Here is a 71,870-nt window from a genome sequence, read left to right as displayed (position 1 = left end):
CAGATTCAGAGACTGCATAGTTGGCCTGTGGCTAAGGGCCCCCACCCAATTTATGTCTGAACTATTTTGGTGTCTGCTGGTTTGCAGTCAGGAAATGTTGGAGTAGAAAAGGGGAAAGCGTGTCAAAGGCAGCTTTCTCTTGCTCTCTCTCTCTCTCTCTTACAGCTCCTGTGTTTAGAGAAAGGCACAGAAAATTGGGTTTAAATGTGGTGATATAATTTGGGGTAGAACTTTTAACAGAGCCATGGTAAAGCAGCATATTTAGTGACGGAATCTGCAGCGAGTGCAGGCCTGGTGGGAAGGGTGTGCATGGCGAGTGGAGGCGGCTGAACCTGCGCTGTTGGGAACGTGTCTGATCTCATCTGGAAGAGAGCTGTACCTGTCTCTTGATTAGAAAAAACATGTGATTCTTTGGTTATTTTCTGATCATTTATAGCTTCTTTTTTTATCCCCCACTCTGCATCTTAAGACAAGCTCAAAACAGAAGAAGAGAAAGTTTGAGAGCAACAATCATCAGACCTTTTAGAGAAAGAATTTGATAGTGGAAGCAACCATTTTGATCAGGTGAAGTTCATGAAATGGTGGTATGAAATTGAAAAATCAAGATTTAACATTGTTAGGGACCTGGACATTTTTCTGCACGTTCCCAGGAGCAGATGTTCACTTTGGGTGAACTGAAATCCCTGTGGGAGCATGCACAAGCTGAGGTACAGCACCTCAGTCAGGGAAGAGGTCTCAGGATGTAGTGCTCAGAGGCCTGGAGGAGTGCTCGCAGCCTGCAGAGGGAAAATAACTCACATTGATGCTGCAGGGCCCCCAGCAGTGCCTGGAGCAGTAGGTTCTCACCTGCCAGTGCCTCAGTGCCTGCCAAAGTGGGTGCTGTGCCCAAACCCACAGCCAACTTATGTCCAGCAGCAGTGGGGAGGGAATGAGAGTGTGCTTGGAGCCTCCACTGAGCAGAACTGCATGTCGGAACTTTGTTGTTTTACTGTAGCCTTAATTAATAGGATCATAGAATGGCTTGGGTTGGAAGGGGCATTAAAGATTGTCGAGTTCTAACTCCACAGCATGGGCAGGGACACCTACCAGTAGACCAGGATGCTCAGAGCCCCATCCAGCCTGGCCTTGAACATTCCATGGATGGGTCATCCACAACTTCTCTGGGCAGCCTGTGCCAGTGTCTCACCATCCTCACAGTAAAGATTTTTTTCCTGACATTAATTGCTCTTCCTAGTATTCATTACTGCCTAACTGTTTGCATTTAAAGCCACAGAGGTACTCACACAGCCCGCAGGCATAAAGTTTGCTGGCACCAAAACCTTGAGGATAAATTGAGTCCTGTGGAAAATAGGCTTTGCCATGTGCCTCCACAGGTGCATTCAGGGCTGAATTGCTTCATTACCTTTGCTCTTCTTTCCCAACTTGTTTTTCCTTTCCATGCCATTCTGCAGTGTTGCTAGCACTATTACTTCCATTAGGTGCTACCTTAGTTCTGTGTCCTGCCCAAATATGGGGCAAGACTTTACTCTCCCACTGAGGTATTTTCTCAGCAGCCCAAGAGCTGAGTCCTGTCAAGTTCTCAGTACTCTAGAGCACATTCCCATGAGATTTAGCACTTCAGAGGGCTGAGCCCATAAAACCAGACATGCAGGGACTGATGCCCATTTCCACATGTAATAGGATCTTATTCTAACCTCAAGGTAGTGCAGATGTTTTTGTTTTTCTTCCTTTCCCCTCTTGTGGTCACATGGTGGATTGATGGGATGGGGCATTGCAAAAGAAATGGGTTTATGGTAGTGCAGGAATGTGAGCAATTAGCACACAAGGGGAAAATACGAGTGCTTTCCACAATGTGGACATTCAAAGCCTGATCCAAAGCTCCTGTTATTCAGCCATGGCAGGAATCAGTGTGCAATTTTTCATGCTTTTTCAGAGGTTGTTAAATCTTGCATGGATACAAATTTTTGGCTAAAGCTGTTTTAGTAAGCTTCTTGCCAAAAGGTCTATGGTAGAATGTAATGGAAAATAAAATATATTTCTAAGCAGTGGTTATTCAAATCTGATGTAATATAGTATCTTGTACCCTTGCTATTTCTTGCCAATTTTTATTGAAGATTTGTCCCATTCCATGCATCGTGCCCATGAAATGCTCCATTACTGATTGTGGAGGGTTTGGTTCAGGCTTCATGGGAGACGTGGCCTGAGCAGCAGTTAAGACAAAACTAGAGCCAGCAGCTTCCATGGTCTTGCTGTTCAGGGGAAGCTTATTTATGGAAAATGAAATGTGGCCATCCTGTAGGTGATAAGAATTAAGTGCCTGTGCCCTCTGTGAGGAAAATGGGAAGCATTTCCTTTTGTGTATTCAGCTGGGCACAGTGTCTCCACTGCAGTCTCTGTCTGCCTGGGAGAGCTGCAGGTAAATGCCCTCTCCCTGTCCTGCCCTGTGAGAGTTGGAGCTGTTGGCTCAGTAAGATAACATGGAGTAAATCAAACCTCAGACTACAAGTCTTGTTCATCACGTTGTCCTCCATGCCACATGCACCAGACCTATGCCCCAGCTCCCAGTAGTGGACTGTACTCTGTCCCATTTGCAGCACCATTTGCTCTCTGGTCTCCTTTCCTTGCCTGTTGTTTTGTTGGGATTTTTCTCCCTCTCCTGTGGCTTTAGCAATACATCTGCAAACAAGCAACTACAGACTCAGCATGGGTACAGGCAGAGAGTTGTGGCATCTGATTAACAAGGTCTCCCTGAGTAGGCAGAACTCACTAATGAAAATGACCTTAATGAAAGATGTTTGTTTCTCCTGCTGCTGCCACAGAGGCTCGAGACCCCAAGGAGACTGAGGTGCAGCTGCTGTTCATGCATTACAAGAATGTGATCTCGAGACTGAAGGGATTATGTCCTGATGCTGGCTTAGGCCAGTGAGGGAAGAGGTCTGAGCACTCTGTGCAGCTCCTGTTCCCATTGTGGCATTGCCTCTGGTCTTTGGCAAAATTAAACATTTAGGATGATTCCATCTTGCTTATTTCTTCCTGCTTTTAAATTCCTTTTTATCCATGTGGGTAAGACATATCCAGCTGCACCTTTTTTTTTCCACTGTTACAACAACACAAGATGTATGGGAGGAATAAAAGGGACTATTATCCCTCTAGTAACAAAACAAACATGAAAGAAAACCAGAGCTCTGACAGATCTACAGTGAACTTTGGCACAGCACTGCAGCACTGACTGTATAACTCCATTTATCTGAAGGTCCCTGGGAACACCCATAATCTGCAAATAACTGTTAAGAAAATCAGTGGAGCTGGCAGAAGACTTTGAGGAAACTGCTCTTTGCTTCTCCTGCCCTGGAGAGCAACCGAGAGAGGATACCAGCTGGTTTTGGCAGGACTACACTCCAGCGAGCAGGGTGACATTAAAGCACTCTGCTTTGCAAAGCTTCCTGGCATGTTCTGGGGCTGAGGCTTGCAGACTGCAGCCTTTGTATGCTTTAGTCCCAGGGATATAACTGGGCTTCCAGTAATCACGGTATTAGGTTTTCTCCCTGCCTTTCTAAAGCTTTTGGTATTGTGACAGTGATTTTGACTGGTCAAGGGTAAAATGAAGTCCACATAAGTATGATGCAGCAGAAAGAATTTTATTCTTTAGCTGTGACGCAGATGCACCAGCTTCGTGTTTAAAAACAGCTTTTGTTGACAAGGTCATCTAATGTGCCATTCTAACCCAATGTTGGTTTGAGCTCTTACAACTAAAACTGCCAGTGGGTAGGGGTTTTTTTCATAGCAAATATCCATCTTTATAACTGCACAGGATTAGAAAAGTCAGTAAATCAGATCTACCTCCTGACAGTTGTGAGCCCTCCTGCAATTTGTTTAACTACCTACCCACCAGCAAGTGAATCGTGAAAGCTGGATTTCATGTGCACTGACTGCTGAGTATTTACAGCATTTATCCTTAAATTGTGCTTAAAGGAGCATGTAGCTAATTAAAGCCCAAGATTCACCACACCTTTAAAATTGCATTTTCTTTCAGGAGACATCTTTCAGTGCAGCAGTACACTTTTCATTTCATTTGAATCTGAACACAGTAATTCTCACTAGGTTGTTTTAAGGGATAACCTTGCTCATAGCTGCATTAAAGGAGTCAAAGAACCAGTACACGTAAGTGGTGTTGGTGTGCCAAGTAGTCTGGTGACTTTGCTACTGGCCATGCTGTTTTATTTCTGGATTTCATGGGGTTTATTGCAGTGGCTTTGGAGATCCTACTCATGAGGGAACCTTTCTATACTTCTGTGGTCCATGGGATGTCTATGCCAGGGCTCTCTCCTGCTCTTTGGGCTACTGTGTTGGAGCCCACTGGAGAGTCTCTCAACCCACACGTGGAAGACCAGGAAAGAAACTGTGCTGCTGGTTCCCCATCTGCTCTGCGTCTGATTAAAGTGTGAAGTCTCCAGAATCAGTCTTTCCCCCTCCCGTCTCTTTGTGAGTAGGAAACCCCACAGGTTTCAGTTCCCAAACCCTTTACCCAGTCACTGGCCCGTGCCTCGCAGCAACCCTGTCCCTTTGCTGGTGGGAAAGGAAGCAGGCAGCTGCCGCGGGGGCCCCGCTCGCCGCAGGGACCGACCTCGCACTTCCCTCCTCCTGCACCGAGCCTGCTGCAGTGCTCAGGCAGGTGTGTCCCTTCTCCTCCTGGGGAATGAGCTTTTCAGGCTCCGTCTGAGGGCTTCAGTAGCTGTTTTTTCTGCTGTGCTTTTGTAGGGACGCCAGTGTTCCCTGGCCTGGGCACCTCAGCTGGTGTGTCTCGGGCACAGGACCTCATCCGTATGTCCCTGTGCACTGGAATCCACCTGGCCTGTGGAACCTGTCCTTCTCTTGGCAATGCTTCCTGAAGCACCAAAGTCCAGCAAGTTGTGCAGTTTCCTAACAGTCTATGAAAGCCTGGGGAAAAAGATGTGTAAAATATCTGAAACTGTTCCATTGACTAATTATCAAATGGTGACTTCAGTACAACTTTCAGTGTGAAACCAGCAGAAATTCTGTGTTTGTGAAGAATGACAAACACAGCTAGGGGCTCTGCTCTCCCCCCTGGCTCCTGCCTGCTGCTATTCTCCCCAGGGGAGGAAAATGGAAAAGCTTGGCTAGAAAAGAACACAAATGGCTTGTAAACAAAAGGAAAGGTTTGTTTTGCTTAGAGCTTAGAAATAGCATACAGTCCCAATGTTACAATGTACATCTTGAAAAAGCTGCATTGGTAGGGAAAATGGTTTTTAAAAAATACACATGGCATCACTGTATTTGTTTATTATAAAGCAGTGCCAGGAGCTTATGTAGACAACTGTGTCGTGTATAGACCACAATAAACAGAAACCATATTTGCCCTGTGCTGTTCAGTACATGGAAGCATTACAAAAGCTGTAATAGTCTCCTTTCAAATATTATTTTGTAATTAATATTTTTATAATGTGTTTTATACAATGTTTTCTCTCTTCTTCCTCCCTCTGCTTGTAATTTTTCCATAGTGGGTCGAGGGTGAGGGGAGAAGAAAAGTTTCAAGGATTTTTGTGTTTGTTTGTGTTACTCACTTACAAGTGGAAATTTTTCATATGTAGGCCAGCTACATTATCATTATGTTTGCCTTATTTATATGAAAGGTATAAGCACAGACAATGGATATTTTTGAAGCATCAAAAGCAGTGCTTGCTTAAGCATTCAGGTTTGGAAATAGGACTTTGTGAGGTAAAGTTAGCAAAGTTCTTTTGGAATGTAAGTTCACGACTTATGAGCTAGGCTCAGATTCTGAAGTAATGTCATTTATTTATGATTTGAGCAGTAATTCCATTAAGGGGAATTAAGTCACTGGCACAGCAGCTAGGAAACTGCTTTTACATTTATTTACACTGGTCCTATAAATTGCTGGTACTACAAGAAGTGATGGCTGGAGTGCTGCTGATCTCAGTAAGTCATAGACTGGGCTGCTCGGCGCAGTGGCACTGTGCTGGGCAAAGTGTCACATAAGATAACTTCCTTCATTTTGTAAGTGCTGGGGAGTCCTGTCTGTCTTCTGTGTTTGTGTTTAAGACCTCGTGTTTAGCAAGCTGTAGGCAGAGCTGTCTTTTTAAGTCCCAAATTTCCCCCATGTTAGACCATGTTTCTGCATGTGCTAGGCACTGAGAAGCTGTGAAAAGCTAAGGGACTGGCCACTCAGACCACTCAATTTTGTTGCCCAGAGAGCTTACTGACATGCATTAGTTAATAAGAGCAGTGTGCTAGAAGCTCCCTACAGGCTTTATGGAAACATTTTGTAGAATAAATGCACAGGTATCTGCATCGCTAAATGAACGAGGCTTTTATACAGTTCGTGTGGCATAAAGCAAACTGTTACATAAAGTTGAAGCTAGCATGTGCTTGTTGCTTGGATTGGTGTGGAAATATGTGTGGGTTTGACAGAATATAGGCTCTATTGCTAATCTTATAACACGTTCTTTAGGGTGAGGAAGCAAAAAACATTCCTGGTGAATCTGTAACAGAGGAACAGTTTACCGACGAAGAAGGCAACGTCATCACAAGAAAAGTAATCATGAATTACATCACTGCTTTGAGTCTTTGCATTCAAGTAACTTCTTTTAACATACTTTCTCCCTTTAGAATCTAGGAAAAAAAAAAATCGATACTTTTCGTGTATTGCTTCCCACAGATCACCCGGAAAGTAGTAAGACGTGTTGTTATCCCCCATGAGAGGAAAGTTGGTGAAATGGTAATGCCACGGGGACTACCAGGAAATAACAGTAGGCGCAGAGGGTTGTGTTGACTGCTAGAAAGTGCTGCTAAAGGGCTGGAGGTTTGCATTTAACAAGAAGCCTTGGCAAAAAGTGCACTGCTTGCAGTTATTGGCAAGTTGTGCGTTGGGATCATGGGGCTAGGGTGGTGTCAAGGGGGCCTGGCCAAATTCTGTTGGGACAGGGCATCAAGGTCTGTTTCTGTAAAACAGGCAGCAGGTCTAAGCCTGTTTTGGGTTTGGGGCCTGGTTTGTGCCATCAAGCTGAGCCATGTCTGTGTGTTTGGTTAAGACCTAGCCCTGTGCCTTACAGCTGTAAGTGGGTTGTGTGGCCTTTCCCCCAGCCCAAAGGAATGAGCTGCAGTCTGATCCCAGTGGCCTCTCACTCACCTTGGTGCTGGTGACTGAGGGTTTGCAGGATTCAGGTCAACAGGAACATACAATGGTATCCTTCACAAGCAAGCACCAAGACAGGATTTTGTCCCTGGTGATAAAAACTGGAAGCCTTCTGCAGGCCTGGACTATGCCCAGCTTTATCACCCTGACAGTGGGAAAAGTGAGACTATTGTGTGCTAGCACACTCCAGCCCCTCTTGAAAAGGGCTTCAGTGAGAGGGGCAGGAGTGGGAAGGCTGTGCCTCAGCTGTCATCTATCCCAAGGAGGCCTCGGGGGAATGGGCTTTGCCTCTGGAAACAAATGGCTTCAGAGGAGCTCGTGCCTTCTTCCCCAGCACATGGCCCTCAGATGTCTCTGCTGGAGTAAAACTGTCACTGAGGCTAATGAAATTCTTGTCTGAGTGAAAACAGATTCAGAAAGGAAGATAACAAATACCCTTTATTTTCTGGCAATAAAAAAAAAAAGAAAAAGAAAAAGAAAAAAAGCTAGGAACACATATGTCACAGAAATAAGAGAATGGAAACAAATTTATTTCCATTCCTTCTTTCCTAGTTGTTTATGAATAAAAAAAATTCCTTCCCAGCAAGGGGTAAACATTTTCAATTTGCTGCACCAGATTAGATTAGTTGGAAGCTACAAATAGTTACAAATACATCAATGCAGATCACCTGAGGGGTAAATTCTGCCCATAGCCACACATAAACAGATGCCTTTCTCTGATGTGAGTGAGGCTTGTGATTACTGGAGAATTTATTTTTAGATGATTATTGAGCTACTTTTAATGAGCAAAGATGAACTTTTATTTTGGGGTTTGCTGTTTTAAAGATACTGAAACCTGCACTGCTTGTCACTGTCATTGGTTTTACTTCTGTGCTGCTTCAGCAGTGGGTTTTGCTGGCTTTCTTCCTCTTCCCTTTATTCCGTTACTAACCTGCTCACTTTAAAGCACAGACGTTGTGAAACATCATAAGAGCAGCCACAGCCTCTGCTGTTGGGAATGCCCAACAATTTGGCTGACCCAGGTTGGGAGAGGGGATTTTTCCCTGTCAGTGGCACCAGCTCCTGCTGCAGTTGGCAGCAGAGGCTCTGCTGGGGACTGACTGCCAGCTGGGCACTCCAACCCAGGGGTCAGGCTGAAATTGTAGAGCTGTGTTTTCTACTTGAAGATGATATTTCAGACCTGTGCTTTTGCAGCTCAGCAGAGTGAATAAATAGATTGTGTGTATCTTTGAAATGAAGTGTTAATGTAATTTAACTGCTTTTTACTTATCCTGTTACAGCAAAATGTGTATCCTGTTTTGGAAGCTGGTTTACAACTATAAGTGCTCTCTGCAGACTGTGTTAATGTTTATACTTTTTCTTTAAAGCAGGGAGAAGCTTATAAGGTTAAGACAAAGAAAGAAGTCAGACACGTGGAGAGGAAAAGTTACTCATGAAAGCCAAAAGCCAACCACTGAACGGTCAGTGTGATCAATTTTCTTCCCTTGTTGAGGGCTTTTCCCGGCATGGGGAACAGCACCTGGGCTGCACAAAGGCTTGCCTCTGCTACCCTGACTTTCCTTTACAGCTGCAGACCCAAATAGCTGGCCCTTGATCTTATAAGCAGAAAATGACCTTGTGTTCACATATAGAAGTTAAGCTTTACTTCTTGGAAAATAAAGCAAAGCAATATTCAGACAAGTGCAAGATTTCTGAGAATTTTACAGCGTCTGTTGTTTGTAATCCATAGAGCTTTCTACCCCTAAGAACTTAAACACAAATAGTAAAGTAGCTGCACACAAATCTAGGAGTGAAATGCTTCTACTGCTGTCAAATCACACACTTCCATGTGTGATTTGAGGGCAGTTATTCAAGTCAAAGTCCTTGTAAGTGAAGTGTCTCAATATTTGCCAACAAATAATCCCTACCAACTGTTTCTTGTGAATTTTATTGATTGAGCCTTAACGATTGTAGCAATCCAGCAGTTGATGGTATAAGGGCTTCCCAAGCTAAACCCAAATGCACAGACTAAGACATCTTTGCAGGAGACTCTGTAAAGTTGTGATGGAGCACCCTGAAGCCAGAGGCTGTCTTGTCTCACTGACACAGCTACAGTCACACAGAGATGTATGTGCCTGTAAATATGGGAGGAGCCCATCTGTGTCTATCAATGCTGGTCCATCAGTCATGGCTTCAAGTGCATAGGTTTATCATGGACATGTCTTTTTTTCTGCTCAGAACTTCTCTTAGCTTTGTTGGGTTTCAGGAATTGGACAGAGGAAGCGTTTCTGAGGTGCAAGACTGTATTATCCTTTTACTGTACATATGGTATAGGATTGACTGAGGTTTAAGAACAGAATAAACAGAACCTGGCTAATAGACCAGAGAGTGAGGAAAAGGCAGACAGATGCAGAGTCTCTCTTGAGTCACTAGATCCTTCTGACTGATGCAATGTAAGGTAGCTCCTACAGCCCTCTAGCCCTACAGGTGCTCTGTGCATGTAGGTAGAGCCATTTTGACAAACAGCACTCAGTGTGTGGGATCTAGCTGAGGGATTTATGGGATCAAGCCCCAAGGAGCAAGCTCTGTGAGGTGACTGGTGTGATTTCAGTGTCTGGTAAGCACCTACTGCATCCACCTGAATTCCTGGTTTTACTGAGAGTCCTTCCATGTGTGCTAATAGAATAATACAGCCTCACATGGTTTGGTGCTCAACATACTCATAAAATATTTATTGTTTGGAAAAGGGAGGTGATTTTTTAAACACAGCTTTCCCCTTTATGGAGCTCAGGGATATGGCAGTACAGCAAGCCAAAGCAATGGCACTGCTTGTATGAAACTGTGCTCCACATTGGGTCCCGTGCTGCTCCACTGTCAATCTGCAGGGGCAAAGCAGCAGAAATGTGTAAATTCAGGCAATGAAGGCAAGCTGGGGCATTGAACCCCATAAGCAATGCAGCTAAAGAGCCTGCCAGCATACAATTTTGATGCAGAAGACACCAGGGATAAGGGAAAAGCATTTCATTTTAAAATAAAATTACATAAATAAGGCAGTCTTTGCCTAATGTATGAAACAGAGTCTGACCTTCAGGAAGCCAGAGTCTGAGTTCCTCAGAACCAGATTTGCTCCCATGACTGCTGATGCATTTCTTCTGTGATTTCCAGTAGGCAAGTCTTCCATGCTATAGCCCCTGAGGAGCTCAGGGAGTCTGCCTTAGATAACGAACCTTTGCTCCAGGGGGAACTTTGTCCTGTAAGATGAATCTCTGTGCTCCAAACTTTGATATGATAAGCATGACCAAATGTGCACTAAGTAATTGTAAGTCTGGTCAAGAGTCCATTAAAAACATTTCATTTGGATGCAGAAGTGGATGTATTTGCACAGGCAGGGCATCCTATAGAAAAACTGTTTGTTTTGTAATCAAGAAAGACAAAAAAAATCCTGGTGAGCAGGCAGAGGTCATTCTTTTCTTTGGATTGTTTGAAAAAAATCACGATGTTAGCTTGGTTTTGCTGTGAAAATGTCCCTGTCCCCATTGCAGAGAAGCCCACTGTGAAGCACAGTTTGAAAGGAGAAGCCAAGAACTCTTGTGTGCAGTTCTGCAGGACAGCACGGTGTGTGCTGGCGTGACTGCTGCAGTGGGAACAGGCGGCTCTTAGCAGCAGGACAGATTTATGACAACTGTAGATGCAGGCAAGGACAGATTGCTTTAGTGTAGAAGGAGACTACGAGCACTCCTGGGGAATGCGTGTGGACCTGTGACCTGATTAGTAACCAGACATGTCAGTGCCAGCCACGCTCCCGAGCAGGCTGCCCTGTGCTCAGGTGCTGGAGAGCCGTGGGGCTCCCAGCTCCTGCTTGCTGCTGTGTTTGTGCTTCTGCTTCCTGCCCTCTCTGCTGTGAGACACTGCTGTTGTACAACAAATGTCACACACTTGCTGCCCTTATGTGCATGGCTCTGGTTGAGGGGTGACAGAGCAGGAGCTGGATCGTCTCTCCTCCGTGCTGTTCATGCAAGCCAGGCCGGAGGGAGATGGATGAGGCTGCTCCTTGTCCTCGCTTTTGTCCTTCACCAAGCCTCCTAAAGGCTGGGCGCTGCATTCCTGGTTCTGCCATCATGTTCCCTGAGCAACTGGCAGAGGTGGATGTGCAAGGAGAGCAGGTTTTCCATCACTGTGGGGATGCTTGCACACAGTGAAGAAGAACGTGCTGTGGCAGCAGCAGCTCTCTCTGTCTGGAGATGATGCTGTTCCTTCCACAACAAAAGAAAACCTATTCCTTGTCTTCATTGGATCAGATGAACTGGTGCCATGTCCGGGGTGATCAAATGCAGTGTGCCGCAAACATGCTTGTAAATCAGTTCACGAGCAGTGGACATCTGCAGCTGCATTTTTCCCTCATGCTGGAGCTCAGCTAATGTCATTGCCTACCTAGAAACCGTGTGATTTAGCCTATTGCAGAATTCCATTGTGCCAGTTACATTCCTGTTTAATCAGGGAAAGGTATGAAACTGATTCTAACAAGATATTTCTGAAATGATTTGTTCTCTGTTTTCTCTCCACAGTGTGCTTTTACTGCCAGTATTCTAGAGGGACAGTCATGGAAGAAAAATCAACAGGAATTAAACATTCACCTATAAAAGTGTGCGTGTGTTTGCTGCTTCCCCACATTAACCGCATGGTTTTTATGCAAAAAGAAAAAAAAAAAAACCAAACAAAAAAAAAATCCCAAACAAAAAAATTAATTTAGCATGAGCCAATTTACAGAGCATGGAAATTCACGTTCATTCACAGGATTGGAGGGTGCGCAGTTACCAATGCAGTGTATATACAAGATGCCATGCTGTTAACAGCTTCTCTCAAGCAGTTTGATGTCATCTCAAAAGAAATAAATTCCTGTGGCCAGAAAGGATGTGTGAAGACGAAATGGTTAAACCACGGAAAGACACTAAAAATACTAAAATCCACAACAGCTCGCCTTATTTTTCTTGGACCCAAACTGTCAGGGTATAAAACACTATTTGTTTCTTTTTTAAACATCAATAGTTTTGCTGTAAATAAATAACACTGTATAAATTCTAACAAAATAGAATAAATGTTGATAAGGCACTGCCTTTTCAATCACAAACAGAATATTGCAAATGCATTGAGCAGGCTAGGTGTCTCAAATGGCTGCACCTACAGGGATATTCTGGGTGTATCTTCACAGATTCTTGTATATTAGCAATTATAATGTTTGTATATGCAAAATCGCTAGCTTGATTTTAAAAAAATCTTTAAAATCTGCTGCAAATTTAAATGATTCCCAAAATGAGGAATTCTGTAGTTCTGTGAAAATTTTTCTTCAGAGTACTAATATTTTGATGCATGTGTTTCACCTTATTTTGATTAAATCTTTTCCAGTTTTGCAAACACTATACTGCAACATGAAAAATAAGATTTTATCTGTAAACACAAAGCCCTTCATCTAATATTTGTTGCTGTTGCCAATTTTTCAATGAAATTACCTAAGACCCATAACATATACAGTAGTTGCATTATGGGGAGGGGGGTGCTATCTGTTCTTGCTTTATAATGGGGGTAATGCTTGCAGCTTTAGAAGTGGGTTGGTGCTCTAAGGAGCACAAGTTTGGGATATTTTTAAATGAACTGAAGAGAAATTATTAGCTAATAGACTGGCAGCACGCTGTAAAATTATTACTGTATTGTGTACTGGCTATAAGATGTAGAATCTTTCAGTAAGCCAATCATCTGTAATCATCCTAGCAGTGTAATATTAGGTTGTTAAGGCTGCTGTGTTTTAAAGGGCATTTTTATTTGGTTTTTGGTGAAATACTTTAATTTGTTGATTATATTCATATGGAAACAGCATTCATTGATAATAGCTCTAATTACATATGTATGAAAACAACAAACACTGGATGATCTAGTTGATTATTTAAGCATAAAATAAATTGTGTTAAAACTCTTGGATAATGTGTATTTGGCAGTGTTCTTGTCCCTACAGATGTGAGGCTTCACAAGGCCAGCATTTATCTGCTCCTGGCTTTCAGCTGCTTTTCCTCTCTTCTTTTGTCTGATCCACCTCTTCATCTTCCCAGCGTGACAGGCCATCACTTGGCAGGCTCTCCCCAGCTCAGGGCAGCAGGAGGAAAACACAGTAGCCAGCAGCACATGCCCAGCAAAGCTAAAGAAAACTCTGGGTTGGAGATGTGGGGAAAGGGCCTGTGCAACAGGGGTGTATGCAGCCCTTTCTACAACACGTGTGAGCTCTGGACCTCCTGTCAATTCTTTTGCCCTGCCAAGAGCCAGGAAAAACACTACCAAAAGCAATTTTCTCCCCACTATCAGTCAGATCAACAACAGACCCACAGCCCATGAGGACATTAAAAGTGTGCATCCCTTGTATATTGCATGCACTTCCTGTATATTATGGGTGACAGAGCACTGTTTAAAGAATGTGGCCAAAACAGGGGTTTGTAGGCAGCATCAGTACACACACTGCTCTGAACTGCAGGCTTCTGCTCAGGTGCAGTAAATCCAGTTTATTACTGGATTGGTTTTACCTGGCTTTTAAGGCAACATGAAGATGAGGAATTCCACCCCAGCTTTGGTACCTGAGGAAGCACCTCTGCTACAGATCCTACTCAATCTGTTTGTTGTTATCTGGGGATCTCCACAGGGGTCCTCACCTGGGGTCAGTCAGCAAAGCTGTCCTGACTGTGATGAACAGCACTTGGAGAATGTAACAAGTTGATTTGTCAGTGTCTCTGAGTTATTAGGGCCACTGGCTTTTGAAAGAGTGACAGTAAATGAAGTTTTCATCATTTGAGCAGCCAGTCTGTGTTGCAATGTATGTTTTACGTAGGTCAGGATACTTCTGGTACAATGCTGATGGTTCAGGTCCTTATGCCAAAGTTTGGAGGACAAATGCCACACCAGAGAAGAACAAGTTTGCCTTCCCGCAGTTCACAGTCCGACAGCAGTGATCATCCTGCAAACCTCGCCATCCAGACGCCTCCTCCCTCCCCTCAAGTATCCAGACCAGCTGAATGAGAAAGAGTGTTTTCAGTAAATGCTGTGAGATGTATATATATAAAATTATATCATGATTGTACAGTTGGAAGCTGTGGTGACAACCAGCAGGAAGGCAGGAGCTGTACTGTAGAAGAGCCTTGCTTCAATCTCTAACAGCATCCACAAGGAAACGTTTTGTTTGACTCATCTCTGCCTAGTTCCCTGTTAGTGCCGGTGCTAGTGTGGAAAAAAGCAGTGACTGTACCTGGAGTGGCAGCTCTGGCAGGCAGAAGCGCTCTTTCTGTAGTCAGAGAAGCGAGGCTGCCTGTGCAGGTGAGGTGTGTAGGTGAGTCTCGACAGCTCTCCTGCCGCTGCTGGTGATTCATGTGGCAGCTCCGAGCCCGGGGAGCGGGCCTCGGCTGTGACAGCACACGTGAGTAGCTGCAGGCTCAGCTTGGGGCTCCGAGGGTGCTCTTGCAGCATGGCCCTGTCATGGGGGTGCCCGAGCAGGCTGTGACCACGGCAGATGTCTGTCCTGAGCCAGCCCTGAACGTGCCCAGCAGGGCAGCCCCCACCGCGGGCAGGTCCCAGTCCCCAGCTGCTGCTGCTGCACGGGCACCTGTGTCACAGACTGCTTCCCCCTTAAATACAGAGACAACAAAGAACATGAACTCTCCAGCTATATTCACGGAGTTTAAAATTTCATGTTAAATGCTGCACTAACAGGATTTTCTGGGTGTTGGTTTTGTTTTGCACTGAGTGGTCCCAACAGTAGCTCAGGATATTTGGGAAAAAGCGTTGAAGTGTAAATGGTCATTTGAGAAGGAAAACAGAAATCTTGCCAGAACAAGCAAACAGCACAGACAGCTCTGGAGTGAGTGATGCCCCTACCTAAATATGCACTTTTGTCTTCTTTTTTTTTTTTTTTTTTTTTTTTTTTTTTTTTTTTTTTTTTTTTTTTTTTTTTTCATGTTTTCCTCAGTGAGAACATTTCCCTTAGAGGCAAAATTGTAAGTCATGGGACTCTGATTGCATCTATTAAAATAAACTTGATTGTTAAATACAGCGATATTTTCATCCTTTGATATTTGATTTAGGACTAATTAATAATGCTGCAGAGTATCCTACTGTCCTTTTTCCATTTCTGAAAGAATATCAATTACATTTTATTTGTGGCCAGAAATAATTTTAATGTCAGAAATTCTAAGCGCTCCCATAGTGTGGAGCCGACATTAGTGGGATAAGTGGCAGTCACTTGCAGGATTGCAGCATCCCGCTCGTTAATGCTAATTTCCTGGGGGGGTTGTTTAACACAGTCTTTGTCTGTAGCAGACAGTGTGCAGGAAATTGAGGTGGTCTATTGGGCAGGCCACTGCAGCCTGGGATGTGGGACAAATGCTCCCAAAACTCTCTTCATGCCCTCTAGAGAAGGAGTTTAGAACTGGGGCTTTTTTTGAACAGGACCAAGTCAATAATATTCGATGAAACTCCATCAGTGGCAATTTTAAATTTTTATACAAACTCAGTGTAGGCAGCTTGGCCTGGAGGAGCTGTGCCAGCCCTGCACGGTTGGAGGGCTCTGCAGGGGCAGCATGATGACTTTGGGGCTGCCCACCTGCCCCTGCCAGCCCTCTCCCTAGGGAGGGGGTGCAATCCAGAGGGCTGGGACTTGCCTGGCTGAGGCTGGTGCAGGAATGCTGGGCAGGGTACTGGCAAGGGGCTTGGTTGTTGTCCTAGCCACATGCATGATGTATGATAAAGCTGCTGCAGATCAATTGCATCCTTGGCCTTGGGGTCATGTGTAGGGATTGCCAAGGGACAGGAAGAGGGGGGGAATGCAAACAGGACCTCTGTTTTCAGGGCAGATCCTACCTAACCGGGGCTGGAGGAGGAGGAGGAGCTCCTGGCTCAGCTTGCCTCTAACCCTCGAGTGAGTCAGGGAGGGAAAACATTGTCTCATAGTGCACAAGAAAATATTCTTGCTTGGTTGAAAGTACAGCAGTTTTCTGACGGAGATGTGGACCCTTTAGACTGAGCCTGCTACAAAGTGCTTGACATAAAAAATAGTCCATTATTACTGGGAGAGGAAAAGGTTAGTGAAGGACAGAAAAATGAGCTGCTCAAGGAAAATCTATGTATGTGCCACATTTTTCATAACTGCTGATGCTAAAAACAGCATGCAAATTGTGCGTGTCTGTATTTATTTGACCCTAAGTCCTGGAGGATGGTGAAGATTTATCATAAAAGTTTTGTTGGTACTTTTCCCACCACGCTAATGTTCAATTATTGAGAGCTGTTTGGGCTATAAAACAGCAAAGTACAGCAATCCCTTGTTCACCAACGTCCTTGGAAGGCTTCCAGAGGCTGGATATCATTATGACATGGCCAGACCAACAGAACCAACCTAGTATGAACTCTGAAAAAAATTCCCTGGGGAGAACAGGGATAGAGAAGCAAAGCCCCAGAGCTGAAGATGCATTAGCTACTGGTTGGCTACCACACAGCACATTTTCATAGTCAGATACTCTATCCTACTAAAAGACTTCTTTCTTAATACAGCTTTCTGATTAAATAATTGCTGGTCAGAAAAGCAAAGCAGCTTTACATAATTTTCATCTGAATTGCTTGTTAGAAAACATGTTTTAACTTGCATCAATAGATGCCTTAATCCACAATAGTAGCGATTTGGGTTTCCTCTGCTCATACAAATATCTTTCAAATCAAGCTTTCTCCCCTTCTACAATCTCTCCACGTAGGCACTCCATTTCCCCCTTTTAATATCCCCTTATGTACAGGACACATTCTTTTCAATGCTGCTTCAGTTTATTTTCCTAGCAGTATTTTTCATTAATTGCATTTTCCCGCAACTTTGTCTTTCCACTTCCCTCTTTCCTCCATCACCCCCCCATTTCAGTCAGGTACTCTGAGTACTATGCAGACTTTTTTCCTTGGGTTATTTAGCTTCAGTTGGCCTTTTCCTCTTCACTCTATAACTACTGAATTTTTTAATGAAATTATTCTGATAGAAGGTCTTCCAGCTGATTAATGGACCTCTGAAATTACATTAAGGATTACGTTAAACCTCTGAACATATGTCTTCTAACATCTTCCACCTAGAAATGCATTTTATACAATATTTCTACTGTTGATATGAGTTTATGGAACACTGTTTCTAATTGCCCATTACCTCCTGTAATGATAGTTTCTGTGAATAAATCCCTGTTTTGTTACTTCTTCTTCTTGGTTGGTCTGCTCTCCTACCGTAAGAGTGCTAGTGCTAGTGACATTTTCATATTCTTTATTTCAACAAACACCTTTCCTTTTCCCCTTACAGTTCTGCATTTATTTTTTATGCAATAAAAAGATACTGAGGCAAGGAGAGTGGGGACCTCATCCTGCAGGTGTTGTGGTGGTGGCAGGCTGGTTGTGGTAGTTTTCCTGTGATGCCAAGCCCCTGCTGGCTGCAGTGGGGACCAGGATCAGTGGCACCTGAGCAGACCTGTCAGTGGGGCAGACTCTGCTGTACGTGTCTTCAAAAGGGGGTTTTGCTAATTTTGCTTATACCACATATTTATTCTTTTTAATTGGTTTGGTTAACATCCTGCAGATGTGAAAAGCATGTGATTTTTAATTTTTTGGGGGTGCTAATTAGGATAACATTTTCTCTCCCTGTTTTATCTATTAATTAGGACTAGTTGGCTGTAATTGTAATTAAATATACAGGTGCTATTTTTTAAGTGACTGAAATGCTGTTGCGACAAGAAGTATGCCATCTCAGATCTAAACATCCACAGCCCTTGAGTTTTCCTCCCACTCCTCCACTGACTCAGTGTTTGTCAATTGGGCAAGTAACTCAGCTTCCTACCTCCCTTTCTTGCCTTCCAGGGCTATTGTGTGAATTAATTAGATAATGTTTCAGCATGTCTTTGAACTAGAGAGAACTACAGAAGTGCCAAGTTATAATTCACTGTTGTGAAAGTCGGCGTGCTGGCTGGGAGTGAGACCTCTGATGTCAGCCCAGCAGAGAGAGAGGGACAGCAAAAGTGGCCAGGAGAAAGGCCCCTCTTGCCCCAAGATCCCTCATCTGTATAGCTGCTGTCTGCACCACTCTAGAAATGCTCTGCTGAAGGCAGCACCAGCAGCTGCCTGGTGTGATCCCAGGGACGCAGCCCCTGGCTGAGCCAATCCAGCCCGGTTGCTGGGTTGAGGATGTTGCCTGCACCTCCCTGTCTGTTTTCAGGCTAATTTTGGTGTCTGAAGGAGCAGAGGACATGTCCTCTGGAAAATTATAGTGCTCCAAATCAGCAAAGCACTTAAGATTAACATTGATAGGTCTGAAGAGTGGCTTAAGGTTAAGCACGCCGTGGGGCTTGCTGGGTAAGATTAGCCTGGAGCAGATGCTGATGTGTTTTGCTGATTCAGGCTTTCAAAATATTTAGGCCTTGATTTAGCAAGACACTCAAATGTGAGCAGTCCTGCTGAAAGCAATGGAGATAAGTGGCTGATCAAAGCTGGGCAGACAGATGGAGAAAGAACATGAAGGTATAAACCTGCGAGTTTAGAAATTAGGTTGAATTGAGGAGCACACGTGCACAGAGACAAACCGGCTTTCCAGCTGTCGCCTGTGCTGTGGAGGGCATGCACCAAATAACATTTCCTCATGACCCAGTGGTGTCCAGCCAGCTTCCCAAACACCAGCACACCTATCTGAAAGCAATTCTGGTGAAATGCGACTACCTGTCCAAAACAGCGCTCGCTATTTTTTGAATCCTATTTTAATCCCTCAAGGTTTTTATCCCACAGCTCATGCTGATGGAAAGGGCTCAGCCTGGGAATGGCTGCTGGGCAGAGGAGCTGGAAGCACCCCAGGTGGTCAGGGTTGTCTGCCCCTGCAGACCCAGGGGTTGCTGCAGGGGTATTTTAGACAGCACTGAAAAGCTCTCATGAGACCTCATGGACATCATCAACTGCTCTGTGCATCTATGGCAGCAGCATCTCTTGAGGACAATGCTCTTTATGTTTTGAGAAAAATCCCACCCTAACTAAGCCCAGAGATGGGAAGTCCAGCTGAGGGGCAGCAGCTGCCTGGGTGATGCTGAGGGTTGCTTGGCGGCTTTATTATATTTTAAGGTCATCACCAGGTTCAATATGGAGGTAAGGGGATGCAGGAGTGTGCCTCAGTTTCCACAGGGCCGGGTAGGGGATGCAGGACCTTTTCTAGCCTGAAAAGCCCTGAACTGATCCCTGATGGGGCTGAGGAAGAGCTGTGGGTCCCTGCTGGTGCTGGATGGGGACTCCCACTTGCCTCCCCCTCCATTCTGAGCCTTGTTTGGAGCAGTGTCACATGCCAGGGACAGGCACACAGACAGAGATCAGAGGAAACAGTTCCCAAAGCTCAGAACTAGGAACAGCCCTTTTACTGCTTTTCTTGTGATTAAGAGACCAAAAATAAAACGACCTGCACTTATATTCCCAGGTAGGCAAAAAGAATAATTACTTTACAGAGATGGAATTCCTTCATATATTATAGCCATTAAAAAGAGTAAAATTTGAAATTTACTATGGCATGGAACAAAAAGGTAGTGCAGTTAGAGATAATGAAATCCTTACTTGCCACTAATGGAAGAATTACTGTTGTTAAAAGACCCCTTCATAAATAATTGAGAAACCAATTATACAGTCTTGGTGACAAATTTATCCAGGAGCAATATGGGCCATGTTTTGCCATAGAATGCATAGCACATGTTCTCTGCTATAGCTCGCTGCTGCTCTGCAAAGAAATATTAAAAAAAAAACCAAAACCTAATGCACCTACTAATCAGGAAATACATTATCAGTAATGAGAGATGAGTGTCCATATATGTTAATTTGAAGCAGTTTTGCTGATGTCTGGCGGGCCGAATTGACAGGCCGGTCGGTCTGTGCGCTGTGAGGGGCGCGGGGCGGGCGGCCGGGGCTGTCCCCGCAGACCCCGAGGCCTCGGCGGGCGGGGCTCCTGCTCCTCCTGCCTGCGGTGTCCAGCCCTGAGGGGCTGCGAGCTGCCCCAGGGAAGGGGCCTGGGCCGGGGGTACGGCCCGGGTAGCGCTGTGGGCGCCCGAGGGCCATTTTGGTACAAAAATTCTTGAACAAATCGAGGTTTGGGGCTGTTTGGGTCGTGCGTAGCGAACTCCTGGGCTCCTCCACAGCGCTGTGGGGACCTCAGGGCTTCCCCAAAGGGGTTTTGCGATACAATGAGATGAACCCCGCAAACGGGCAGTTTCCCGCGGGTCCCGGTGTGTAACAGATTCCCCCGCCCGGGCACACCCCGACACCGGGCTCGGTTGTGGGATAGAGACCCTCCGGGCACATCCCAGGTCCAGGATTCGGTGTGTACGGAGCACCCTCGGGTATATCCCTCGGTCCCGGTCCCGGTGTGTCCCGGATCCCCTCTCCCGGTACATCCCGGTTCCTGGGTTTCTGTGTGTCCCGGATCCCCGGTCCCGGCACATCCCGGTCCCGGTGTGTCCCGGATTCCCATTCCCGGTCTGGGAGTGCCCCGGACTCCCCGGCACATCCCGGGCCCGGCTGGCGCGGTGCCGGCGCGGGCCGCCAGGCGGCGCTGTGGGCGGGCTCGCGGCCCGTCTCGGCGCCGGCGCGCGGCGGGCGCCGCCCCCTGCTCGGGCGGCGGCGGCGGCGGCGCGCGCGGGGCGATGGCGGACAGCGCCAGCGAGAGCGACACCGACGGCGGCGGCGGCAGCGGCGGCACCGCGGGGCCGCTGTCGGGGGGCGGCCCGGGCGCGGGGCCCGGCTGCGGCCCGGCGGGCGGCAGCGGCGGCTCCTCGGGGGGCGGCAAGGCGGGCGGGATCGTGATCTCGCCGTTCCGGCTGGAGGAGCTGACGAACCGCCTGGCCTCGCTGCAGCAGGAGAACAAGGTGCTGAAGATCGAGCTGGAGACCTACAAGCTCAAGTGCAAGGCGCTGCAGGAGGAGAACCGCGACCTGCGCAAGGCCAGCGTCACCATCGTGAGTGCGGGCGGCGCCGCGCCGGGCCCGGCGGGCGGGGAGCGGGGGTGTCCCCGCCGCGGGGTGTCCGCGCAGGGCGGGCCCGGCCCCGGCCGCGGCCTCCCCGCCGCCCCCCCGGCCGCCTCCCGGCTCGCCGGCACGGGTCACCTCGGGCGGGCCCGGCTGTCACCGCGGCCCGGCCCGGCCGGGGGCTGCGGGGGACGCGCACAGGTGGGGTGGCCCCGCGCCCTTCGCGCCCCCTCCGGCACCGGGAGGGCACCGGCGGCGGAACCGGCGAGGAGCCGAGGCGGTTCCCCTGCCCGGAGCCGCGTGGCCGCCCGGCTCCCCACCGGGAGGCGGCCCCGCCGGCCCGCCATGCCCCGTGTCCGAGCCGCTCGGGGAGGGGCCGGGCAGCGGAGGGCGATGCTCTGCGTTCCCCTGAAGTTTCTCAAAGTAGAGATTTCCTCGGAGTTTAAGTAATTTGCGGAGATTACGGATTATCTCTTCAGCCGTCACCTCTTCGGCCGCTGTGCAGAAGCGGCGAGCTGCAGGAATAGCGTCTTGGTCATGAGGAAGTGTCTGGTTTGTTTGTAACGTTTCGTTAGCTGTGGTATTTCAAGTTATTTGAAAACTCATTTAAATAAGACTCTTAAAAATAATGCGAGTAGCGCAGCACTCTGTCCCGGCAAGAGCTCAGCTCCTGGTTTATGAGCACTATGAGGATAACTTGGAGTTTAACACCGTTTTATGCAATGCTGTTAGGCAGGAATCCTCAGGAAAGTGCATATCAAAATACTACGAAAATATTGTTCTGTTCTTCTGTATGAGCTTATGAGTTAGGAGTTTAAATTCGAGGGATTTTTGCTAATTCAGTGGCTGAAGGGATTGTTTACGTGTTATAATAGTCATGGCCTGCATGCAGAGTAGGAAACTTGCTAAAGACCTGTTAAAGGTAAGTCTGATACTTTCCCAGTGCAGGTGGAGATGTTTTAGGAGAGATCAGTCGCACTTCCGTGCACACACTCTCATCTCATCTGATTTTTCACGGAGGCTACTTCGCTATGAGCATAATGTCTGTTTTATTGATACTCAGCTTTTCCGTTGTCAATACATCTAGCTAAGAAATGGAGCTTGCCTAGGCATACCTCTCATCTGCTCCTAGTAGTAAGCATTCAGTGTCTAGCAGGATGTGGGCCGGAAGAGTGCATGAAATACAATACAGAAGTAATTTATTCAAGGATGACAAATATAGTGCTAGTCGGGGAAATGTGTGCTTTGTTAATACTTTACGAGAAGAGAATGTGCCTTAATTAGGTAGCGGCGGAGTGCCTTCTAATGTTGAAAGGGGCTAAGGCGCCTTGTCAGTCAGACATTTTCTCTCTGCCTGTTAGAAAGACACAGCATCTCTCTGAACCCCTGGTAGGTGTATTGTTTGTAAACAAGTTGGAAAAAACGCTTGCGTGCATTAAAGTTTTGACACTGTCTCTAGGGACTGATCATCTTAGCTTTTCATCAGATTTTAATTTTTAAAAAGGAGATATTTTCCTTAAATCTGAAACTGTCTGGTTTTGACATCTTGGATAAAGAGAGGAGAGGTGTTAGACTTTAATGGCAACCTGTAGGCTGTCTGGAAAACCGACATCTTTAGCTGATGTGGTGGCTTTGGTATGCTGAACTGTGTGCACAACTGAGTAAACCACTTCTAATTCAGCAAGCGGGGAAATAATGAATGCAAAACATAACTTTTTTTTAGGCCACTGAGACCTTGTGCTGTGGTTTACATAGTCCATAATGTAAACACATTTGCAGTCAGAATACTTTGTTGTGTGGCTCTAGTATGCAGGTGACTGGAAATGAACTTTATTGGAATGTTGAAATATGTGTCATTGGCATGTAAACGTCACAGGAATAGAAAAATTTCTAATTGTCTCCACTGTGATTCTAAACCTTTGTCAATTTGCTCCTCCACCTGCCAGCTCCAGCTCCTTGCAGTGTTGCTGCACTGACAGACGGGCGCTGTGTATGTTTCCTGTTGTGGGCATTGTAATGACACAAATCAGCTTTGATTTTTATCAAGTGTTGAGGACAAGCTGTGAAGCACAAGTGGAACTGACAGGTAGCCAAAATAGCAGGTGAATGACTAAACCTATGTGATGTAGGTGGAGGTGACTCCTCGAACCACACAGCTCTTCATCTGCAAACCTTTCACTGATCCTGTTGTTTGAGCTTTTTTGTGCAATGCTAGAGAGACTCCTTGCTTTCTGCAGCTCTTACCATTGTCTGTAATGATTTTGAATATTTTCCCTTTAAGGTTTGCCAGTTAAAAGGTGATGGTTTTCCTCCTTCCTCTTGTGTCCGTGCAGGTGTAAGTGTTAATGTGACATCTCTGTGTTTGCAGTTGGTGTCAGTGTGGATATAGTCGGTTTAGGAAATACCTAAATTGCTTGCCACATAGGATCTTTTTAGTTCTATTTGTAGTTAACCTTTGTGTCATAGGGTTGAAAAGAAAGTGTTAATTAAGCGTAGGAGACGTACATTAAGTAGTTGCACTTGGAAAACTGACTGAGAAAAGGTGTTGGCTTGGCAGGCTTGTATGCTCACTGACTTCTTATGTTCTCTCATTTAAAACATGTGAAAACAAATGCTGCTTTCAAGCTGAAATTGGTAAAGCCAGCTTGGACTAAGCGTACGCCCAAAAATATGTGCAAGCTGTACTCCTTCCAGTAGCCTGAAATGCAAATGAAGTTATGCTGCTGTTCATGTGCAAGACTGTGAAAGTAAGTAAATATATGTGATAACTTTATCTCACCTGCTGTTATTGGTAACAAACAGTGAGAGAGGGAGCAAAGCAGGGAGAAAGCTGGGGATATTTCAAGTGTTCTCTGGCAGTGCAAGAGCATTACATCAGAAGATGCAAAGTTTCAGATCAGATATTAAGAAGAAATGACTAAGATCACTCGAGCCATTTGCAGAGGGTTCATTTATATGTATTTAGCAATCTCAATTGTGTGATCTCATGGTGTATTTCTGCAAGGTCTTTTTTAGGAAATGGAACGGCTGGTGCCTAGGTTGGGGAAAAAACAGGCGCCTGAAGATCTGAGATGCTGTGTGTTGGAGATGAGAAGTAGTGAGTTTTGGTTATAGTGCTGCACTACCAGAAGTGGATTTTCTGTGTGAATTTCCTTAGTTTTTTGGAGAAAAAAGTCTGCCAGGGAGATGCTGTGTTTAATGGGTTAAGCCTGGGACAGCACAACTTCTTTGGTTAAATAAGAGTACCTTCAAACCTGGGTTATGGCGTGACTGCTTTTCAGAAGAATGAATTGCTGCATATAACAAAAGCTGAAGTACTTCAGTTGGGTGTGCTTCAGCCTTGCTCAGGAAGTTTCTTTTGAAGTTTGTAGAATTTGGATTTTTACCTCCTTTTTTTTCTACTCTTCAGTATTTAATGTAACCAAGCTGTCCTATTTCAGTGAAAGCCATGTAACCTTTAGCTGATACTGGAAGCATTTTGGTCTTCCTTCTCCTTGTTTTGCACTGGCAGGCCTCATATGAACGGAATGCTTCTAAGAACAAGAAGAGTTTTAGTGCCTGGCTGCTACATACTTTCTCTAGGATGTTGAATTTTGTAATTTAACTCATGTAAAGTGGCCTACTATAGTCAGACATCTTCTGTGGAGTTAGAAAATTAAAATATAATAGGCCTTATTCAGTTATGTTTTTTTTTTTTTAACTGAGGTGAAGATAGAGTATTTGAGAAGCATTAGTTTTAAAATATTCCCACTCCAAAATGTGTGATGTAGCAGTTTTAATGCATTCTAACATTTTACAAGAACATCTCTTTTAATTTTCCCCGATTTTGCTTTGTAGGGATGAGCATTATCATAGAAATCCCGATTTGTGGTGCTGTGTGGATCCCCAACAGGGTCATCAATTCAGATGAGCCAGTCTGATCCGAAGTGCTGATGGCATATGCTGGCTTTAGTGAGCTTGCCATGAGTTATCACTGTCTGGTAGTGCCTGCTTGCAGCACTCCCTGCCAGGGAACACTGGGCCATGGGGCTGCTGCGGGTAGTGAGTGGCAGTATTTTACTGTGAGACCTCTGCTGCCCTTCTTTCTGTAGCCAAACCTGCGCTCTGCACCTTGGCTCCCAGCTTAACTCTCCTCATTCCCTGAGTGCTGGCAGAGGGCAGTTGCATTTCCTGGCTTTTCAGCCTCCTCTGCGATTCTGCAGAGCTGTGTGAACAGCCTCCCACCTGTTGGGAGGAACAATAGAAAAAAAAGCCTTACTCAGCTCCTATTTCCTCACCCCCTGCTTAAATCCTGAAGAAAGTTGTTGCTTTCATTAACAGCCATCTTCTGAAAGCAAACGGGCTTTGCGGGGCTTGCAGAGCAGAAAAATCCTGTGTGCTATTGTGACCTCTTACAGTTTTCCCAATAACAACCAGATTTGGATGCTGGAAATAAATACAGTCTTGCATTTTGTTCTGAATGAAGTGTGCAGAGGCATTTATGTGTGTGCATGAGATCTGCTGTTATGGGCCTTCGTGGAAAATGTCAGCCTAAACAGATAGTTTGGGGATGTGAATGGGTGTGCTGTATTGTCAGAAGTCTCCTGCAAAAATGCTTTTTTCTTTTCTGGAGTTTGCACCAGAATTTCAAGGCAGAGCACCTGTTCCAGTACAGAATGTGTCTATTAATAGTAGACGAAAAAGGGCAAGATAGTCTATCTGAACTGAAATAGGAACCTTTAAAAGGTGCTGGTAAGGGCATGGGGATGAGTAAAAGAAACCAAATAGTAGCAGATAGAGGTAAAAAGCAAACCAAGAAAGCAAAAATATTAATATTTTACAAAATGTATCTGTGAATCTGTTACTTACTCTTTATTTTAAAGAAGGTCTTGCTTGCATGAAAAGTACTTTCAGTTCTGTGATGTCTTTTGTAGGTGTAAGAAACTTGCCTGGGGTTTTTGTATCCTGCTGTGTCATTTATCACTCCAGTTTGTAGCTGGACTAAGCTGAAAGTAGCTCAAAAATAACTTATTTTAGAAATGCTCTGCTTACCTGCTTTTTAGAGTAAAGACAACATCATTGCTAAGATCAAGAAATTCATGCGCCATGAAAGTCCATTTGAAATTCTTCAGGCACTTTTTTTCCAAGAGCAGGCAGGTGGGAAACGACTGCCTTATATTTCAGTTTTACATTCGCCTGAGATTCTCAAGAAGTTTCTGTTGAATATCTCCAAGTGTCTGTAAAGGAAAAGGGAAGTTTAGTAATGCCCTTAATGTTAGCTGCCTTGGCCCTAGGGTAGCATGGTCAGAGCAGTGCTGCTTTGCTGCATGGCTGGTGAGCCAGTAGTAGGAAGGTGTAGTAGCATCTGCTTCCCTTTGGTAGTTACACACAGGCACTGGCACAACATCCAATTCCCAGGGAAAAAACATTGTCCATGTGCTATTAACAGAATGTTACCTGGGGTGTGTTGTAGGCCTTCCTGAATGCTGTTAAAAATGCAAACATACAAAACCAAAGAAAAAGTCAATGATTCTGAACTTAATTCAGATATTAATCAACAGGAATGCTTGTCTTTCGAGGGAGTTTGAGGCTTCAAAGATTTACTTGATCATCTGTTTTAATTTTTGTCACGTGGATTTGTGAGTTGTTTCCACATTGAACCTTGTAACTAACCCTGAAATGTGTCTTTGGGAAGGGTATCCAGTTTTAATTTGAAGACTCTTGAAGATGAGGAATCACTGTGCTTGGAAAAGCTTTGGTGTCCTGCCTCCTGTTCTTCGAATCAATTTCATCAAGGCTGAGCTGTTGGTTCCTGCTGTGCCTTTTTGCTGGGTTAATGAGTATTCTGGATCTTCTGCTTTCTCCTCACGAAGATACAGGCTGTAACAGGCAACTTTAGTTTACATTGACAGGCTAAACTAAGCTCTCAGGCTCTGAGATGCTGGAAATCCAAAGTGTTGAATTAATACAAGGCACTGGTCTAGTCTAAACATCCTTTCCTGCTTCAAATTTGCACAAATGTTTCTGATAGCTTAATTGGATCATTACTTATTTTATTTTTTTAATCCAGTGTGGTCAGTTGTCTTTAATGAGGTTGCTGCTGTGTGCTTTGCCTAATTTGGCAGAAATACAATTGCACACCTGTGCCTCATTCAGGTCTGATTTGTACTGCTGGGTTGTCCAGTAGCACTTGATTTGCTGCAGAGAATTAATTAATTGTGCAGGGAACATTTTAAACATCATCCTGCTTAGTACATGTTGATAAAATGGAATTTCCCATCAATGAGTTTTTTTGAGGTCAATAAGCCACTTTTGAAATCCTGATGTATATTTTTTAAATAACCATTTTAAAATAATGTTTATCGTGTATTTCTAAATCAAAAACTCAAATGGGTGCCTTATACACGCCCTACACCTTTGTGGTTATCTTTATTACAAATAGTCCTTGGCTGAAAGATGAATCTTCGCTTATCTGCCACAACTTGTTCTCTATAAAACCATTCTGAATGACCTGTTTAATGTTTCTGTCCTTTATACAGTAAATTAATTTGTTTGCAGTATTGCCATTGGGTTGATACCAAACTCTGATAACCACCTAGTTTTGCTTGCTTTTAAATATTATACAACAACTGTACTTTTTTATCAGTTACTTTATGTGATGTTCCCATATTTAATAATGGTGGAATGTCTTCAGTCAGTAGGCATACTAGTATATTGCTCTGAATTACTTTGGGGATGAAAGGGAAATAAGAACTGAAATTGTTGAGTACATTTGGGAATTTTTATTAAGGCAAAGTAAGTTCTTGATATTTTTGTGGGCTTGCTATTCTGCATAGAAAGTAATTTTGCTTCTTAAAGGAGCTTTCTCATTGAGGTTGTATCATGAATTCTGTGTCAGAACTGGTTTGTAGTCAGCTTTTATTTTAAGAATGCTCTTTATTGTCAGGTTTGAACATTTTCTGAGACTAAGGACCATTCTTTCTTGGTGTATCTCCAGTGACTTTAAAGCATTTTGAAGGAGAGGTTGCTTTGGTTTTTACTGCATTTTACACCTAACAACAGGCTTGTTTTCAATTGAAGAAAAAATAGTCATATATGCTCCTGCTGTATATCTGCTAGACATTTTTAACTTTTTTAGTCACTTGCCAAAATAGCTATTGAGTTTTGCATTATTCACATCAGCTGATTTAGTAATCAGTATTGAGGTTTTTAGAGCTTCTAGTGCTGTTGCTGATCTCAGTATTAGAAAACTAGTACAGACAAGATTTTAGAATAGTTTTCAAATCCTGGAAGTTCTGTACTTCATTTTAGTTGTGGTTTTGACTTTAATGGAATTTGATTTTTAATACTGATTTCAAAGGATGTAGGCAAATTATTTCACTTTAATAAGTTCTTTTTCCAGGGTAGGTACGTGGTTGTCTGGGGTTTTCTTGCACTTGCTAATTCTGTTTACTTGTTCTCATTGCTCGTTTCCTCCTGCTGCTGATACTGACTCTAATGTTGAAGCTGTTGTTTTCCAAGGTCTTGGTTTTAAGTGCTGGTATACATGGGGTGTATTTTCAGCTACAGACTCGCAGTGCTAAAGCTCCTTGTAGGAATTGAGCACATAATACTGATCTGTGGTGAGCAAGCTGATGCATCTGCTGGAGACTTCACAAAAGGTTTTCTTTCCATTACACCTCATAAAGTGTGCTTGGGTGGGATTCCAGGTGGGGGACTGGAAGGATTGGAAGCCATTGAAATGGGGACTCTATGGCAGCTGCAAACAAGATGATCAGGCAGCTGGACTTGTGAGGTGCTGCGGGAGAATGGAATGCCAGTATCTCACAAAGAGACCTTGAAATGTGATTGAAAGGAAGAAATGAGACAGTGCTGTCCTTTGCAGGAATGAAAATTGTCAGCAGCAGACATCTAATGTATCTCAGCATAGCCTTGTGAAAACAGTGAGAGAAACAGTTGCCTTGCTGCTCTTTTTTGGGGCAGGGTTGGGGGGAGTAGGAGGAAGCTGCTGAATTTAGCAGGAGAGCAAGAGGTGAATCCTTTCTCTCTTCCTCTTAAAGAAAAAAACCCACAAAATGAAGGAGGAGAATAGGGACAAAATATACAAATTGAATTATGCACAAGATTTGGGATTCAAACAGAATGAATGGAAAAGAGACAAAGACATGCTCTAGAAGAGAGGCAAAAAATACAATATAAAGCAAGCTCCCCTGGATGTGTAAGAATAAACATTCTTGTGATGTCTTGCTTCCAACGCAGCAGCCTTGGGGTGTCCAGAAGGGAACATCTCAAGCTCCTCTTCTCCAGTCAGGTCCTTCTGTTTGACTGAAGATGTGTCTTGACCTTTAATTAGGTAGTCTGTTAGTGTCCCTTTTCAGTGTATGGGATGGAGAACAAAGTAAAAATGATGGCAAGACAGTTGAGGTGAGGTATTCCACAGTAAAAATGTGTCTTAAGTAGGGAACTCCGAATTACAGATGTGCAGGTTTCAGATTTCTTTCTGTGGGGTGCAAGGGTTACTTGATAAAAGCTGAAGCAATTTTTACAGAAATATTGAAGCAGTTTCTAATCCTGGCATTAATTGAGTTGTAATTATTTCAACTATTCAGTTAAAATACAGGGATTGTAGGCTAATTGGTGCCTATGGGGACGATCCTTTCAGCTCCTGAGAGTCCTCTATCCCTTCATGCATTCCCTTGCAGCAGTTTTTTTCCTAGGAAAGAAGGTATTTCCTCAGCTTGGCTGATAGTCTAACTGATGGATAAACTCTTCAGATAAGGCTTCTCTTCCTCTCTTAACTCTGAATTTTACTTAGTTTGAAATTTCTAATATTACACACAATCTGGTCTGAGTTTGGGGAGGGCTTAGTGAGGTGGGTGAGCATCTGTTTAGCCCTGCTGTAGATGGAAACAGCCTAGCAGTGTTTCAGCTGTCTGTAAAGTTTCCTCAGATGCTTTAATTCTTTGAACTGCCTAAAATGTGATGTTTCTGCTTATTACTATAAAGCTAAGGCCTTTTTAGTTCCCGTGGTGGTGGTGGTGGTGGTAATCATATTTAAAACTCCTACCACATATATAAATAATTCCCACAATGATATGCTTTGGCCCTGAGTGAAAGTGTAAGTGTATCTTATCAAGTCAGACATGATAAAACCCAGCAATGCCACAATATGAAGTTATGCTTCTCTCTGTGACTTACAGTTTAATTTCTACTTTCACCAGGTGGTGGGATTTCCACTTTTTTTTTGCTTCATTTTCAAATAAACAGCAAAAGCCACTATTACGAAATTTGCAAAATGTAGGATTTTAACCACCGCTTTTGCAAGAGGTGTAAAGGGTATGTGTTTTTCACATCTGTTAAAAATGAATAGTAGACATTTTATTGTGGCTAGTGTTGCTAGGAATTATTAACTAGGCAAAAGCTCTGTCCTCACAGGCCCTGAAATCCTGGTTGGGTCAAGAAGAGGGACACTCCCAAAGTCCGTTTCAGAGAGTAAATTTAACCTGAAATCCAGATCTGCAAGAAATCCCTTTTCTCTGAATATTGATAGAGGACTGGAATGTCCTTGCTCTGTGAATGGAAAGGTAGGTAAGCATTTCCTAAAACTTTCTCTGTGTTAGACCTACTTCTTCAGTTCTGTGTGGGATGAGTACTCAAGGATGATTGCATTCCCCCACATCCTGCAGCTCTCTGTTTGTAGGGGCCAGAGACAGAGAATACAAAGGCAAAGGATGTATTTTTTTCATATTCCTCATCGTATTTTCATACACTACATTGATAAACTTGTTTCTTGCCTTGAAAGCCTGGAAAGAGATTGGTCTTTGGAATACTGTGATAGGAACCGTAAGGTATCCAAACCGTAGAGAAGAAAAAACAAAACAAAACAAACAAACAAACAAAAAACCCCAACGACAACAAAACTACTCCCTGACTCCTAGGAGGGGTAAGTAGAAACATTCTTTTTCTGTAATGGAGCTCAAGCTGATGTGCCTTAAAGTGAGTTGGACAGTGTTGTGTTCACTTTGTGAACATGTTAATTTGGTTTAGGAAAAGGTATGCTTATAATTAATAACAAGTTTTATCTCCAGCTCTTGTTAATCACTTTGAAATTGTTTCTCTGGAAAGTCAGTGTGTGTAAGAGGAAACTAGGGGAGATTTTAACCCTCTTAAGGGGTTATTTGTGTTGAGTGGCTAAGGACACCTTGCTACTGTGGGCAAAAACATTGCCATCCCTAATGATTACCCAAACTGTATTTAAATTTGTCATACAAAACACACAAGTAAAACCTCTCCAACAATCCCATTTCTTGCCTCTCCACCACCAAATATAAAGGGTTTAAGGGTTTTAAGGAAAATTAAGAAATTACATGGTAAGCATCTAATTTGAAAACCCCATAAATGGATCTTTATCTGGTGGTCTTTATCCCTAGTTAAAAAAAAAAAACTTGAAGACAGGTTGCTTGATGTAGATATACCAGAGGTTATACACACTTAAAGAAGGATCTACAATGCTGAAAGCCACTTGTACCTAGAAGGGAAGGATGATGAATACACAGGCAGCTGGTGCTCAGGACCTAGTTGAAGTGAGGAAATGTGCAGTCTTCTGCCTGGGAATGGGGGCAGTTGCTGCTAATACCTGTGGTGTGCTGGTGGCACTGCAGGCACATGCTGTGCAGCCGTGGTCTGGCACCTGCTGCCTGGAAAAACTAGGTATAACAGAATTACACTTCAATTCTTACTAGGTACTCCAGTGAAGAAAAACGTTTTTCATATTTAAACACTTGCAATGATTTACCTGGAAAGTAAGATTTTCGTGAAGGTTATTTGAGGGCTGTGACTGTTAAATCTCTGTTCACTGCTTTCATTTGTACCCTTTTGTCTTTGAATAGAGAAACAGTTGTGGATGTAGAGCTACTTGTAACAGGAGTTTGCTGTGGTTGGGTTTTGAGCAAAGTTTGTTATTTTAGACTTTAACTCAGTGCCTGTTAGCACCCACATACCTCTGAACAGAAGCTGGCTATTAAGTTAGCCACCTAATAATTTACCCTTTTGCTAAATCTTTTGCTGTTCCTGCTGTGCAATTCTAGGAGTGTGCAGTTTTGAGTTTCCTAATTGGTCAGTCCAGCAAAATGAACTAGTTAATATGTGGTTACATTGAAGATAAATGTTGATTTATCAGTGTGAAGGAAACAAACTAAAAAACATTTAAAATATGTTAATTTAAGAAGTATTCATGCATTAGACATCTGGTATCAGAATAATTTGTACTGGGGTGCTAGAGTCCTTGTAGGTTCTACTACTAATGGTGATGTTGCTGAGATTTAAGTTGTTATTAGTTTCTAAGTAGCATAACAACCAGGTTTCGTTAAATTTGAGTATTGTAGATGCAGATTGAGCAAACCACAGCATTTTAAAATGGATAGTTACTCCAGTGATCACACAGGCAGTGGAAAATTAACACACACCACCTCCTACAAAACAGTATATGCTACAAGATTAGTTATGAGCAATATGATCCTTTTTCCATCTTTCACGTTGACAAGTCTGTGCATTTGAAAATTCAGACAAACTGAACATAAAACTACAAATCTCATTATGTGTACATGTGCATCTTTGTGGTGTTTTTCAGCATTTTTATATTGAAGCAGAGCAAAAGCAAAATGTGTTTCATGTACTTCTGTTTTCCTTTTGTTTTACACTGTTAATTAACTAGTAAACTATTTCCAGCACAAAAAATACATCAGTAAAACAGCAGTGCAACTAGAAGTCAAAGGCTAAAGCAAGAATTTCTAGTAGTCATCAGTAAAGGATTAATAGAGAGAGATATTTCAGTTTTTGATTCAGAGTTTGATATGCCAGTGTAGCTGTATTTTCCATATTGGCTGTCTCTGTCAGTGTACATCTTTGGCTGGGTACAAGCTAGCAAAGCTGGGGAAGTCCCTGGCAAAGCACCTTATCTTCTGGAGGAGATGTGTTGCCAAAGCTTTGTGCTGGGAATGGTCCCTTGCCTGTGCTGGGCTGATGGGGAATTGTCTCACAAGGCCCCATTCTTGGTGCCCTACTGGCCGTGTTTGCATGTGCAGTCATTGCAGCCCTTCTGGGGAACATTTAATGTGCATTTTGAAGCAGCATTTGCTTGTATGCAGTGAACTTGAGGACTTAGGGGCAGTGGGTTTGTTTGTGTCTATATACATTATACTTGTTTTACACATGCACTGGAAATCAGTGCTGCTGAAAATGCAGCAAGTGTAGGACATGTGTGGTGCCTGTGCAGCCATGGGACAGAGGAAGGACCTCATGAAAGAGAGCCATTTGGAAAGGTCTGCAGGCCAGATTTAATTTTCCTGCTGGGTCATTCCTGCCTTGGCCTGTGACTTCTGTTGGCTCAGGTTACAGCTCTGGTGTGCTGGAAGCGGAGACTCCAGCCCTGATAACCGTCTGGGAGCTTGTTCTACATGATGATGTTTAAGTGAATGAAAAATAACAGCTATAAAGCATGTGTCTAATGAATAGTCAGATTCTTAAGGTTGCTATGTTGAGTGTTCAGAATAGGAAGTGTCTATTGTGTGTACAACCCTACTTTTTCCTTTATGATGCTTTATTTACCATATAATCTTTAGTTACATTAAGACTTGCATAGCAATATGTGCTCGTCGTTAAACTCCTCAGTAAAAGTTATTGATACCTTTTTCTAGGCTCTATCTTGACATTTCCTTGGTCACAGAAAATGTGGCTTTTTCACATGCTTTATTTTTATTAACTACTTGATACCAGTATTTTGATATAATAAAAACCCTTCGAGGGAGTACACTATTTTTTTTCTGTTTTGAAGAAAGCTGTTTAAATTACTTTTCAATTATGTAAGTGAATTCAGGAATTGATTTTATTAATTATGAAATTCATATAGCTTGTTACACTTCGTTTGTAATTAGCCAAATGCATTAATTTTATAAATATTTATGCTTGTCAAATGAGCTTGTTTTCATAACTTGCTTATTTCATTTTTACCACTTGTGTGTTTCAGTTTTGTAAGACTTTCAGGTCAACATAAAAATGCAGATAAAGTGTGTACAATGGGATTGCATACCATCAAACAATTTATTTCATTGCTGATGCTAAGAGATTATTTAGGATGAAAGAATATCAGTGACTTTTATGTTTGAAAAGGAAACAGGTCAGTTCTGAGGGCTTTTCCCAAGTACTCTTCCCAAACCGCAAGATATATGCACCTGAGTTTTTGAGAGAAGGTCTCACAAGGCTGCCTGAGTGATACTGAGCTGAAAACATCTGACTGTGGTTAAAACTGACTTGGGAGAAAAACGTATTTCTTGCATTGTTTGAGTCAGCTCGTTTCTCTAGTGAGTCTGCATCCATTGTGGATTTGTGTGGCCATATGTTGGATCACTTGGTAGGAGGCATCGAGGGAAAACTCACTGTTCCTGGAGCTGGCGGCAGGAGTGCTGTGACAGAGGCGTTGGGACGTGTCTGACCAAAACCTAACTGACCTTTTAGAAACGAGGGAGGTGGGGGATGAAGAGGATAGAGAATTTCCAACTATAAATGGAGATTAAAAGAAACTGTATTTTAATACTTTAGGTGGTAGCTTATCATAAAGTTACTCCTTTGTTATTACAGTAATAAATCGTGTTATTATTATAATAAAAAACAGATTTTTTTTTTTTGTCTCCTCCTGTAGCAAAGCTCATCTACTGAACAGCTGTAGTATAATAGGACTTGTGCTTTGAAGCAATTCTGCTTCAGTGGCTTTAATGTTACACAATCGGTAATGTTTGAAGTAGTTCAGGTTCTCAGGATGAGTTTCAATCATTAATTTCTTTCTTCCTTAGTGTATTTTGAAAATAATTTTTGGTAAGCTTATAGGTTTGTGATTTTTCTGGAGACGCTGGAGGGTGGTGTCTGTTTATTTGTTTGTTTGTTTTAGAAGCAAACCAACCCCAAAAAAAATGTTTTTCTCCTACACTGCCAAGTCTGTGTTTAAAAAAAAGAATCCTCCCAGCAGCTTGGGGTCCTGAAGGAACCATTCAAAGGTATTACTGCCTGTTTGGGACTTCTTAGGAGATACTGTATGCCCAAAGATAAAAATGCATGGATCTTTCTATTGCTCTTTCCTGAAAACTTATCTTAAAGAAGGGAAAAGGGAAAAAAAAAAAAGAACAAAAAGGTACTTCAATGTTAGAACAGAGGAAATTACCCTGGGGGTTTGTCATAGATTAGACAGGAAATCACACTACAGATTGACCCCAGAACTTGAATTCCAGCTCACCACTTCAACCACAAGAGCATTCTCTTTTTTTCTCTCAGACAGACCACCCAGCTGAAAGAAATACCTTTCCTTGGGTGAGGGGAAAGCTGTGCCCACATCATTACTGGCACTTGGGTGGGAATTCCTTGTCCCTCAGCCCTTACAGCCAGGAATGTTGGGCAGTTGCTGCAATTGGCAGTAGTGGGAATCCTCTGAGTTGCTGTGGACTTCTGTTCTTGTGGTGGTTCATGTTTCTCCTTGTCTGTAAGACACATTGCATGCACTGTGGTCATTTCAGATGCAGCTGGAAGGTTTGTAGGAAAAAAGTAGCTGCACTGCAAAAGTTTCTTCTGTTAGGGAACAGTATCAGCTCACTGGAATGTTTATTGCATTTGTAGATCAGTAGTTTTCTGTGTCAGTTTAACCGGTGCCAAAAAGTATGGCCAGAGCAGTCACTTGAGTTAGTACTGCTAGAGGAGGAGCATGTACTTCAGGAGAGTTGGGAAGCTTAGGTTTTATTTTGTGCAAGAACTGCATATTCAAAAATCATATCATTGTAGCTTCCTGCACTTCTCACCCTGTTTACCTCATCCTATTTAGTAGGGCTTTCGGGAAGGCTGCTGTCTGAAGTGACAGCTTTAGTTCAGTGTAACGTGTGCAGCAACTGAGATCATCTCTTCCCGAAGCTGTCCCAACCCTTCAGTCTATATTCAGTAGCAAAGATTGAGTTTCTTGTGTCAGATTAAACTGCTCTTCAGCTCCATCTACAGGGTTACATTGTCCACAGGGCCCTGTGAGCAGGAACTGCACCAGGAAAAGCTGGATGAAAGGTAAAGAGGTCATGGTGGCTCTTGGCACAAAGATAAAAGACCTTCAAGGGTGGATTAGCTCAAAACAATACTTGGTAGGCTGTTTCCAACAGGATCCCCTGGAATGTTGTGTCACCTCTACCCTGGATGCTGCTGGAGACAGGTGATGGAGCCTGGGCATGTTTGGCCTCTGCCTTGCAGGTGGTCGGGTGTAGGCGCCTGGAGCAGTTTGTGAAGTGTTTGCGACTGAAATTGTCTGAAATGACGCCTGACACTAAAATGCAAAAACATACTCATGTCAAGCCAATGATAATGTGCCGATAGTGACTACAGAGTAGGTAGTAATTGGATTGCTGAACTTGCTTGCTGTGCAGTACCAGGAAGGCATGTGAGACTTTTAGAAGAGCTAGTGGTGCGAGTGGGAAGGGGTGTTTTTAAGGGTGTTTTTTCTTTATTATAGTTTATTTTTTTTATGTGACTGTGTTTAAGCTGATGCCTCATCAGAAGTACTAGATTTTGCTGCTTCATGTAACACAGTGCCACTAGAGCAGTGTGATCAGTGTATGGTGCAGGGATAAAGAAAAAGAGCTTCCCACCAAAAACAGAAGCTGCTGCTTGTGCTAGAACCAAGAGAGCAGAGGGAAATTGAGCAGTGTGAACCTGGTCTGCTAAAGGTGTGTTCACAAGAAGAACTAAGAAAAGGAAAATATTTTAACAGCAAACCTTCTCGTTTATGGTAGTATATGCAGCACATGGAAAAAGAACTTCAGTAAAGTTCACTTGCTAATATGATACTTAATTACTATGTAAAGTTTAGGAAAATATGTTTCTTAGTTCTTTTAAAATTGCTTGGAATTTAAGCTCACAAGGACAGATTTTTTACAACACTTCATGCATCAGCTCTGCTGATGGTCAGGATTCTGCAATAAAAATAATAGGATTTTTCTTCCTCAAAAATACAAGAGATTTTTTATGCTTTATATGAGGTGCTTTTTATCTCCCTCTTTATTCTTGATTTCCTGCTAATTAACATGATAGTCCTTGCATTTATGGTCTTGACCACAATGATGAGAGATTTTCCTTAGTGGATATGTTCATGGAATGCTCCAAGTTTGCTGTGCATGGAGTTTTGAGACATGGGAGACAGGTGGATATGTCTGTTGTTATGCAGAAAATCTGTGGTGAAAGTAGATTGCTTGTTTCAGGTTTCCAGAGATTGACTGATCAGCTGTTACCATTTTGTATCACTCAGTGTGTCATATGGGACACAGAACAGAGTAAAAGGCTGTTAGTATTTTTGCATGTCGAGTGTGATATGGCTAATAGAGGAAAACCAGGAACTCTGTACTCCTGTGGAATACCTAGTGTTTCTGTTTTCTGTGTTCTGTTTCTCTTTTTTTTTTTTTTTTTTTTTTTTTTTGATGATATCAAGCCTCTTTTCAAATACAGATACTTAATAAAAAGACAAGTTATCCTTTTGGAAAAACAGTGTATTCACATCCAGAAAAATCATTTGGATTATTGGCTAAATGAGTCACAGATTTCAAGATTTTAGGCAATATTAAGGTAAACATGAGCTATCCTATTACTTGAGATAATTTAACTATCACCAATTAATGAATAACAAGATAAAGGGCAAGTTTCAGTATGGAATTTAGAAGAAACATGATAATGAATTATGTGCTTTGTACCTACTCTAAATAACTGTCTGATGTTTTTCAGCTAAAACGTTTGTGTTGAAAGTGCTGACCCTTGGGTAATTAAATGGACATTCATTATATTCAGTGTGCTGTGTGGATATCTGGGCCTTACAGTTCGCCTGTAGATGTGCAGGATGGCTGCTGTTGAGTTGAGAAATGCATTCTTTGTGTAAGGGAGGCAGGTTTAATCCTGCCCAGCCTTTCTCCTGAGGAGCTGCCTACGGGGTCCTGCCCGCTGTGGGCACCAGGGTTGTTGTTGCAGGGCAGTTCTTGCACAGGTACAGGCTGGGGCTGCTCGCTCCCTCCCTGCGTGCCAGCACGCTGCTTGTGTGGCTCGCCAGCTGGGGAGGCACATCCAGGAAAGGAAAACAGGAGCAGGAAGGGAAAGGCTTCGTCTCTGGGTGTCTCCTCAGCCTGTGCTGGCCTGCTGCCTGGCCTCATGAGCTCCCGTGCGGGCACAGAGGAGGGGCATTGGCCGGGACAGGGATCTTGGCAGCCTGCTCTCCTGCTGGCCCGAGCACTGTCGTTAATGTGACACCAGGATCTGGCAAACGCTGTTGTGCAGGCTCCCTGCTATAACAATGTGATTTTAGAGCTTTTGACTGGTGCAAAGCATGAGCAGAAAAAATCTGTGCAAGTTACAGATGAATAGAAATCAAAGCAGAAACACCCTCATTCTTTTGTTTTTCGGAACCAAGTGCTTTCCAATTTCATTTTAGGTAAGCTTGGTCTGTGTTACTGTCTTCTATTGTCTGAACCACGGAAAAACAGACACAAGTAGAAATCCTATGTAGTGAAGGCAGTGGAGGAGTTGATTTTGGAACAGTATGCATGAATTTTAATGATTTGAGGACAATGAGCCCTTGCAGTTTGACTTGTTTACTCTATTCTGGAATGTCACTGAAGACATAAGATGGTTAATAGCTCCAAGTAAAGCCACATTTAGAAGCTGGTAGATGATGTTATTCAGATCAGTTAGATTCCAGGAGTTTTAGTCCATTGAGATGTGAGCTGACAGTGTAACATTTCTTCAGACCTCTTGGACAACTCTCTATTTTCTTGATGTGACAGGTAATAATACCACTGCTGAACGTGCTGGAGTAGCTGTTCTCTGCTATGGAGATGCAATTCATTAGAGAGGAGGTGTTTGTGCAGGACCTAAGCTGCTAAGCAAGCAAGCTTTTTCTTTTTCTTTTGTTTGGTTGGTTGGGTTTTTTTGTTTTGTTTTTGGTGTTTTCGTTTGGTTTGGTTTTTTGTTGTTTTTTTTTTTTTTTTTTTCCGGTCGGGTTTGTGCCAGCTCTGGTGGTGACAGGGAGAAGGGAGCTGGTGGCAGATAGATAGTAGGAAAGGACCATAAAAAGAAAGCAGTAGAAATGGGAGAAGACACAAGCAGGCAGAGACACATGTGAAGAGAAGGACTTGATGGAAGGAGGACTCAACTGAGAAGTTTCTAAACCACTACTTTAGATTTTATTATATTGATGATACCATGAGGAAAATTTGTAATTGTCCTGTTGTTTCACCAAACTGTAAGACAGTAATGTTTCTTTAATTAACTTTTCTCCTAGACATTGAATGTGTCTAAGTAATTGGCTCTTGGACCACTAGGGAATGTATCATTCCAGTTAAAAGATCACTGGCATAATGAAATCTTTCAAGCATTTTCCAGTGTTCAATAAGTATAAAGAGATTGTTATTTTGGGCAGAAAATTATGGAAGATAAGCTTTCAGTAGTGTGTCTGTTTCAGTTCTTAAATTTTTCCTCTCTCTAAGGTTACTGAAATAAAGCTTGTAGAATGTTTGCATAAGCTGTAAGCTGGTGTAATTTTATTAGAATCAGGGCCAATCACATATGTGCACTTCAAGTCATGGATTTTATTGCAGGGAATAAAACTACTCCTAACACTATCTTGCCGCATTGGTTAAATGCAGTATGTCTGTCATGCAGTTGTTCTAGGCTTTGAACTGTGCCATTAAGAGCTGGCTCTACCAATTTGTAGCTGTGATCATTCATTCGTCCATATGAAGTACCCTTCATGGTCTTTCAGAGCAGGCTTTCAAAAGATCACTTTTATGTTCCATTTATCAACTTTATGCTTAGAAGACATCTGAACTGTAGGGAATGCAAGAGAGCAGTGTCCCAGGCTGGCTTTCTGTGGAGCAGTGCAGAGTGCTAAGCAGTAAGCTGAAATGGAAATTGTCACCTCTAGTAATTCTGCATGGGGAAGATTTCCAGCATAGCTTGGGGTAAAACTACTCCATGGCATCTTTGTGAGTTGCTGTTGTATGTAGTGGAGTAGCAGTTGTGAGGAATACCACACCTGTTTTCCTGGTGGTGGGGTAGGAATTCCTGTGAGAAGAGCCATGCTGCCTGCAGCTCTGCATATTGGGGTGAAAGAAGAGGAACATTATTTGTTACCCGGAAAGCAGAGCTCAGTCTAAGGGATCTGAAAAGGAGAGGCACAGTGGTATGGTGCATGCAGCGGTCTGAGCTGTGCTTCAGCTCTTAACGGAGAACATTTAGACAAGAGCTCCTTTTCAGGCATAGAGTAGATAAAAATAGGTGTCTGAATCTGTAATGCTTTTACAAAGTTTGTAAGGCTGGGGAGTTTGTGCATTTGTGTGGGAGGAGGCCACTTTAAAGCACCAGTGCAGTTTCTCAAGTTAAAAGGTTGAAAACAAAGAACGAAAAAAAGGTGCTATAGTGTTATAAAAGGGGTTGGTAACAGCATTTGGGTCCAGCCTACAGGCCTCCAGGATGATTGGCATTTAAAGGGGAATGGCATAATTGCAGCTTTTTTTGAAAGGAAACTTGCCCCTTTTTTCTCAAAACTATCTCTTTACTTCACAGCAAGCAAGGGCAGAGCAAGAAGAGGAATTCATCAGTAATACTCTATTTAAGAAGATTCAAGCTCTGCAGAAAGAAAAAGAAACACTTGCAGTAAACTATGAAAAGGAAGAGGAATTTCTCACTAATGAGCTCTCAAGAAAGCTGATGCAGGTAATTGATGCCTTTACTGATGTTTCTCCCAGGAGCCTCAGGACTCACTGGTGACTGAACTTTCATGTTCGTGTGACTGCACTCTGAGGGAAGTGGTCAGGTTGGAAAGGTGACACTTGATAAAAGCAAAGTACAAAAGTGTAGTGAGTGACCTTTTTATTTTTAACATGTTCTTTAAAGTTTGCATCTGCAAACTCAGCTTTGAGAACCTGAAAGTTGTATACTGATGGAAAAAATCGGTGTAGCTTGCAGTAAATGTCAACTGTCTTCAAGACAAGAGTTACTGATTAATTTAAAATGTTTAGTGAAGCACACTTTCTTTTCTGGAGTATTTGATACTTAACACCAGTTCTGAAATAGTAAACTTTATCTACAGGAGGTGCAGTGATGCTTGAAGGAAACTTTTTTCTGTAAGTTTGTCCATACTTGTAACAGAACCATTGCTTCTATTGAATTAAAACACATCAGGTTAATGGTAACAGTAAAAAGTTGAAGATGCTGGGGCAATTTGTGACAGAGAAACTTCTTTCCATTACATAAGTTGCCAATTTTTAGGAAGTTGTTAAGTATTTGTTGGAAGAGTTCTACATGGTTTCTCTGTTCTCACAGTCTTGCCTAAATACCTGCTTTTGGCCCCTATAGGAGACAGGGTGCTTTGTTAAGGGAGTGTTTAATGTGATCTGCCTGAGCTTTTTTCATCCATTCATTCTAAGCTTTGTCATGAAAAACCAGACACTTTAAAAGAAGCTAGATTTGTATGTTGTAAGCATTGCTGTGTTCTGCAGCTGGAGACTGAAGGCATGTTTTGCCCTGCAGTTAGGAAATAGAGTGTTTGGAAACACCACTAGAGCTAATCCCATCTGGTGCTTTTGTTACTGGAAACTGGGCCTTCTCTCACTTTGTCTCTTTGGTGCCTGTTATCACACAGGAAGCTCAGTAGCAAGAGAAAATATCCCTTACTTGGTATTACTATTTCACCTTGCTGTTCTTGAGGATTGACAAGAATGTTTCTGAGTAAGAGACATGTTTGGTTTCTATGCCATACATTTTCATGAAAAACAGAGAAGCAGATGGCAGTAAAATAGGGGTATCAACTGTTCTTTTCTAATTGAAGTAAGATGTGGATATCACCATAGAAAAAGCTTTCCACTTCTTTGCTGTAAAGGGAGAAATGGTACATTGAACAATGTTGTTTAATTGAAAGGGAGATGTAGAAATCTGTTACAGATTACGTGGGACTGTACTATACATTATAAAGAGGAAACTAGAACTTACTTTAAAAGTAAAAGCATGGATTACACCTAATTTGTTTGAAGGATTTTGAAGTCATATAGTGACATTGCACACAAATTTGTAGGTGCAGAGTTCTGCAGCAAGTAAATGGTTGTATCAAGTAACTGGTTCAAATGTGCTTAGCCTTTTCCCTAGAATTCATGAGATTGTTTTAGCAGGTTTTTTTAACTATCTTTAGCATCCTTAAATTGCTGAAATTATGCAAAATAGGTTCACACATTGCAAAGAGAAATATAAACTTCTTGTCAACTTAAAAGTACAATCATTTTTTGTTCTCTTTTGCTGTGGACTTTGGCTGTTGTCCTAAATTAAAGAAAAAGGTGACACTACTGTTCTCAAAATGTCCAAGGGGGTGCTTGGCTCATTATTATGTATGAAACAATGCAAGGGTGTTGTTCTGTTTGTCTGTTGGAAACCCTTAGTGGGTGCAACTTCATTCTCATCGGTGAGAGAAAGATGCAGAGAAGCATCTGAAACAGAATGCAGCCATGAACCTGGAGCTATTCTTGCCTTTCCTACAGCATCTGGAGAAAATCCTCAGTTGTGGATTCAACATCATCCCATAAATATTACCCAGCTTTCAGCAGACAAGCTGCAGGCTTCTGCTGAAAGAAAAAACTGTATAGCCATAACTACAGGAGTATGGAGGTAAAATTCTGACCACCACCTGCAGCCTTAGATTTCATTCCATGGGGCCTTGCTTTAAGCCTCATTTAGTCTTTGATAAACATGGTTATGTCAACCAGAAGATTTTAAAATATGGCAGTTTATAAATGCACCTGTGTTCCAAATTGTTCCTCCTGAAGCTCTGTGATTTCTCTCAGCACCATTAAGTAGCAAGTTTTGAAAGTGAATTTTGAGTTTGTCCTCCCTGAATAATAACCCAGGTAACTTGAAAAAGAGAACAGCTGTCAACATCCTGTTGGTGGTTTGCCTGTGGAGGGTGAGTGGCATGGAATTTCTTGCTTAGAGGTTCACCTGAAAACTTCAGTGCACAGAGGAGATAAGAGTTTTTATGTCAATGCTCCTCCACAAGGCCAGAGCTGAAACTTTGGTGACTTGTGCAGAGGCACCAGTGGTGTTTTTATTTATGGCATATGCTACAAATGTTATTAACCCTTCCCTACACCGGTCAGCAGATTCTTTTTCCATACTTCTGGATGACTTTTCGTACCTTTACAGTGGCTCATGACTTGCAATACAAGTGGAGCACTTGTTTTAAAGCAAACAGTTTAATATTAAAACTGTTTTTCCGTTTGTGTGTATGCTGAATGCAGATCTCATTTCATGGCTTGATAATGTCTTTGATGTGATAAAATTGCTGTGAAATAAAAGCCCAGAATATTGATGTATTTTCCTAAACATCTGTAATGTGGTTGGAAGCTTATAAATGATACAGAGGAAATGGTCCCTTCCACTAAAGAGCTTACCTGTAGAATTAGGGAACATTTCCATATTACCATATGTTTCCATGAAAGTAATTTTTCTTGTCTTCAGAGATCATGGACTTAGTAAATTGACATTAGAATATTGAGCAGTTGCAGGCAGTTTTCATAAGCAGCAAAGAATTGAAAATAATACCTGGGTTTATTTTGTTTGTTTGTTTGTTTGTTTTCTGAAAGTTTATCTGTTGTTTGAAGGTTTTGATTCTTCCACAATGAATCCTGGAAATTATACCCATGTGGAACAACAGATTAAAAATTGGAGAAAAGAAACTCCTGATATTACAAAACAAACTCATTTTTTTGGAAAAGAGGGCATTATTGGCACACATCACATGGTCAGTTTAGAGTTTATTACAATATCTTTACTGTAATTGGATAGTCTTCCCATTATACAGGTGGAGGGGTACATTTCTGGCTAATGTTTTTTAGACCAGGAAGGTAAGATAATTACAATTTCCTTTTTTTTTTTTTTTTTTAATTTCCTGAGATGTGAGTGCCAGCACTTCTTACCATTACTCTAACTAGTGTGTAGCAATTCTGTCTTTATTAAGAGAATAATGAACTCATAAATGCCCACTTCCATTTTGGGATCTTTGCTCTGGAGGGAATTCTAGCTAAATTAGATGCAGACTTTGGATTATGGCTTAACCAGGAATACAGTAGTCTCCAGTTGGTTGCTCCACTGTTCTTTGGGATTGACTCTTAATCTCTGGGTTTGCCAGGCAATGTTAGTCTGACCTGGAACTAGTTTTAGTGCATTCATGCTGTCAGACATTGTACATCAAATGGTTTCCTGCCTTTTGGAGGAGTAAGGGAAAAAATTGATATGAATCTGTTGTTTTGTCTAAAACTTTGCATTTTGGAACTGAGGAGAGGTGCTTCTGCTAAGCTGCATATGATTTGCACTCTGTCAATTTTTCAAGTATTTACAGCTCTGTGCCTGTTCCAAAATTACTGCCCTATTACTCTGTTGAAAGGCACCTACCAGAGGGACTTTTTCATGGTGCCTGTGTGTTTGTTGCTTTGTCAGACCATTGTCACAATTGTAGGGGCTTATGCCTCTCATTCAGCCTGGCCTCTGGAATGAGGTCCCAGAATGTTAAAACATTTTAAATGTAGGAGCTGCCTGCCAGAGCTGCAGCACTCCTCCTACCAGCCAGCAAGAATCCTCCAGTTCAGCACCATGTGCATTTCTGTTATAAAACACAGGCTGACATCAGGTTTGCAGTATCAGAAGAAATTAATTTTGAAGCATTTTGCTATATGCCAGATTGAGTCTAAACAGACATGGTAGCACATACAAGAAGGTGTTTCCACTGGAATAATACTGTCTTTCCAGTGCCATGCCATTGCTTAATAATATCTTTTTATAACTGTAACTTTCACTGTCTCTACAAGCCAAATGAATGAATCTACAATTTCATTAGATAGATGTCCATTTCTTTGCATGATTATTAATTTTCTAGTTTGAGTGTTGCAGGAATGAAGGAGCACATGCATCTCAACAGAGATCTTACATTAAACAAAAGATTTTTATCACATGCATCCCTGATAAAGTTCTTATAAGCCTTACATACATTTACTATATTTTCCAGTGTACTTCATGTAATTATATTTTTTGTTTACCTGATGAAGTCTCTGGAAAGCTTGGGAAAAAATTATAGCATCCTCAATCCTTAGTCATTATAGAATGGTAACAATATTTTGCAGAATATCATGAGCAGCATTTTGATGCAGGCTCTGTTCTTGCAGTGGTGGACATGGCTGTGATGAGGTACTGTTTTGAAACTGACAGTAGTAAATCTTGAAAATTTACTATTTGTGAAACAGGGTTGTTCCAAAGAAGAATTTATTTTTGTTATTGCTTAATCTTATAGAGTAAGTTACTTTAAATTGTGCACCAGTCCTTTTCAAAATCAAATTCAGATTTTTTTCAACACCCTTATATTTTTGGAAGTGCAAATTGCTCCAAGTAGCTGTCCTTGAAAGTAAAATGTTACAACAATCCAAGATAATAGCATTTGTAGTCAGGCAAGTTAAGTAATTGGATTTCTGTACAGAAATGTTTCTTGTGTAAGTCTGATTCTTGACAATTCTTTTAAAAACTGTAAGTCTGTAAATATAAGCTATTACCTGTTACAGGGGACCCCCTTCTCCCACGTTCGGGGTCACGACTTGTTACCCCTGCCCTTAGAGGGGCAACACGTTGTGATGTGGTGTGGACCCTCACAGAGGATGACAGGCAGCAGCAGGGTCAAACATGGAAGGCTCTTTATTGTCTGACTCCAATAGGCTTATATACATTTTGTACAGAGGGCCGAGATTGGCCCAAGGAGGTTACAACCTCCTGACTCCATTGGTCAATATGACCATCAGTCAAATTCTCTCTCAGAGAACAGGAATGCAAAACATACTGATAAGTTCTAAGAATACACATTGTTTACATGCAGCAGCCTGAGAATCAGGCTGCTAGGACTCAAACACTTGAAAGCAAGAAATGCAGGGACGACAATTACCCTTCCTGCTCTCCAAAATGCCATCAGCTCAAGGATGCTAATGGGATTGTGCTGAATAAACAGAGCCAGTTCATCTATCAATTATTTGATGAACATCTGGATATAAGGAGGAGGCAAACTGCTGATACAAAATGGTTAATAAATAGGACTTTCAGGATGCAGCAAAGGAAGAAGTGGACAGCTTTTGAGAGCGCCTGGAATCCCTAAAAATAGACTGCACAAGGTCATAATCTGGGGAATAAGTGAGGGTTTGTTTCCTGAGGGAGAACTTTATCCGTTGGCTCCATTACTTCACAAAAACACTTCCTACTATCCTAGAAGTAAGCCAGTACAGTAAGGAAGGAAGGTAAACGTGGTCCTACATTGTATGAGGACACTTGTTTCTGCAGAGAGAGAGTATTGCTGTAGTTCTTTAGAACTTGAGTGAACTGAGGCACACACTGCTACTGCTGCTAAGCTTTGTGTTTGATAGCCCTCTTCTCACTTCAGTCTCTCTTGCACCAAACCCATCTCTAATCTTAGGGAGCTGAAAATTCTCCTTCACTTTTCATATGCAATTAAAGGTCTGTAAGACACTGGCATCAAGGTGACACTTTCTAACACATTTTTTTTCTTCTCTAGTTGGCAGGTATATCTGTAGACCATTGTTATTATAACTGCATATAACTCAAAACAGTTGGAAAAAAAATCTTTGTTTACTAAGTAAAATAAGCACTATCCACCTGTATTGTACCAGGGGATATTTTCTCATTGTTAGCAATTCTATTCTTCAGTATTAAGACTTCATCAATAACTGGATTTTGATTGTTTTGGTTTGTTTTTGTGATCAAAGGAAATAAAAGGGAAATTTATTTTATCCTATATGAGTAACAGGCACCACTCATATATTTTGTGGATGTTAGAAATATTCTTCTCCCTTTTTGTAAAATGAAGCCAATATTTTCTATTGTAAGAGTTTTCTATTCTGGTATTTGTTTTAAAATCTGAAAAATCAAATCTCAACATTAACAAGCCCTGAAAACACAACCTCCAAACTTTTCCCATATGTATATTGCCAAGTAATTGCTGTCTGCCTGGTGCTCTTCCTCTATGAGACTTTTGCCTTGATCTCCTCTTCCAGGCTGCACTTCACAGACCATTTTGTCTGTAAATAGGAGCAAAAGGAGCTGAATGAACAAATGAGCAATTTTAGCTTGTTTCGGAGTCAAAGTCTGTTCCTTCACTGTGGCTATCCAGCAACCTTTTTTTGTGTCCATGACTGGGAGGTGTCTCTCCGTTTCCTCAGGTTTCCCTCACGCATTTAAACACTGTGATCTTACAGATTGTTACGTGCCAGCCAGAAGAACTGGTACAGAAAAAATAAGCAGGTGGAAAAAGGTGCCTGCAGTTTTCAGTGGAAGGTCAGAACACAATGTAATTACACCATTGTCTTTTGGTGGCATTTGCTTTTCCCTGAGCCAGGTTCTCATGTTTGGACCATGGTGCCAGTCACACTGTTTTATCCACAGGAAGACTTAGATCCTTGTCTCAGAGGGACTCTACTCCAAACCATACTTTTTGTTAAAATGAGGGGGAGGTGATTGCTTCCATCTGCTCAAGAGCCTTGAGAGTTAAATTTTAATTTTCCATTGGACATATTAAATGAAAAAAAAAAAAAAACCAAACCTTTGGTATTAAGAAAATGTATAACATTAATTTGAAATAACCAGTATTTTTATGTCATCAGGACAGTTTGATTTTGAAAGCATAGGAATATAAATTAGAGAATTTTTCTGTTGTTGTTTATAAACTCATTCCACAGCAATTTCTTTAGTATGACTACAGTCATGATTTTCAGCTGCCCAGAGAAGGAAGTGCTAAGAGACCTGCATTTTGTGCGCTCTTGAGATGAGACATTTAGATTAAAATTTGTGAACATTATGATAGATTTTTTACTTTGGAAATGTCTATAATATATATAGCATATAAAGTAACCTATTTTGATTTCAATAGTTGGAAATGTACTTTGCTTAGTAAATAATGCAGCACAGTTTAAAATGCTCCTTTCTGAAGGGCTGTTGGGTGGGCTATGCATTTTGAAGTTTTTTGAGAAGCATCAGTAGAGAATTTAACACGCAGTAGGAGTAAATGTGTAAATAAATGTATAAAAGGTGCCTAAGTTCATGCTTTTATTTGTCTAAACTATATAAATGTCTCCTAAATTTTTAGCTGCAACATGAGAAGGCTGAACTGGAGCAGCATTTAGAACAGGAACAGGAATTTCAAGTGAACAAACTGATGAAGAAGATTAAAAAACTGGAAAATGATACCATTTCAAAGCAGCTAACCCTGGAGCAGGTAACTCTTTCATGTCATGAGAAAAAACAAAGTCCATCTTTTGTCTTAGATTTGGCTTGATGTTTTAAGTGTGTAAGAAACTGGGCAGTATTGGGAATATAGAAAAGTCAATTCAACTTTCAAAGCAATAGAAAAGTAACATAATTTATTATGGAAAATTTGGAGTAGTTCCTTTTAATGCCATTATATCTATTAGTAGTCTTTCTGTGGGCCTTCCTGTCTGCTGGACAGCAGTGACTTTTGCAAAAGCAGCTTTTTTGTAAATAATGCTGTTCATCAGCTTCCAGTCATACTAGTGGTGAGAAAAGACTGTCACTTCTGATGGTGTTAAGCACAGTGATAAATGATCTGTTTGTGGTCTAGTTGTGCTCTAGGTCACCTTTTGGTGGCAGCTTGCATAGCACAGCCCTGGAAGTGTGAGATGTCAGCTGTGTGTATTCTTCAGAAGCCTTGTAGTTCAACTCCATCCAGCTCCCTTTCTCCCTAGATAGTCATGAAGATTGCAGAGATAAAACACCACTTGTCTGCCTGCCTTTCAATGGGATGTTTAGACATTGGGAGTGCTCTTATGTCAGATTTTAGGCATTTGCATCAAAGCATCTCAGTGGTGTCAGTTGGAGACCTTTTTGGTCTTAAAAGGCAAACTGATGAAACCTGTTGTTAAAGGACTCCAAATTTTCTGGCATGTGCAGGTCTAATAATTCAGGTGGTGTAAGTATAGTTATCTCTGTGATTTCTTCTGCTGTGGAACTTTTTTGTTGCTGGTAATCTGAATTGTTACCAGTTTTGTATGATTCTCCTTTTTCTGTTGGCATGGATAAATTAGTTAATGGCTGTCTAAGTGATCAAGTGAGTTCTCTTGATTGTCATTGTAACATTTGATATGGAGAGACCTGTGGAACAAGCTGAAAAATTAAAAGGTAGGAGGAACATGTAGTTGCCAACAAATCCTTACCCAGCATGGAAATTAGCATGAGGTTGAAATAACTCTCTTAGCCACAAGGTGGTGGTGGCTGCCACTTAATCAAAATGCAAACTAAGCTTAACATACTAAGCTGTTGCAGTCTTTGAAATGTTAGCATGAGCCACAGCTGAAATCTTCATGGTATTATTTTTATTTCTTCCTTCTGGACAGACAGACTTGTGAAATCATAAAATTTGAAGCTTGTTGTTACATCTAAATGTCAATGATACACTGTTGAAAAAGCATAGATGCACAAAGGCCTTTAGTATCTTTGAAAACTTTGTGAAGATGTTAAAATTTGACTGTCACTCTTGCTTAGAAATTCCATGTGAATTTATGTGTAATTCACCATATGTCTTTGTTTTCTCTCACAGCAAGGTAAATGTCATTTGACTTAGGGCTTCAGCACACTTTCTTTCCTCACACAGATTAAAAGTGCTGATTGTGCTAATTAACCAGCTGAAGCAGCAGCCTTGGGGTATGTGCTGTACCTAGCATGAAGCAACCCAGAGCTGTAAGGAGAGTCATGTTGCCTTTATTGCACACAGAGGGAATTAAGGAAGAGGGATTGCCCTGATCTGCAACACAACCTTCAGAACACCTGTTAAACAGGGCTTGGAAGGAGAGCTCCAGCAATGCTTTGGGCTGGGCTGCATTGAGATCTGTCACTAATCAGTGAGCAGATAATTACAGCTTATATTCACTAAAATGTTGTTTCTAAAATAGAGAACATGAATTATCTATGCTTTGTGTTCTTTCTTTCTCCTTTGCTTATTTTCATCTGAACTGCTTATACCACAGATGATCAGTAGGTAGCTGATTTGTTGTTGCATAGCATATTATTCCTTAATAAAAATTGAATTGAATCTTAGGGTTCAAATGTGACCTGAAATAATTTCTTGAATCAGCTTGAAGTCAACAGAGCATTCTTCTCTGAAGGCAAATGGTGAAGAGATTTACAGCATGTGACTACTTCATTAACTGAATGGCTCACTTAAAACGAGCAATAATGTTCTGTGTTACAGTTCAGTGGTTTGATAGGAAATAAATAGCTGTCAGGATTGCCCTGCAGAGGCCAAGTGTGTGTAGTCTTGCTGTTACTATTTTTAATTGCTTTTCTATTTCATACAGTGTAATGAGAAACTAGAATTGATGCAGTGAGGAGATGAGAAATAACAACTAAACTGCTAGTAATCATCTCCTATGTCTGCTTTGAAAGGAGAAGAATAAACATGAGATGGTAAAATCTTCAGGAAAGATTTTCTTGGAAAGCAGCAGAGAATTAGAGCTACAAAGGGCAAGGTGGAGATGAGAAGCAGAGAATTAAAATTTGGGATAGTGAGCATAGGCAGAGATGAACATATTCAGCTTTGATTGGTTTGGAAGACCTCCATTACAGGAGGGAGCAGTTATGCTTGTTAATAAGTTAGCAAGACAGTTGACAAAGCAATAATACAGGAATACACATACAATGGATATTTTAGCTCCATTTTGAAGTAAAGTAAGTGCATGTGAGAGAGAGAGAATAAGAAGAAAAACGAGTGAGTGGGGAGGAAGGTTAAAAGGAGTTTTTCTCTTCCTCTGAAGGGAAGGTTAAGGTCTGAAAAGCAAGCAATGCTTCCTTGTTTCCTTCCTGTAATGGTCAAAATTAAGTAATTTTTAATTGGAATTTAGCTCTGAACCTTTGTAGTGACACTAGTATTGACAGAGCTGATGGCTTGGTACTGAGCATAATCCCATCCTCCTTATTTTATTTCAGAATATTACCACATTTCTAAAAAATTCATAGACTGGAGTACATTTCAAAGTACACTGGAGACTATCAAGTACCAAGCCAAGTACACCAGTTCTTTGAATTCACAGCTCTGAACAGGATGCTGCAGTTGCTTCTGCTGTAGGTGCCATTCAAGGTGTTCTTCCTCCAAGCTTTAAAATCCTGACAGTGGGAGAAGCTGGAACAACACTCATGACCAGGAAAGGCAGATCCTTGTTTCCAGTATGTTTTTATACTGCTGGAAATGTGGAGTTCTAGATTTGTTTCACCGGGTTTCTTTGGTGTTTTGCCAGAGCAGCTTCAGGGCACAGCACTAGGCTTATTGTTGCTGATGGTTTGACTTTGCCATTGTGCACGCTCACCTATTAGCAGATCTATAATTAATGGACTCCACTGCCTTGGTGATGGTTGCTATAATGCTAAATGTAATCTTAGATTTTTCAAATCCAGGTTTATAAGTAATTTACTCTGTATTTAAATTCCAATGTGCTCTCCTTCCTACCATTAAAAGATACAGATTCCTTTTCACCTGTATGTTCTTGTGGGTTTGTTTGTTGCTAGATCAAAATATAGTTGTAGAAAGACTAAGAGTGGTAAGTCTAAGCCATGCTGCTTTGAAATGATGCAAAAACCATTGCTGCAGAGGTCATACCTGCGTTCACACTTTTGTCATCTTGTGATTATCTAGCTAGCTGTGCAATGTAATGGAGATCTGGGTTTTACTAATGTAGAAGCACAGTGTGCAGATTCCCAGGACATTTTCCATAGTTTCTTCCCTCTGGGTGTTCCCAGCCCCGAGCACTGGCCAGACTGGCTGAGGAGCCCTGAGGTGGAGTGCCCTGTGCTCCTGGGGCTGAGTCTTTTGCTTTCCTATCACTCCACCTCCAGCCCTGTGGGGAGCCAAGCGTTGGTCAGGATCTGAATTCTCATCCTCATGGGGAGGCTGAAGCATGTTGCTTCTGACTTCTCTTTTATTGAGATGTAGGCTCCCTGAGCTGTTAATGTACATCTGGAAACTCAAACATGGAAAGATTTGCTAGACAGTGTTTCTCTTGCTAAGTATGTTCCCTATTACTCATCAGCATATGTCTGCTTCTGCTCATGGTAACTAATTCCTCTAACCTTTAAAGGAGAAAGTTGTATATTCATTAAACTTGCACTGGTATCTGAAGTGTGTAAGTTTATATTTTGTTTGGGTTTCTCAGTATTAATTTAGTGGTTAGCACTAATAGTTTAGAGATTTAGGTGCTGCAATAGCCTTTCAGCCAGTGATGTAGTAAATGGAAATTGCTTAATTCTGCCTTCAGTCTTTCCATTTTCTAATGTGAGATTATTTGGGCAGCAGCAAAGTGGTGTTAACTAAGCCTTGGCTTGGAAAAATGCTTCCATACCATTTTCCACATATAAAGGTGCTGATCTGTTCCCAAATATCTCATTATTGACAACATTTTGAGTTCAGCTAAATTGCTACAGAGTAAGATCAGCTCTGCCTCTTAATATTCTCCTGTCTTAATAATACTTGCATTGCATTCTACTTAAACTGTAGGGTAGAAGGTTTTACATTATATCTTTTATGAACTTGTAGTAGAATCAAGAATGCTTGTTCACACAGTAAGGAACGTGATTAATGTCAAGTCAAGCTTTTAATTTTATAAAGCCTTTGCTAAGATAGAATTGCTTTTGTTTTGCTACTAAGGATTGATACAGAAACAGTTAAGGCAGTTCACATAACTTCACTATTTTTGTTTTGTCCTTTATCTAACACTAGGCACACAAGGCAAACATGGCTTTTCTTCCATTTCTGGATTACTTAACTGTGATTCTTCCACTAAAAACATTTAAAACTTTTCAAAAGAATAAACATTGCTGTAGTGAGCAGTAAATTCAGTCGGAATTTGATAGATTCATGGAACAGGAGATGTCTTTAAATAGGTTTGTCATGTCATCAGTGCCTGCATGTTCAGGGTTCCTGCTTATTTGCCAGAGACAAGTTGTCTGAGAAGAACTTGTGTTAAGGAGGTAACAACTGTGTAACTACTGAATCTTTTGATTTTTTTTCAAGTGTGTTGCACCTGAATTGTGTCTCTTCTTCTCCTTCTCCTTGCTCCTGTAAAGCATTATGGAAAATGGTGTTGTTAGAGCTTTCCTAATGACAGTTCCTTGCAAAAAGGCATGCCCCTCATTTTCACTAACTGTTTTCCTCTCCAGCTAAGACGTGAGAAGATTGACCTTGAAAACACTTTGGAACAGGAACAAGAAGCACTAGTGAATCGTCTCTGGAAGAGGATGGATAAGCTTGAAGCAGAAAAACGGTTTGTCTTCTTACAGTGCACTCATTACTGTGGGAGAGGTTTTTAATACATCGTGTTCTGGATTAAATAAGTTCATCTCTGTCCCACAAGAGTGGTCTAATCTGTGAAGACATGGAAGATGAAGTAGTTGTAAAGTTCCTTGTTTGCATGGTGCCACATCATTGATTGCTTAAAGTAGATAAAACTAACCAGTATAAGAAATTACCTGTGAAAGCTTGAAGGAATTTATTGAATTGTTTCAACTGCTGATAGCCTCTTTTTAAAGCTTCTGGTTTGTGGTCAGCTTCAAATTCATGGTATTTTACTGTCTTTGTTATATGAGAAGTTCTTGTTTTTTCCCTGTCTGCTTAAAGAAAACTTGCTTTTCCGCAATGGTGTGCGCTCGTGTCATTGAGACTTTACTGTGCTTCTTTAGTAGAAGTTATGACAGTCACTCTTTATGTTATTGAAACAGCTAAAATTAAAAATATGTATGAAAGCAACCATCTCTGAAATGCTGTAATAACAAGAACTCAGTTTGGGGAGGAAGTAGGAGAGAATAATGGATAATGATTATTAATACCTTATTTTTTTATGTGTTTATTGGTATGTTAATGTGACCCTCTGAATCTTGTCTGAATCAATGTCTAAATTCGTTACAAAATTCTTCTGTACTAAGACAACAAATTTTACCTTTTTTATTTTGAGTTAAAAACTAAACATTTTAACTCCTCCTCAATTATCTCCCCTCAAACAGCAGCTAAAATAAAACCTATATCCCTGTCAGAAAACTTGCAGTGTCTTTCTGGGGGAGACAAGAGGTGTTCATTAGAATGGAAGGTAAAGTTTGCACTATTTTTCATACAGAATTTTGCAGGAGAAATTAGACCAGCCAGTGTCTGCTCCACCATCACCCAGAGACATATCAATGGAGATAGACTCTCCAGAAAATATGATGAGACATATCAGATTTTTAAAGAATGAAGTGGAGAGGTTAAAGAAACAACTGAGAGCTGCACAGTTACAGCGTGAGTAAACGACTTTTTTCAAATCTTCTGAAGTTTTTGCATTCTAAGATTTTTATATGTACTTTCTTGAGTTTGAATTTAAGGTAGAAGTGGAAAAAAATGAGGCAGGTTTGGATTACAGCATTTTCATAATTGCAGTGGTATTGCTTGTTGATGTACTTATACTGTTGTTTAGGGGTTCACCTAAAGGATGTACAAAAGAGTAAAAAAAAAAATCCTTGACTATTTTGTGCCAAAAAAAGATATATCTATCTTTTTTTTTTCTTTTTTTTTTTTTCCAGAAACTTAGCAGTTTTTCAACATACCAATTTTTTCAAAACATATTTATGGCCTCCTTTGTAGGAGTCTTGTTGCAAATTAAGAATTACTCAAAAGAATTAACAGCTAGCGAAGTAAAGGTCAGCTGTATATAAGAATTTCACTTGTTAATGATTGTGGCAACCTGAGGCAGCTGCTGTGCAGTATAGCAGCATTAATTTACTGTGTCCTTTCCTATGTAAAATGTCTTTGAAGCATAAAGAGCTGTGTAGAATTCCTGCTGTGTAGAACTGGGGCCCCTTGCCCAGCAGTGGGATCTACATTTTGCCCTGCCTTCCCAGGAAGGGGCTGGGCACTGAGCACATGGGCTCAGCTGCCAGGAGGCTGCTGGCACCTTCCCTTGGACTTTGCAGTGCCAGTCCTTCATTCCTCCCTGCTGAGTCTGAAATTCCTGTCTGAGAGTCAGCAGTTCTGCCTGGTTCCAAGTCAGCTGGTGAGTGAGTAGATGCCTCACCACAAGGCCAGAAAAATTTGGGTAAATGTAGAGCAGTCAGTATCATCCCCCTAACTGGAGTATTTCGAACTCCACTTAGAGAAGGAGATTGCTAGAGGCAGCAGCCTTCCTTCAAGACAGAGAGGATGGATCAAGGGTGCTCTTTTGCAGAGACCTTGTGCACAAGTTTGTGGCACTAATAATTTGTGGCTGTCGAAAGAAGATAAGGACAGCTAATCTTTGTATTTGCAAATTCTGCACTGCAGCCTTCACTTACTAAAGTTCAGAACCAGAGCAAGGCCTTAGATTAAAAGTACTCTTCGTACAAATCCAGCCTAATTAATTTCATTTCAAGTATCCTCTATATTTTAATAGGTTTCTTTTTTAACTACTGTGATTTAGAGTAAGAAATTGAAAGCATTAATGTCAAATTCACATTGAAACTAAGAGTTAGGTTTAAAAGAACTCTCTCCCTTTGTGAACAGGTTAAGCAGAACTGCAGTACAAATAGCAGAGCTGGTAGGAATGGTGGATGTGCCAGCCTGCAAGCAGAAGATGAAACTCAAATACAGTTTTCAGATTGGTGTTTGTAATATACAGTCATTAGAGAACCTCTAGTATTCTTCTTAAGTACTTAATGAAATCTGCTTATGAACTTCTGATACTTGTATTAATTTTTTTATTTCTGAAACACTTCTAGAAATTGGTTTGGTATGCTAAGTGTACAAGAATGGATACTCTTACATTTAAAAGTGATATTTCCACAGAAGAGAGATAAATCACATGTTGTTAATAGTTTGGGAACAGGGTTCTAAAACAGGAATATTCTTTACCTTGAAGATTGCTGCATAAATAAATGATGACAAAGCATAATGAATTGTTTTGGGTTTTCCTAATGTCAGGGATTTAACTGTAAGCTTGCTCAAACATTACAAAATCTCACAAAATACACTATGTGTCTCCTGAGTCTTCATCATATATTCCATTTTATTTAAGTAATCTCTCACAAAGCTTCGTAGCTTTTCATAATTTGACTATCACTGTAAATAATCTCTAAATTATTAAAAATTCATTGAAGTGATGTTTGCTGAACTTGTTTAGAACTGACAACTCAAATTGCCCTTTAATGTAAAGAGTAAACCTCTTGTTGGCTTTTGACATTAAAATTGAATACAATTTTAATAGTAGTATTTTAATATTGGTACATGTTCTGTTGGACAGTTTCTGTAAGATGTGTAATTGAAAGAGTGCTGTAGAATGCATATAAGACATTATGTATGTAGCATAATATATATAGCAGTTTTAATACAGGTTTGAATTTGGAGCTTCAGAACTTACGTTATGCTTCCTCCTCCTAAATGAAAATATGCGTTTAAAATAATTTCTTCAGTATGTTGCAGGAAAATCTTTGTAAATGTGGAATAGCATTATTTTAATGGAGCAGGAATCAGTATTTTTTCTTAATGGTTTTAGTAATGTTTTCTTAATAAAATTTTTCTTTCTTTACAAATTTATTTTAAAAAGCACTTTCAGTTTGTATTAGTGACTTCTGTTTGTTTTTCTTACATTTTATTTTCAAACTTGATGTCAAGCAATGGTTTATTTTAGTAGCTACTGTTCTGAATTAGGCTTTGAACTAATGACTTAGAGGTGAAAATTTTCAATGATCTGTCCTGAGCATTTTCTACACCTTCATCTTGAAGTGTTGGGGTAAAATTAGGCACGACATACTTGGCTGCCTGATAAATTGAATTTTAATCAGCTTTTAACAAAATAATGAATTTCAGATTCAGAGAAGATGGCACAATACTTGGAAGAGGAGCGACATATGAGAGAAGAAAACTTGAGACTTCAAAGAAAGTTACAGAGGGAAATGGAACGTAGGGAAGCTCTTTGCAGACAACTGTCAGAAAGTGAATCCAGCTTAGAAATGGATGATGAAAGGTTGGTATTTTTTTGGCCATCTAGATGTGTTGGACTTATTTAGCAGTATTTATACTATTTTTTGAATATTTATAGAATAATTTTGGAAGTAACTTGTATGTGGGTTTAATATGCATATCAAATTTCAGCATAATCCAGGAATTGTATCAATGTGGTACAGAATTGCATTAGTTTTAACAGTGAGGAAGAAAATACATATATCTGAAGATTGTTCAGGGGTTTGATAATATATATTGAAATAAATACAGCTGTGGACTTGAGAATCAGGATAATTTGATCACAACACCTTTGTTTTGCCCTTAACTTGGTAACTGCAAGGAATTCCATGAGGTAGGGACATCATCTTTACCTGGGGCTCATTTGTCCTTTGCAGAAAGTAAAATATATTCAGCCAAATACAAAGGGATACTGTGTAAAACCTTTGAGAGATGAAGCATTTCCAGAACTGTTGGGTTGTTCGTATGTCCAAACCATAACATCCTTGATTTTTTTTTCTCTATTGCAAGCTGCTGTGCTTGCCCTAACCTTACAGATAGTCTTGCATTTTTCGTGGCTTATATCATGCCTTTTAGTGTTTTCTCACATCATAGAAATATGACAGTGTTATATCTTGAAAGAGCCTTTTGAGTACATTTTGAATAAAGCATTCTTATTTCTTATCAAATGCTCATTATTTGATTGTATTGTTGTATATTATTTTGGATTTACGGTGGTCCTTTAGAATAAATACAAAAGTTACTCAGTGCTGTGTATTTTTTCTGATACTGAGAGATTTATATTTCCTCTTTGGGTCCTTTATATTTGTTATAAGATGTAATTTACCAGAAACAAATTACCAGATACTTTGTGGTAAGAAGTACCCTTAAAGCTCAAAGTAGTGTGTTCATTCTAATGAAACACCAAAGCAACTTGACCTATATTGTATTAGCATCTGGTATTAAGATGCAGCAAATACTATATAAATTAAATAGTTAGAAACTGGGGATTCTGAGGTTGGAATTTTTTTCTTATTAGACTTATCTTTTCTTCCACTATTTGCAGTGTAATGGAAGTACAGTCAAAATCTAAATCTATGAGAATTACCAGTATTAATCCAAAACTGTAGAGTATCCTAATCATTTTTTATCACCCACTTGTAAGTAGTGAACCAAAAAAAGGCAGGAAATTTTGATTAACTCTTCTGTACTTTCAAGAAATTGTCATGTTTCATTTTTTTAGTACTACACAGGCCTGACAGAATAACTCCAAATCAAGTATTTGCAGTAATAGCAAAATGAAGGACAAAGCAGGCATTAGTAGTTAGCCTGAGAAGACAAAATACTTGTGGAACTATGTGCAATAATGATTTTAAAATGTCAATTTTTGTCAGCTTCCTAAAAATAATGGTGGTGATGGATCAGCTGTTTGTTTCAGTTGCATTCTGTTAGCTGATGATAATTATTGTTTGTAGCTAAGGGTAGATGAAGATGCTTTCCTGAATGTAAAAGACACAGCTCTCCCAAAGCCTTTCTCCAGAACAGCAGTAGCTTTGTCTTCTTCCTCATCCTAATCTTTGGAGTGGCAGGGTAACACCTAAACCCAGGCTGCTAACAGGGTGCTGCTATTCCACATCACCTGAGCCAGGGAGTGGGATCACTTAGAGGAAACTATTTGTGTAGAACACAATGGGATTAAATAGAGATGCTGCCTTGCTGGAACACACACACTGGGCTGCTTTGGAACTTACTGTGTGTTGGAGAGGTAGCTTAGTTCAGTTTCACTAACCTTTCCGCTGGTAGCTCTTTTAAAAACTTGTATATTTAATTGAACCCTAATTTATTAGTTCATTAGTTTTCTGTTGTTTTCTATTGCAGCTACTTTTATTACCTGATCTGCCCAAATTCAAACCAACTTTGGTATCACTACAGTGTACTTCCTATACTAGGGCATGTGGCTTTTTAATTCTGAATATCCTGATTAAAAACCAGCAAGATGCAATATCAAATAGTGTATGGACAGACCTCAAAGTAGTCATTGTGAGTTCCATCAAACAGAAGTAATTTTAATGCTGTTCCACATTACTGGGATTTTTTATTATGATAGGGAAATAAATGCAGCTACTAAGAATTCCTGAGAGCACACTGGTGGAAGAGGAGACAAGTAAAGAGTCAAAGGGCTGTAAGGTAGCAAATTTGGCCTGCTGCTCTGCTGTGTCCAGTATAGAAACACAGCAGAATCTAATAATATAAACCCACGTGAACTGACTTGTAACCACATGGAGAAGGTGAGCAGGGGGACATCTAATCTAGAGAGTGACTGAAAAATCTAAGTGGAGAGTGCCTAAGCAACTCGATCTGAGACTGCCAGCCTAGCGCTGCAGGAAAAAAACCATAAAATCTGTTGAGATAAAAACAGTGGCAAGTAGGAGCAGTTGGTATTATTGTTATCCTTTTATATAGCACTTGATATCTGTGAAGAAGCTTCACTGTAGTCAATGAATGAAGGACAAATAGATAGCACTAAAATTATTACAGGTAGGGAAAAATGCATTGCCTCAGGTTCTGATCTGTCCAGTTTATCATAGTGAAGTGTGGGAGGTGTCTTGCAACACAGCCTGGAAGTACCTTTAGTGAGATGGTCCTGAGTTGGAAGTGTCTCTCTTCCAGTGGCAGAAGACAAGATGGGCAAATGTCTAAATATTAGGACCAGAGGGATTCAAGTAGGAAACAGGACATGTTTTTAATGCTATGGCTGATCAGCTGTTGGAACAAATTGTTAGTACTTTAATGATTTCTTCATCCTTTTTCATGATTTCAGATTAGTGCTGAATACCTTTCTGGAAGATACACTCCAGCCAACCAAGCTTTTGAGTTCAATGTAGAAATAATGTGTTAAGTGCATGAATGTAGAATGGGTCAGTTTGGATGACATGGTTTACATCTCTGACCTTAATATATACTATTTAATCATATGCAACTTGTATGGTTTTAACTGCAAATGCCTAAGTCCAGCTGTTTCCATGGAAAGTTAAGCCAGTGTCAGCAATGACAAGAGTTCCTGTCATGACTTCCTAATGTGATTCTTATGGGAATTGAAAAAAATCACAGTGAAACATTTAAAACATGGCACATTTTAAAAGGTTTGATCTAATTATTCTTTGCCTTTTTTTGTTAGATATTTTAATGAGATGTCTGCACAAGGATTAAGACCTCGCACTGTGTCCAGTCCTATCCCTTATACACCCTCACCAAGTTCTAGCAGACCTATATCACCTGGTAAATATTTAACCCAGTTTCTAAAATTATTGTATGCATCACATAGTAACGTGCCCTATTAATATATTTAGGTCAGTAGCCTTTCAAAGCTAGCTTAGAGAAAAAATCCTGCATCATAAATGCAAGAATAGTTTTGCCTTAGGTGTCTTCTAGTGCAGCATGTTCTTGGATGGTGACCAGATATTCTATATTTCAGATCTGAGGACAGATATTGAAAATCAGTTAAGTAGCTATCACTTGAACTTAATTTCTTTTTTGCTCTTTTTTTCTCTCTTACTGTCTTTCCCCCCCCACCCCCCTTCCCACAAAAGTTGCTCAACAGGACACATAACTCAAGTGGATTTCTAGAGTCTGAAGAAGAACTAGTAATGAGACTAATATTGTGCTCTGAATCAAAACTTCTTAGAAAAGTTTAATCTTGAATACATTGGGAAAAAGTCAATTTTCATTTCTCTTCAGTAGAGAAATGGCTTTTGTACTTTTGCTATTTTCTATTATTAAACAATAACTATAAAATTAATAATTCCTGACTCAAATACAGAGTCAAACAAACCTTTTCTGAGTTTCTAATTACTGAACATATTTTAAGTCAAATGAAATGCATTTGTGTTACTAACGCATTTATTGACTGAAATTTAAAATCCCTTAAAATTGCCCTTGGACATTTGTTACAAGTTATTGGCAGTGGGTGTTACATGGTGCTCACACCTTGTACATAAAGAAGTGAATTGTGCATGCCTGGCTTTCCCACATTCACCTCTAGAACCTGCCAGGCAGATGAGAGGTGCTTTGCATTGACACAAGGTGGAAATGAGACATTTTATTACACAGGTCTGCTAGAACATATAAAATGTCTTTAGATCCTTTAATTTTCAAGGTCAGTTGTGGTTTCTCAAAGGACTATAAATAGTTTTCATCCAGGTGTTGCATGTGTGAAAACCAGCTATGGCCGTAAGCTGTGTTATGGTGTTAGAGATCAGCAGTGTGACTATGAGTTTTCAGAAGGTTTTTGCACTTCTGAAATGAGCCAAATGACTTGATTTTCAATGTTCTGCAACGTGTGTTACCAAGCAAATGATACACATTTCCTTATCCCTTTGCTGTAACTGAGTGTACAGGAGTGTATTGTGGTTCTGTGTGTGCAGCCTTTATACAGTACTACTGCAGGGTGGATCTGTAGTCACACAGGGCTTGTAACCACAGCTCTGGGTGGGACAGACTACGACTACCTGCTAATTCACAGGCTTGCATCTTATATTACTTAGCAATGCCCCCTGTTCAGGTGCTGATGTGTCAGTGCAGAACTATCTCAGTTTATTCCTACATAGAGACTGAAGTGCATTGTTCCCTGAGGACTTGACTTCCCATCAGTAGTTAATACAAGAATGAGAATTTTATCCCACAGACAGGGGATGCTGAAGCACTCTGAAGCACAGCTGAAATTATTTGTTTCTAATGGAGTTTATGAGTTTGGAAATTTCGGTATGGTAAATGTTCCGGGCTAGCTTGTCTGCACAGGCAGCTGCATTAATCTCCTTTTGATCTGATAAATTAATATCAGCAGTTGGGGAGTTTCAGACTTTAGAAAAATAGAAGCAGCGGAACTAATGAGATCAATAGGGAATTTTGTAGAGTTGTCTGGGATAAATGAATGCAGTAATGGATGAAAACAAACAGTTTTTGAGAGTATTTTGTATGTAAAATAAGATGATATCAAAAGTATCAGCACAATAATAAAACAGCTGTATGTTGCATCAAGGATTTGTATGACTTGGCACGTTACATTTGGGAAAGGACATGCCTTGAATATGTGGAAGCAGAATTTGTAACCAGTTACAAGTGCTATAATTTAATGTGGATAGCTGGTTAAATGGATCAGATTCTGGCTTCTACAGAATCCCAGTCTTTTGCACCTGCATGGCTTGGGATACTACTTTTGAAGACTGAGATACTGCTGAGATTTCTAGCACAGTGTGATCTCTGCTAGAAATCTTCTAAAACTTTGAAGACAGTGTAATTACTGCTACTCCTAGACAACTGGGGATTAGCTGTTCTAATTACCAGTCAGGCTTCAGTGTAGGTAAACTGTTCTGTGCTTTACCACTAGGCTAGATAGATTTTTGGGGCTGCAGAAATGAACTATCCTGGATGTATGTGCACTGCTCTGGTTTTGCTTCTTTGGCTGCCATGTAGACTTGCATTTGTCAAGCTTGTGGAGCTGGATTATTCCAAAGCTGTTCAAAATTGCCATGTTACAAAGGTGGCTCTGTTTTGCCCGTTATTTCTAGGCTCTTATATCTGACTGGCTGTCTTGTCACCTCCCTGAACATTGGCTTGTTTCTATCCTTGTGCTTACAAAAGCATTTAAATATAACACGTGTTCTACAGATAATTTGATTGTGTTGTGAAAGGGCAGATTAATTTTGTTGTTACTCTGTAGTGGCAGAGATTCCATTGGAGTAAGTTATTAGCACCAGACATACATTGAGGATGTAACAGAATCAAACAGAATTGAAGGAAGCAAAGGGAGTTTGTTTATATGGCTTCATTAGTGATCTGAGAGTTGTTCTCTTTTCTCCTTGAGATCTTGTCTCATCTCTTGTAGACAGAAACACAGGTGCATGCAGACAGGGATGAAGCTGGGTGTTGCTGCAGGGACACTGTTCTATATTGGTTTAGTGTTGAAGTGTGAAAACTGTTAAATCCAATGTGGTGTTATAAAAATTTAATAGGCGTTCAGAAATTATTTTCGGTCATTATTCTCCAAAGCAGTTGCTTGAGTCCAATTGTTAACAGCTGAGAAAAGTGCTGTCTCCTTCCTTATGATATTTTTGTCAGAAAGCAGAAAGGAGCAAAAGGTTTTGGAAAATGTGCTCGTTTGAGAAACAAACTGTTCAGAACACTTGAAGGTGTGAACTTGAAGCATTTGGCAGTTGCTGTTTCTGTTTTCCTTGGTGAAATAGACCTATACAGGAACTCTGCATTTTTATAATTGAGTTCTTACAGAAAGGAAATACTTAGGTGAAAAAAATAGATATTTGCAGCTTTGAATATTGGGCTTTCCTTAATATAGAGAAAACAAGTTGTAATTTTAAATGTTAGTTGCTAGCCTAGTCCAGCTAGTAACATTTCCCAGCATGTTTTAATTTCCCAGCCCCAAAAGTCTTGAAAGCACTGAGTCAAAAACACTCACTGCAGATCTGATATGCCTTCAAGGAGCCACCTACATCCAGGGTTTTTTTGCGGAATCTCATTGTGACCCAGTGCTAGATGGCTTCTCTAGACACAACCTCTCTGGTTGTTCAGACTGTTTGTATTTCAGGGAACCATTTCCTCTATGGAGAATGGAATGTTGAATGGAAATACTTACAGACTATAACTAAGCTACTATGGGAGTCTTACACCATTTATCTTAAGTGAAAAGTTAGTTTCAGCATTGTATAATGTATGTTTGAAATATATGGTAGTATGCTACAGGGAAAAAACTATATTTGCATCACACATCTCAGCACAATTAATATTTTCTAGATGTCTAATCTGCAGCACTTAACAGTTTTTAGACTGCCATTGAGTCAGATCCAAAAAATCTAAAAAACCCCTCACGCTTTAGTTTTTAATATCAAACAAGAATGTTGATGTTACCTTGTTTTAACAATTTTAGGTCTGTCATATGCAAGTCACACAGTTGGTTTCACACCACCAACTTCACTGACTAGAGCTGGAATGTCTTACTACAATTCCCCAGGCCTTCATGTGCAACATATGGGACCATCCCATGGTATTACAGTAAGTATTTCAAATAGTAAATACGTGTTACCAATATAGTTTGGTTTTTGTAAGTTATGATTGGTTGTCCTTAAGCTTATTTACAAAACATTTTTGTAAATGTTTGTTTTTGTCTCCTTACTCCAAGACATCTATTGCTGCTTTCTTCAACCCTGATTTTCCTCTTCACCCCTCAGAAACTGATTCTTTTTGGAGAACCTTGTTTTCTGCAAAAGAATAGGATGTATTATCATCTTAAGGACAGTAATAGGTATCATCTTATGGATCAGCAGGCAGGGTGTGAAAAGTGATGTTCTAAGCTACTAAGCCTATCCCAGGAAGTAAAAACATTGCTTTCATTTTTCTCCTAGTCTCCACCATCTGACGGATGAGTCATCTGAGGTTGCTTCAAGCTCAGGTTTTCTTCAGGATGACACACAATGCTACCATCATGTCACTGTAACAGGCAGTTAACTCTTATTTTCTATTGTCATTGGCAAAGAAGAAAGTTAATATAAACATTCGCTAGGGCAATTTCTCATAGCTTTCAACTGAATTTATTTCTTTTTTACCTGCAATGTTTGATGCACTTCTGCTTCATCGTGTTTCTTCTAAATATTTGTGGAGTTTAATGAGCAAACAAAGCCTAAATATTAACCATATGGCAAAACACCTTATGGTTGTTGTATCAAGACCATTTTGATTTTTCTCAGCAGGTATGGTAGTATGTAAATATTGGTCAAAGGTTTTGCTTATACTTGTCATTCTCAGATGTAAAAACATATTTTAATAGCATTTTTAGTACCATGCTAAAATATGGCTGCTTCTGGTTTAGGTGGGTGTGCAAAAGTAATTGTTACAATTTCACTGAGCTAAGGTGGGTGGGAACACTACAATGACAGGTAGAACAGAAAGGAAGCTGGAGCTCAGCAGGAAAGTAGAATTCTGGTTGGGACTCAGCCCATGACTGTGTGTCACACATCTTAGTCACAGGAAGATCTTTATGCTTCTGGAAAACATGGAAACTAATTTTATAAATTAATTTGTCAAGGAACTTGCTCTGTTCAGTCTCTGTGAAATACTACTCATTCTGAAACTATAAATTAATTGAGTCACTGTGAAAAAGATCATCTTGAGGACAAAATACTAATTGTTCAGAGAAAGATGTCAACGAGCAGCTCATGGTTTTGTCTCAATATTAATACCAGGTTCCCTTATATTATATGTATGCAAATGCAATAAATGATATTAAGTGTTTCAGAGGCCTCAGTCAGTTTTCAAGAATCTCTTGGGTTTCACATACAACTTTAATCTATTGTACATAGTTGTGCAGAAAAATATATACAATATATTTGATTTGACTAAACTGCAGTTTCATTCTTGACTCTTCATTTTTGATCTTCATTACAGAATAAATTTGACTTTCCTTGTAGTACATTTGGTATAGAACTGTAATCATGCTTCTCCCCAGAGCTGACCACCTGTGGTTGATTAGTAATTATGGGTAGGTGGTTTGTCAGGCCATGAGACTGTTGATTAATGCTAACAAGATTGGTAAGTAATGAGCATTTGTTTCAAAAGTGCAGAAGTTAGTGTTGTGGAGTGTAATTTATATTTTTGCATTGCTATGATTAAAGATCATCCTTTTCCCCCGCTACCCCTCAGTTTGTAAAGATAAAGTGGGGTTTAAATCTTTCTGCTTAAATGTACCAGTTGTTGAAAATCTTGGGGGGGTCTCTCTAACAACTGCTTCACTCCTGCAGCTCAAAGGGTTGTGATATCTTTTTGTTCTCCAAAGAGCAACTTGTATTGTGCTTTGGTTTTGCTCCAGTGTGTGGGCTAAGAGTCGTTCAGAGAGCTAGAGATTCTGGGCAGACTCTGGTACTCAAAACTTTCCCACCCACGCTCAGGTACCACATACTTGTACCTCATTTGACAGCAGCATGACATGAATGGCTCATCAGCACCTACTGGTCGGGCAGGCACAGCTGGGAGGAAGTGCTGTGCCTGCAGCATCTCATTTCTTTTTAGGTTGCTGGTCATCATAGGTAAACATATCTGCAGGACATGTCTTGTGCTCGTTTCCTGCAAACTGACTTGGAAGGAATGCATGTTCTCTTTGATGTCAAGCGTACTTCCCCTTTCCTCTGCTGCTCCATTTCAGAGGAATATTTATTTTATGTAAAAGTTGTATTGTGAGTCCTGCCATGTTTTGAATTTTCTTCTTCCCACATAATTGTTCAGATTTCTTTGTGTGATTTTATTTTTTTTTTTCCTTTGCCAAGATTAGAGGACTTGCACCTAACATTGTTCAGGAGTGTGTTAAACATAATTTCAATATTTGTTCTGCAGAGGCCTTCACCACGAAGAAGTAACAGCCCCGACAAATTTAAACGTCCCACTCCTCCTCCTTCTCCAAACACGCAGACCCCAGTGCAGCCACCTCCGCCACCACCTCCACCACCTGTGCAGCCTCCGGGCCAACCCGCAGCGTCGCAGGCGGCCAATTTTCAACATTCAGTGCATCCCTCCTCTCAGCCTTAGTGCATGTGCTCTGCAGTCTCTATGTCAGAAGTGGACTCATAACACGGAGCAGTTTACTAAAAGCCAAAGGCTTACTTGGCATATTTGGATTTGACTTATTTGCACTGAGGTTATATAGGCTTCACTGTTAATTGTGTTGTAAACATTTGTATAAAATGCAGCCAGTGTTGTGGGTCTACAACACTAACTTAACAAGGTTTTCCATCAGTGTTTACTTGAACTACATGTATGTCCATTCTCTGGCTGGAACATTTGCTACTCTGTTTGGTAATACGGCATTATGTCGTTTTGCTTGGCTCCAAAGCTTCATTTTCCTGGCTTTTAGGTTTCTAAAATTAAAGGGATACCTTTTTATATTTTTTCATGACAATTTGCAGAAAATGAAAGGCATGATGGGCTACATGATAAATTCTGAAATATTACAGTGTTTACGAAGGTTATGGAAGATCAGCACTATGTTTCAGTCATTTAAAATATCAGCTTCTAGTGCAAAAGTGAGTCAGACACCCTAATCAGTGCCCAAGACACAAACTCTCTGGTATTACATAGTAAATAAGCTTAATTCACAGAGGACACATCCATACTTCTCCTGTTTAAAAGCACCTCAAATGTATGGTACAGTCAGAACTTTACACTGAGGGAACTGGCTTGTTGGAGTCTGTGGAATGTACAATTTGTGGACCTTAAGATTTGATGATGTCACTTGACATTTCTGTTAACCTGTAAGCTGCCCATACCGTGTGCCCTGTCACAGTGACTGTCTGGGAAGTGTGGTCCTGCCCACAGGTTACTGAGAGCTGATTCAAGTCTGTGCTCTTGGATTTTTTTTGCTGCAGAAGGCGATGTGATTGTAGAGAACAACTGATGATAATTTCTTTCTTGTTAAAATATATTCATTGTGATTCCCCTGAAGCAAAGTTTGAACAGGTATTTTAAATGTTCAGAAGTCTGTTAGAAAATGAGACGAGCATAGAGGAATATATTGGCGTCATAGCCAAAACTGTGTATTGCTTGGTAGAAACAGAATGCAAGAAAGTAGCACAACATGGCACTAATGAATGCTTATTTAGCAGCCTAAGCCGGTACAATGTATAAAGAAATGTATTCTGAATACATTCTTTCCATTCATTTAGCACAAATAAATTGGTTTCACTTTGCAGTGGAACAAAGTGTCACTTCTTGATCTGACATCCTACTTGGTTACATTTTTCCTGAGGTTCTTGTTGAATAGTGGGGTTTATATATTATTGATAATTTTAAATGGTTTACCTCATGTATATGGATATGTGGGCCATGGAAAATGACAAGAGAATGTTTATTTTGAGAGGCTATGTATCTCGCTATAATCAGAGCAGAACATGAGTAATTTATCTTTTGTTTACAAAAGTTTGTTTAACATGCCTAATGCTTTATTAAGGACGTTTTTAAGAAGGAAGTACAGCATTCTGGTAGTATACTAACACTTGTACATATGTTGTCGTGTTTGCCGCTCACCTATTCAGTCAGAATTGCAAACTGAAAATCTTTATGAAAACAGTGCTCTAAATCAAATTCGTAGGTTTAAAATGATGTCGTAAAATGTTCCGCCTAAGGCAAAAGTAGAATTTCTTCACTGTAGCTATGTAGTTTCAGCTCTGAGAGAATTTAGAGAAATGCATATATAGCCTATTACACTTCTTAAACCAATATGGGATCAAGTGCATTATCAAATTACATTACATTAATTATGGTGATTCTCCAGTCAAGCGATTCTCAAGATTGTGGCAGACCTAAGATTTGACCACTGCTTCCATCTGAAAATAATTGACCATAGAGGAAACTCAGCTCTGAGCATTATAATTAAACAGAGCTCCTGAATCAGTGATAGGATTGCATGGGAGAAAGTGACAGGTAGTCCCAGGTGGGACTAAGGTCAAGACAGGATCAGCTTAGTTTGATGCTTGTCCTTTTGTAAACATAAGACAAAGAAAAAAAAAATTTCTTTATTAAGTAGGATTCCAGCTCAAGTATCCCAGAATTTGAAAAGGTGCCCTCCTTTCTGAAGTGCTTTGAGATCCTTGGATGTACGGCTCTGCGGAGGGCAATCTCATGGTGGTGGTAGCACAAATGTGGGTGGAAAGGGAAGAGCCCTTGGTGTGTTTTAAGATCTCAAAATGGAAAATTGCCTAGAATAATTTACATTTGAAGCATATTCCAAAACTGAAGTTGTGTAACCCAAGTTCAGCTGCTATTATAAAGTGTCTTAGAGAACTCTCCTTACTGTTTCAGTGGGACTGTTACCAGAAGAAAGTAAAGAACTGACAAATGTATATTAAACCTTGAAAGTGTAAAAAGGCACTAAATTTGCCTTATCAAACTACGAACTAAGAACGTTGAACAAACATTTGCTTGCAATCAGAAGTGTTAAATTCTATTTGTAGACTTTTGGAATAAGATGAGAAATTGTGCACAACCATCTCCTAATAAATGTAAATGGATTTTCATTTTTCCTTGTGAATTATAGTCATGAATTATGATTCTGCAGCTATGATTTTATCAGATCTGTGGACTGGAGAAACTCACTTGACAGTGAGGTCCAGCTCCCTAAGAGGGCATAAGTGCTTTGGTTCTCTCAGAAGCACCTGGGTGGTTTTCTGACATCCTTTTCATCTCTAATACCTCTCAGTTGCACACTGCATTGACACTATTTGTGTAAGGCCACAGAAGCAATTTTAAGCTGTGTGGAGCATTTTGTGAGCATACCCCTTTACAGCTAAAGATGAAAAAAAATAAAATCTACTTCTCAGCTGTTTCAGCAGTGCTTTCCTCTCTGACAGTCAAGCAGCTTTCTTTTTGTATTTCTCCCAAGGGATCTGGCTTGGACACTGGAATATAGCTGATACTCTCTAGAACATTAAGAATGTTATTTATTAATAATTAACGTTATTTTATCCACGATTTGTTCCACAGAAGAAATTTATCCAGATTTGTTCTTTTGAAGAAGAGGTGGGACTGTTCGGAGGTAGTCTTCAGCTAAAAGCCAGAAAAGACTGTTTAAATTATATGTACTCTTCTGAGAGCATATTCCCAAGGGCAGAAAGTACATCAGAGTTTTTCCAGAAAGTGTTAGTGCTTTTCTATTGGCATTTGCTGTACTGGAGCTGAGCAGAACAGGATTCCTTTCCTGTTAAAATGTTTTCGTTTAGGAATCCAGCTGCCTGGGTGGAATGCCTGTGCACTTCAGCTGAATGAAAAGTGCAGTCTTGGAAGCAGTGAAAATGAGAAAGCTTCCTGGGATCTATGCAAGTTGCACTGATGACAGGAGAGTATATGGACTCTGTATATTCTGTTAAATAATTGGAAACTGCTCATGAAGACAGATAAAAGAGCCTTAAATAGTTTGTCAGTCAAAGAAACACAGTCTCTCATCCTCGGTATTGATTATTGCTTGCTAAGAGGATGCAGCCAGGGACCTTGATTGAGTTTTACAGTGTTTTTTCTGATCCTAATGCTTAGTTTTACAAGCAGTACAAATTCTAATACTGTTCAACTCTTTCTGATGTTTCCTTTTATTCAGTCATGGCAGTCTATTTCTTTTTGATCCTTGGGACCCTACAGAGCATGGACTATGGAGAGCATGTTTCTCCATTTCAAGCCATCTCATGAGAAACCAGAAGGTTTATGAGTGTAAGCTATAAAATCATAATACATGCATATGTTACAACGATCTCCTTAAGAGGAAAGATCTCTCTTGAAGAGAAAGCAAACAGAGCCCCTAAATAACAAATTGACTGTATGCATAGAGACAGTCTGGTTTCCTCAGTTGCCTGAGGAGCTGAATTCTTCTCCCAGCCTTTTTTTTTTTTTTTTTTTTTTTTTTTTTTTTTTTTTTTTTTTTTTCCCCTGGATTTGGCTCAAAGTTCTTAAAATTTTAAATTATTTTAAATTCTACATCTCACTATAATAAGTACTCAGGATATCTTCATGTTACTTCTGGGTAGCAACCATTAGTCCCAGTCCAAGCAGAGTTTAAGTCAACTCCACTGTGTAGATGGGAGGAAGTCACTGAATATGCCAGACCGTGGCCTTTACCGTGCAGTTAAAGTGGGAGCGTGTGCTCATATAATGATTTATTTTTCTAAGCAGCTGGTTTTGGATTTTAGGTGTGTTCTGAAGAGGAGATAAACTGTGGAGTTTGGTGCTGCATTACAGACAGCTGCTGCTACTTTAGGAAGAAGAGTGCTTGTGCCTCTTCCACTAGTTGGGCTCCAAAGAAAAGTTCTACCTCATCTTTCTGTTGGGATGATGTGGCCGCAGGGTCAGCAGAAATGTCATAGCTGCGTTAGGTTTGGTTCTGCATGCATGACCTGGATGGGAGTCTTTCCTCACTGGAATGAGGCTCCAAAGGTAGTAAAGCTTTTGTAGAGGAGGAGTGAAGAGTTAGGACAGATGGTTGAGGGTTGAGTTTGTGTCCCTGTAGTAAATTGCTGCTCAGAGTGCTCTTTGTCTAAGCCTGGGGATTGCATGTATTAAAACTGTTTTAGGGGGGGCTTTTTTTTTTTTTTTTTTGTGATTTCCTTTGAAAAAATACTGTATTGCAGTTCTTTAAGTTTATGTCATTGGTATCTAATTGAAAAACAACAACAAGTCACAAAAAGCAATTCCCCTTTCCACAGAAATATTGGAAGTAGTCTTCTATGTGCAAAGGTGGGTTTTCTCATGATAAAACTTAATGCTGTATCTATAAACGGAGATGTTTTATTCTAGTGGTAAACCTAAGCTGTCCAAGGCACTTTAGTTTGTGATTGCTGACTTTTGTTTTGGCAGGTGTTTCAGATGAAATCTAAGCCTCCTGTGGAGGAAGAAAAAATCACCTGACAGCTGTAGACTGTTCCTTTCCTGCAGAAATACAGCAATTTCCTCAAATGCAAGGTGAAAAAGCATCCTTGAGCTTTTCTGAAGCTTATATTTAATTTCAGTACCTTGGTGATTGCTCTTGTATATTTAGAGAATCAGTGAAGCCTCATTTTAGGTTGGATGTGTGTCTAGCTTGTTG

At 40.8% G+C, this 71,870-nt stretch overlaps 2 protein-coding genes across 3 annotated transcripts in view; both read left to right on the top strand.

Annotated features, from left to right (window-relative positions):
* The window catches only part of ANK3 (ankyrin 3), a gene marked incomplete at its 5' end in the record, with an annotated part of 195,921 nt that extends 182,760 nt beyond the window's left edge, over window positions 1-13,161 (top strand). The window contains 4 exon segments of the mRNA XM_083866821.1: window positions 6,488-6,571; window positions 6,695-6,754; window positions 8,539-8,631; window positions 11,716-13,161. Of these exon segments, the coding sequence (XP_083722947.1) occupies window positions 6,488-6,571; window positions 6,695-6,754; window positions 8,539-8,607 (213 nt within the window). The 3' untranslated portion in view covers window positions 8,608-8,631; window positions 11,716-13,161.
* Window positions 13,162-20,856: 7,695 nt separating this feature from the next.
* CCDC6 (coiled-coil domain containing 6) lies at window positions 20,857-69,318 on the top strand (the record flags this gene model as incomplete). 2 transcript variants are annotated; one of them, XM_083866737.1, is made up of 9 exons in its annotated part: window positions 20,857-21,168; window positions 40,780-40,929; window positions 48,392-48,520; window positions 53,467-53,570; window positions 54,417-54,577; window positions 57,116-57,272; window positions 60,426-60,526; window positions 64,188-64,312; window positions 66,644-69,318. In XM_083866737.1, the coding sequence occupies 9 exons, from the start codon at window positions 20,857-20,859 to the stop codon at window positions 66,833-66,835; spliced, it is 1,431 nt and encodes a 476-aa protein (XP_083722863.1). In that variant the 3' UTR covers window positions 66,836-69,318. The 2 variants fall into 2 exon arrangements, with proteins under 2 accessions (XP_083722863.1, XP_083722864.1); XM_083866738.1 differs by lacking the exon at window positions 66,644-69,318 and adding an exon at window positions 64,663-66,630.
* Window positions 69,319-71,870: the final 2,552 nt, after the last annotated feature.

The sequence above is a fragment of the Zosterops lateralis genome (genome assembly GCF_965231275.1).
Source record: "Zosterops lateralis genome assembly, chromosome: 8".
In the NCBI taxonomy this organism is placed as follows: Eukaryota; Metazoa; Chordata; class Aves; order Passeriformes; family Zosteropidae; genus Zosterops; species Zosterops lateralis.
Note: the sequence above shows the minus strand (reverse complement) of the source record. Positions and strands in the feature narration are given on the sequence as shown.